Source organism: Nerophis ophidion, linkage group LG27 (assembly GCF_033978795.1).
Source record: "Nerophis ophidion isolate RoL-2023_Sa linkage group LG27, RoL_Noph_v1.0, whole genome shotgun sequence".
Taxonomy (NCBI): domain Eukaryota; kingdom Metazoa; phylum Chordata; class Actinopteri; order Syngnathiformes; family Syngnathidae; genus Nerophis; species Nerophis ophidion.
In genome coordinates, this window is record NC_084637.1 from 12,469,068 (window position 1) to 12,529,745 (window position 60,678).

A 60,678-nucleotide genomic window follows, 5' to 3' on the forward strand; every position below is an offset into this window, starting at 1 on the left:
AGCCATAAAGTTTAATTGGCTATTCATTAAAAATGCACACCAATGAAGTAGATAAATACAAATGTAAAATCATACCAAAGACTAATAAAAATGGGACCCATTGCCTCCCTGCTTGGCACTCAGCATCAAAGGTTGGAATTGGGGGTTGAATCCTTAAAAATGATTCCCGGGCGCGGCCATCCGCTGCTGCTCCTTGCTCCCCTCACCTCCCAGGGGATGATCAAGGGTGATGGGTCAAATGCAGGGAATAATTTCGCCACATCTTGCGTGTGTGTGACAATCATTGGTACTTTAACTTTTTAATTTAAAACAAAAAATGAAAGAACGAGCTAAAAATAAAGATCACATGCAGCTTTCACTTTCTGTTTGTCTTTATATCAATCCAGCCATCCATTCTGCCCCTTTCCTCTTGTTGGAGCCTATCAGCATCCGGGGGGTCTAGGCGTGGCTCGCTATTTTCTGCTGAAAACAAAACCGAAAGCATTACTTCGAACCAAATATGTGGCAGACGATGTTGTTGTTGTGCATGCTGCTGCTGAAACTCAAAGGTTAGTTTGTTTAATGTGTTGTTGTGCCTGTTTATTTGACTTTATTAACATGTGCACTGGGGGCTAATTTCGTTGCAAAACTACATTTTCCACTCTTGCTTTGTTTTCCAGCAGCAGCTAACCCGCAGATCACCAGCTTTGGTGCAGATACAGCTGACTACGGATCAGACGCGCATTACAAATGCGAGCTGCAGAACCAGAAAGGTGCGCGATTTAAAGTATTCCTAAATGATGTTCTACGTGTTAAAATGTAATTTTATAGTGATAGCAGACTCATAAAAAAAAAGAAAAAGTTTTTCCTTATAAGCAGCTGCATATGTCACATATTCATACAATTGTGATCAAAATGATTCAACCCCCACACAATTTTGGTATTTTAGCAAGTTGGACATTTATTCCGTATTTTGTTTACAGTCATATCAAATAAAGATGTGTCAAATAGACAAATGCAACTTAAATTGTAACACTGTATTTTACAAAATACCAAAAAAGGACATTTTTCTTAATATCTCATTGACAAAAGTATTCAACCCCCTAGTTCCATGCATCTTTAGTACTTAGTAGAACACCCTTTGGCAGTAATGACATCCTTCAAAGGTGATACATAAGCGGACACAAGCTTCTTGCAACCATCTACAGGTATTTTAGCCCATTCCTCTTGGGCAAAGGCCTCCAGTTCATTCATATTCTTGGGCTTGCGTGCTGCAACTGCCTTCTTCAAGTCCCACCACAGCTTTTCTATAGGATTTAGGTCTGGCGACTGTGAAGGCCACTCCAGAGTCTTCCAGCCCTTCTTCTGCAACCACTCTGATGTTGATTTGGAGGTATGCTTGGGATCGTTGTCCTGTTGGAAGGTCCAACGTCTCCCAAGCCTCAGCTTCGTCACTGACTTCATGACATTTGCAGCTAATATATCCTGCTAGGAAATAGAATTCATGATGCCTTGAACGCGCTGGAGATTCCCGGTACCTGAGGCAGAGAAACAGCCCCCAGAGCATGATTGACCCCACACCATGCTTAACAGTAGGAAAGGTGTTCTTCTCTTTGTAAGCTTCATTTTTTCTCCTCCAGACAAAACGTTGATTCATAGGCCCAAAGAGTTACAGTTTTGTCTCATCACTCCATAGAACAGTTTCCCAAAACCTTTGGGGTTTGTCCAGATGATTTTTGGCATACTGGAGTCTATTTTTCTTGTGCCTGGTAGTCAGAAGTGGGGTGCGCCTGGGAGTTCTGGCATGGAGGCGTTCATCTCGTAGTGCGCGCCTTATTGTCTGGGACGAAACCTGCGTTCCCCCCTCTGCAATGTCCTGTTGTAGTTCCTCAGCTGTTACCCGGGGGTTTTTCACCACTGTACGCTTCAAATATCGGACAGCATCCTCTTTCTACCACACCCAGGTAGTGTTTCCACTGTGCCTTTAGCTTTAAACTTGCGAATTATGTTCCCAACTGTGTCTCTTGGAATGTGTAATGTCTTTGCTATTTTCTTATAACCATATCCTTTCTTATGAAGAGAAATTACCTCCTCTCTTGACTTCTTTGACAACTCCCTGGACTTCACCACGTTGCAAATACACCATTGACCATCTACAAGAAGCTGAGCGTCACAGTCTTTTTCAATCAGTTTAATTGTTGCTCGTTATGGTTCCAATCACATCTACAGGTGTTTTCAACACCTGATTGAAAAGACCTTATTCAAGTTCTGTTCTTAAGAGTTATGATCTTCAAGGGGTAGAATACTTTTCTCAATGAGATATTAAGAGAAATGACACTGTTTGATATTTTACAAAATATAATATTGTAATTCAAGTTGCATTTGTCTATTTATCGCATATTTATTTGATATGACTATAAACAAAATACGGAATAAATGTGCAACTTGCTAAAACACCAAAATTGTGTGAGGGTTGAATAATTTTGATCACAACTGTATGTTGTCAATATTCAGTGTTTTATCGTTCATAGTGAATATTGTAAATCCCACAGTCTTTATCTTCATGCACATTCTGGGTGTCTCATTCAGTTAAAACTATTTTGATTCCATCCTGTTTTTTAAGGCTGTCTTTAGCATTCAATCAGACATTATCAGACAGGTTTTTGTATTAGTGTTCCTAAAAACAGATGTACCGGCCCCAGACAGATTTTTCCTTGAAATTTGGCTCCCCGAGTCAAAATAATTGCCCAGGCCTGACTTATAACATACAACCTCATTTATAGTCAGGGTTTGTTTATAGCTAAACTGCTTTTAAAGAAAAAATGGATGTGGCTGCTTGTTTACATGACAACCCAGTTTAAAGTAAAAACATCTTTCAAAATGAAAGCGTAAACACTCTGGGATTTTTTTCCCCCTAACAGGATGCAGGATGTGTGCATGTGCACGAGGACAATGGATCCTTTCATTATCGGTTTGTGGGAGACAAATGGATGTTTCATTTCATGCTTCTCATACTTCTTTACAGGGCACCATTAGCTGGTGTGTTTTTTTTTTTTTATCCCTGAGCTGATTCCTGAATGGCTTCTTGGCCCCACCTCAGGTGTGCTTCAGGTTACCTGGCAAAGGCGCCTGAAGGACGGTTCTGTGGAGAACTTGGCGTCCTACAGCAAGTGGCATGGGCAACAGGTCAATGAGCCTTACCAGGAGAAGGTGATGCTCACCGAGGCGTCCCTCAGCTCGGCGTCCATCACCCTAAAGAACCTCACGTGGGCTGACGAATGTTGCTATATCTGCCAGTTCAACGTGTATCCAGAAGGGTCCAAGAAAAAGCAGAGCTGCCTCGCCGTCCATGGTAAGACTCCGCCGTACTCTGCGAGGATGACTCAATAGTGATTGTCCTACTTGTACGTAGGAATATCTGAAATGCAAACAAAGGTGTACCCTTCCACCGGCGACCTGGCAGACACAACCAAGCAGGTTACGTTCAGTTGCTCCGCCACAGGGAAACCAGCGCCCTCCATTCGCTGGCTCTTCTCGCCCAACGTCACCAGTTCGCACGAACCGTTGGCCGCCATGGAAGCCAACGACGACCTTACCTTGACCAGCAGTAGTAATGTTACAGTGCTTGTGTCTAGAGGCTGGACGGGACATGCTGACTGCGTTGTGGATACCGGGGGTCGGGGACTGAGGATGGAGAGGATCGCTTTTTCCTGGAATCCCGATCTAGGAAAAAAGGAGGGGGAGACAGGTATGCATGTCATTATGAAACTGAAACTGAAGTCAAATTGAAAGTGAAAGGCTACCTACCATCCATGACGACACAAGAGCAATTTGACAAATGTTGTTTCTCTTTCACATTTCTGGCATGAAAACACTTCAATAGGTTTCCATGCACTTTGAAAGGAATTTGGTTGAAACCAGCTTTTAAAATTGCTTTGCATACAATGTCAGGGTCAAATACAATGAGACATTATATAGACACAGAAACAGAGAATAATGTTGTGTTTATCTAAGTGGAGGTGACGGAAAACGGACACCAGATGGCAGTAGTGTACAGAGATGTAATATGTATATTAAATATATATATAATACTAATAATAATAATAATAAACAATACTAATGTGTCAAAAACCCAAGAGTATGTACGGTGTAAGACTATGTGAAGTATTTAATTGGAGTGTGTGTTACCAACGTGTTGACGAGAGCGAAGGAACGTCCAGGGGAACAGGCAGGTGATCTGGGATACAAGCGGGGGTCCGTGGGGCTGAGAGGGGCGTCAAGAGGTCAGAGTCCAAAGTGGGGGTCGAGGATTGAGGGAGGCAATCAGAGTCCAAAGGGAGATGCGGGGAAAAGAGAGGCACACAGCTCTCTTTCCAGGCGATGGAGGGTACTGCGGGGGCGACACAAGAAAAACACACTGAGAACACGGAAAGGCAGAACACAGGGAGAGCAGGATCGCATGAAGCAGGATGATCGCTTATTGTACGTCAACAGAGAACTAAGTTCCCGCCAGGATCCTTGGTCCACTGGTTCCTTTATACAGTCACAGGTGTGTCAGGCGTGGACTGCCACAGGCTGCGGCTGAGATTGGGCATGGTCCGCTTGATGAGCGCGGGGGGCGTGTCTGGAGTGTCCTTTGAGATACGCAGGCTGCGCTTGTTCCACAACAAATAAAAGACAAACCAGTGATTGCTTTTTCTCGTACGAGTAGAGTGACCTGGAGAACGTGTCGTCAGTTACAGGCTCCAAACTCACTCAGACCTTTCTCCCACTCCCCTCGCCTTTTAATTCATTCGGGAGGCCCTGCATTACATACACACACACAGCTGTACTAAGGAAGGAGGGGTTTTACAGCTGTGTTGGGAACATAACACCTGTGTTGAGAACATAACACATGCAAATATAAAAAGATACAGTAACTTCCTGTGTTGCTCTGTCTCATCTGCAAACTCCTCTTTGTGGTTGGCAGGTCAACCTAAGTTCAATTAACGCCAAGTTTCGTTTCTCTTCGGTTTGTCTAACACATAAGCAAACAATCATATTTGAATAAAAATGAGATAACTTATTTACAATTAATCCAACATACACCTTAATCAGACCGTGTTCGACTTTTCACTGTACAATTTGGTCAGTGCTATTCAACTGGTAGCCAAGAGGCCCAAATTCGAATGACCACACATCGGACCCAGCGTTCAGTTCACAACTTTGGAGACAAACATTCTCGCTCAAATTCCTAAAAACACAATAGCGCTCCTGTGGTAAAGAGGAACTTATACCACCGGCCGATCCTTGCATTGATATTTTAGCCTTACTTGCAAACAACACTGGGGTGCAAACTTTTGATTCACCTAACTGAGGCGTTCGGCAAGGCACTCGGCAGTGACACGTTGATTTATGGAACCAAAGTGTTTACAGTCCTTAGTTCAACTTCTTTCGTCACTTATTGTTTGTCTTAGGTACACTAATGTGTATATTTTAGGCCATTGGTTCTTTGTTGTTTTTTTTTTTTTTTGCAAAAATATATACAGTGGGGCAAAAAAGAATTTAGTCAGCCACCGATTGTGCAAGTTCTCCCGCTTAAAATGATGACAGAGGTCTGTAATTTTCATCATAGGTACACTTCAACTGTGAGAGACAGAATGTGGAAAACAAATCCATGAATTCACATTGTAAGAAATTTTAAGAATTTATTTGTAAATTATTGTGGAAAAGAAATATTTGGTCAACCATTCAAAGCTCTCACTGATGGAAGGAGGTTTTGGCTCAAAATCTCACGATACATGGCCCCATTCATTCTTTCCTTAACACGGATCAATCGTCCTGTCCCCTTAGCAGAAAAACAGCCCCAAAGCATGATGTTTCCACCCCCATGCTTCACAGTAGGTGTGGTGTTCTTGGGATGCAACTCAGTATTCATCTTCTTCCAAACACGACGAGTTGAGTTTGTACCAAAATGGATACATGGATGATACAGCAGAGGATTGGGAGAATATCATGTGGTCAGATGAAACCAAAATAGAACTTTTTGGTACAAACTCAACTCGTCGTGTTTGGAGGAAGACTTCAACACAATATGTTAAATATGGAAAAATAACAGAATAATATGACATATGCAGACATTTGTTATTCAGCATGTGTTGTACTTTGTAAAGTATAGCAATGGATTTGGATATTTTTCCCTTTATATATCTAAATCTGCGGTTTCCAACATAATTTATGATCAATTATTATTCCCAAGAACTTAGTTTCATATACTCTATCAATTTCCACTTTTAATTGTGCTTCACAATTTGTCCTTGCACCACTTAACACCATAAATGTGTCAGGGCGTGGACTGTGGGGTGTTTGTTTTCCCGAGATGCAAGTAAAGTTGGATCGGACATGGCTTGGAGGTAAATACATGATTTTATTTTACCTCTAACAAAAGGTACAGAACTAAAGGCGCGCACAAAGGCGGAGAACAAACCTGACCAATGTAACAAAAACTAGCACTTGGGCAAAAAACTATGAACATAAAACAAATAAACACTTACTGAATACACAAAACTCACGTGGCAAGAAACAAGCAGCAAGAAAAACTATGGCAGCATGACAATGGCATCAGTAGTAAGGATTTCAATAGCATGGATGTCCAGGAGGTAATGTCGCCAGGCCGACTGCCTGGCAACTGCAAGCTTAAATAATACCGAGCTGATTAGAGACAGGTGCGCGAGTGCAAAACGTGAGACAGGTGAAACTAATGAGTAGTCTTGGAAACAAAAAAAGCAAGATTGCACAACCAGGAACTAAAGTCCAAAAAACAAACAGCACATGGCCTAACGAAAACATGATCAATAGACATGAGAAATGTAGTTTTCTTATCATTTAATCATAAGTAATTAATATCAAACCATTTTTTTTAACTGAATCAACTGACCCTCTATCATCCTCAACATTTCCTTCAAGTATATGTGCATGTAAATGTATTGCATGGGTTTTTAATCGTCAAACAGTTCTCAAAGTATGCTGTATTTTTGCAGGTGGATCACCGTCACGAGGAATGGTCCTTGGTATTGTTTTGGGTGTTCTTGCAGTGATTATGATCATTATCATCATTGCTAAGTGGAAACAAAAAAGGTGAGATTAAATTGTATCCCTGTATTACAATCCCCTTTAGAATTGGCATGTGACGTCTTAGCTGAAATGCATGTCGTCAATATCCTCGTGCCTAGAGAATTTACTTCGTGAAATCTGCGCTTTCTGTCTGTTTGCGCTCGTGCGGCTTCTATGACAGCCGTCAGGGGCAATATTCAGAAAGACCTCTCACACATACGACTGAAACGCTCTCACATAAACAGAAACATGATTCTTACACACACGACTAGGATGCTCTCAGTTTCAGCAGTGTGTATAAGAGCGTTTCAGTTTTGTCAGAGAACATTTCAGTAGTGTGTGTAAGAGAAAAAGTGAGGGCATCACAGTACCGTACGTAAGAAGTAATTCTGAATAATGTCCCTGCAAGTGCGCGAACCGACTGAGTCCGCACATGGGCGGGTTTTGGCACTGTTGACACCATAGGAATGTTTTATTTCCTTGTAAAATAACATGGCTATAAATAGTATAAACCATAGTATACTCTATTCACCTGGCAGCCTGTTGGCCAAATCCGGTCCTACAGGTTTAGCTTAAAAGTTGGGAGACGATAATTTTTGTGAAAAATTCCTAAAAACACCAAAGTGCTCCTGTTGTATAGAGCAGGGATCCCCAAACTTTTTGACTAGAGGGCCCGCATTGGGTTAAAAAAAAATTCTGGGGCCGGGCTGTATATAAAGCCAATAATGCAATTTTTTGTGGTCCCCTTTATTTAGAAAAGTACCGAAAAGTATCGAAAAATATTGGTATCGGGACAACAATTTTATATACTGTGTATATATATATATATAAAAAAAAATATGTATATATATATATATATATATATATATATATATATATATATATATATATATATATGTACTCAGCAGGGCAAAAAAGTATTTAGTCAGCCACCGATTGTGCAAGTTCTCCCACTTAAAATGATGACAGAGGTCTGTAATTTTCATCATAGGTACACTTCAACTGTGAGAGACAGAATGTGACAAAAAAATCCAGGAATTCACATTGTAGAAATTTTAAAGAATTTATTTGTAAATTATGGTGGAAAATAAGTAGTTGGTCATCCATTCAAAGCTCTCACTGATGGAAGGAGGTTTTGGCTAAAAATCTCACGATACATGGCCCCATTCATTCTTTCCTTAACACGGATTAATCGTCCTGTCCCCTTAGCAGAAAAACAGCCTCAAAGCTTGATGTTTCCACCCCCATGCTTCACAGTAGGTATGGTGTTCTTGGGACGCAACTCAGTATTCTTCTTCCTCCAAACACGACGCGTTGAGTTTATACCAAAATGGATACATGGATGATACAGCAGAAGATTGGGAGAATGTCATGTGGTCAGATGGTACCAAAATTATTTCGATACTTTTCTAAATAAAGCGGACCAGAAAAATTGCATTATTGGCTTTATTTTACAAAAAATCTTAGGGTACATTAAACATATGTTTATTTTTGCAAGTTTGTCCTTAAATATAAGAGTGAACGTACAAGAAAACTTGTCTTTTAGTAGGAAGTAAACAACTAATTTAGTCTGCTGACGTATGCAGTAACATATTGTGTCATTTATCATTCTATTATTTTTCAAAATTATTAAGGACAAGTGGTAGAAAATAAATTATTAATCTACTTGTTCATTTACTGTTAATATCGGCTTCCTTTCTCTCTTAACATGTTCTATCTACACTTCTGTTAAAATGTAATAATCATTTATTCTCCTGTTGTTTGGATGCTTTCCATTAGTTTGGGATGATACCACACATTTTGGTATCAATCCGATACAGGATCATACATTGGTCACATTCAAAGTCCTCATGTGTCTAGGGACATATTTCTTGAGTTTACAAACATAAAAAAACAAAAAACGAAAGATGTGATGCAAAAAAATATCATATAATATATATATAATATATAATATCATTACAGCGGATGCTAGGTGTTTGTTTACATTTTGACGCCGGTGAGCTACGGTGTGTAGTGAAGCATGTTTAGCTATTCTTCGTCCTGCAGGGATGATACTTGTAAGAAACGTACTTTATTTGTCGCCATGGAGGCGAGGATTAGTGATTTAGAAGTAGCTAGGCTGGACTTTAGCCGCTAGCAGTTACACATGTTTTTCGTTATGGGATTTGTATAACTAAGGTGTTGCTGTGGCGCGTTTACTTCAGATTCAGTCAATAGTCATTTGTTAAACTTCTTTAGTTATACTAGTGCTGTTCCTCAAGGTTCCATTTCGGCAGTGATGGGCAAGCTACTTGGGAAAAGTGGTAAGCTAAGCTGCAAGTTACTTCTGATTAAATGTAACTAAGCTTCAGGGTAAGTTATACCTCCAGAGAATTGTAGTAAACTACACGGCAAAAGTAGCTTTTACATTCATATATGACCCCCAGTATGACATGCATTAAGCTACAGACCTCCTTTTTACAGCTTTTATGTCTACAAACCTCGTTTCCATATGAGTTGGGAAATTGTGTTAGATGTAAATATAAACGGAATACAATGATTTGCTAATCCTTATCAACCCATATTCAATTGAATGCACTACAAAGACAATATATTTGATGTTCAAACTCATACGCTTAATATATTTTTTTGCAAATAATAATTAGAATTTAATGGCTTCAACAAGTGCCAAAGTAGTTGGGAAAGGGCATGTTCACCACTGTGTTACATCACATTTTCTTTCAACAACACTCAATAAACGTTTGAGAACTGAGGAAACTAAATGTTGAAGATTTGAAAGTGGAATTCTTTCCCATTCTTGTTTTATGTAGAGCTTCAGTCATTCAACAGACCGGGGTCTCCGCTGTCGTATTTTACACTTCATAATGCGCCACACATTTTCCATGAGAGACAGGTCTGGACTGGAGGCGGGCCAGGAAAGTACCCGCATTCTTTTTTTACGAAGCCACGCTGTTGTAACATGTGCTGAATGTGGCTTGGCATTGTCTTGCTGAAATAAGCAGGGGCGTCCATGAAAAAGACGGCGCTTAGATGGCAGCATATGTTGTTCCAAAACCTGTATGTACCTTTCAGCATTAATGGTGCCTTCACAGATGTGTAAGTTACCCATGCCTTGGGCACTAATGCACCTCCATACCATCACAGATGCTGGCTTTTGAACTTTGCGTCGATAACAGTCTGGGTGGTTCGCTTCCCCTTTGGTCCGGATGACACGATGTCGAATATTTCCAAAAACAATTTGAAATGTGGGCTCGTCAGACCACAGAACACTTATACACTCTGCATCAGTCCATCTTAGATGATCTCGGGCCCAGAGAAGCCGGCGGCGTTTCTGGATGTTGTTGATAAATGGCTTTCGCTTCACATAGTAAAGCTTTAACTTGCACTTACAGATGTAGCGACAAACTGTATTTAGTGACAGTGGTTTTCTGAAGTGCTCCTGAGCCCATGTGGTGATATCCTTAGAGATTGATGTCGGTTTTTGATACAGAGCCGTCTGAGGGATCGAAGGTCACGGTCATGTTGGTTTCCGGCCATGCCGCTTACGTGGAGTGATTTCCCCAGATTCTATTAACCTTTTGATGGTATTATGGACCGTAGATGTAGAAATCCCTAAATGTCTTGCAATTGCACTTTGAGAAACGTTGGTCTTAAACTGTTTGACTATCGTGTTTGGTTTACCTTCTCAAATAAAACCCAAGTGTCAAAGCAGTTTTGAACTGGCCTCGGTCTCTCTTGGACCTATAAACCAATTTTTTTCACCTTTTCATACAAACTTTGGACTTTATCTGGAATATGAACATAACTATTTAACACAATGGATTGAAGTGAACTGCAGTCGTCAATTCGTATGTGATTATTTATCATAAGTACAAAAACTTGTAAAATATTAATGATACATTATTTCCTAATATCAATTTTTAAACGTACTGGTTTCTCTCCTTCCTACCAGGTTGAAAGACTACAAAACACCTGAAGCTGTTGAAGCGGTTTAGCTCTCCAGACATTTTATGGAATCCACAACAGGAAGTATGTGATGATCTTCACCTGTAACTCAAACATACCTTCTTGTGTTTATGTAAATGTAGCAGATTATATTACAAGTATATTGTTGTTATATAAAGTAAAGGGTTTTGTGGAATGACTCTGTTTTGGACGATAAGGTATGTTTGGGGAAAGTAAGGTCAAGTGTGGGTTTTTGAGGCTGATGAAGAGGCATGAAGAGTTTCCACCTCCTGGAACTCCACCTGTAGCGCGACCTAGTGGACTTTTAAGTGAAGTAATGAAAAATGAGACATCTTAACTATGATCAGTTTAGCTCAGGGGTGTCAAACGAACAGTTTTTTTTGCGGGATGAGTTTGCTAAGTATAAAAATGAGCAGAACATTTTGGAATGAAAGAAACTGCAGTTCTAAATGTGTCCACTAGATGTCACAATAGCAATTCTTTGTATCTTTGTAGATGATGCTACATATGTAAAAAAATAAAATAAAATAAACCACATGATGTTACTGCATAAATAACATCCTGTATTTTGATTTTGATATTATTCTTTTATCTTGTAATGATAATAATAAAAATAATAATATCAATAATAATAAAGATAATGATAATAATAATAATAATAATAATAATAATAATGATAATGGTAATAATAATGATAGTAATAATAATAAAAATAATAACAATAATAATGATAATAATAATAATGATAATGATGATAACAATGATAATAATGATAATAATAATAATGATAATAATAACGGTAATAATTGACACCAATGAGTTGACTGTATTCAGAAAGTATAAATAATGACAAATAAAGATAGAATACTATTAACATATAAGGGTAAAAAAGAAAAAACTACATTATGATTTGTACATTTTCAGAATGTGCTTGTTCTATTTTTTTTTAAATAATCAGAAGTTGTCTTTATTTTTAAATTATCGCGCCGTGATTTTACCAGTCCGGCTCACTTTGGAGTAGATTTTTCTCCACGTGGCCCCCCCATCTAAAATGAGTTTGACACCCCTGGTTTAGCTTATATCTTGTTTCGTAAGTAAATTGCACTTTTTTTTTGCGTGTTTGCACTTTAAATGTCATTTTTTTGTTCATCTGTTCTATCTATTATTATCTATTAATATCTATTCATATTAGAGCTGGGCGATATGGCCTTTTTTTAATATCTCGATATTTTTAGGCCATATCACGATACACGATATATATCTCGATATTTTTCCTTAGCCTTGAATTAACACTTGATGCATATAATCACACCTGTATGATGATTTTATGTGTCGACATTAAAACATTCTTGTTCATACTGCATTAATGTATGCTTATTTTAAACTTTCATGCAGAGAGGGAATCACAAGTCAATTGACCAAAATTGTATTTATTAAACAGTTATTAAGCAGTGGCACAAACATTCATGTCATTTCCAAAACAGAAAGTGCAAGATTGTCAGAGACATTTTAAATCAAGCTATGAGTGCACTTTTTGTGCATGATGTCACTAAGATGATGTATCAAATCAACACAAATCAAAGTTCACTTTTTGTACAGAACGCTACTACGATAGTTTAAAACAAATAAAGTGCACTTTTGTGCATGATGTCACACAAGATATTTCAGTAACTGTCCAATAAAAATGAGCAACACTAAATGGAGATGTTGACATGCGTAGAAAGTACTCTTCATTCTCTAGCAGGTGACTTTTCAAATGATGCTACATATTAGCAGAAATGCTACATTTTGTAGCAACGCTTTTGCCCCACACTTGACAAATCACGATTGTCTGTTCACCATCTTCCCGCTTGAAGGACAAAGGACCCCCTGCTGTTTTTCTTGGCAATTATTCCTTCCTTCATTTGTCACCTTCTTTCTCTCGTACTACCACTCGCACGGCTCCGCTAGCATCACAGCTAACGCTACCCGTGCCGCTACCTCTCTGCTCCGCGAGGGCGTATACGTATGTAAGAAGGTGCGCTTGCTGTCTAAAAGCAACTGGGTGAGAACGTATACTTGAATATCACGATATAGTCATTTTCTGTATCGCACAGAGACAAACCCGCGATACATCGAGTGTATCGATATATCGCCCAGCCCTAATTCATATTAATGTAAAGTTAATGTTCCCTCGCCATAATTATTTAATTTAATTAATCTCAAAGAAAACAAGGAGAAGAAGAAGATGTAGCACTTGTCTTGATGTGCGGACAAATGTATTATCAAGTAGCCATATTGTGAGTTTTAAAAACTGAAATAAATATGTCATGTGTCCATTTGCTTCATAGCATAAAATAATACAAAAAATATTCTAATTATTCCTGCATTAGACTATATTGCCAAAAGTATTTGGCCACCTCCCTTGACTCACATATGAACCATCCCTATAGGGTTCAATATGACTGGAAAGGCTGTCCACAAGGTTGCGGAGTGTGTTTATAGGAATTTTCCAACATTCTTCCAAAAGCGCATTGGTGAGGTCACACACTGATGTTGGTCGAGAAGGTGTTCTATCGGGTTCAGGTCAGGACTCTGTGCAGGCCAGTCAAGTTGATCCACACCAGACTCTGTCAGCCATGTCTTTATGAACCTTGCTTTGTGCACTGGTGCACAGTCATGTTGGAAGAGGAAGGGACCCACTTCAAACTGTTCTAACAAGGTTGGGAGCATGAAATTGTCCAAAATGATTTGTTATAATGGAGCATTCTAAGTACCTTTCAATGGAACTAAGAGGCCAAGCCCAACTACTGAAAAACAACCCCATACCATAATTCCTCCTCCACCAAATTTCACACTTGGCACAATGCAGTCCGAAATGTAGCGTTCTCCTGGCAACCTCCAAACCCAGACTAGTCCATCAGATTGTCAGATAGAAAAGCGCGATTCATCATTCCAGAGAAGGCATCTCCACTGCTCTAGAGTCCAGTGGCGACGTGCTTTACACCACGACATCCAACGCTTTGCATTGGACTTGGTGATGTATGGCTTAGATACAGCTGCCCGGCCATGGAAACCCATTCCATGAAGCTCTCTGCGTACTGTACGTGGGCCGATTGGAAGATCACATGAAGTTTGGAGCTCTGTAGCAACTGAGTGTGCAGAAAGTCTTTGCACTATGCGCTTCAGCATCCGCTGACCCCTCTCTGTCAGTTTACGTGGCCTACCACTTGGTGGCTGAGTTGCTGTTGTTCCCAAACTCTTCTATTTTTTTATGATAAAGCCAACAGTTGAATTTGGAATATTTAGGAGCGAGGACATTTCATGACTGGATTTGTTGCACAGGTGGCATCCTACGACAGTTAGAAATCACTGAGCTCCTGAGAGCGACCCATTCTTTCACAAATGTTTGTAGAAACAGTCTCCATGCCTAAGTGCTTGATTTTATACACCTGTGGCCGGGCCAAGTGATTAGGACACCTGATCCTGATCATTTGGATGGGTGGTCAAATACTTTTGGCAATATAGTGTATTACTAGTGCTGGGGGTTAAGCCACCCCATCTTTAAAAACTAATGACTGCTGTTTCGAATTAAAATCGAAGGTCCCTGAACACACCACGGTTATCTGCTATGGGATGCAAAAAACAAACTTCGACATGACTTTGTCTGATATTTTAATATATTTTTCTTTCTTCCATCACCTCATTCTGGTTCCCAAATGGATGAAAGTAAGCCTTGATGATGTCACAATGTCTGTGTAGTGTGAACATAATGAACTGTGGTACACATTCCCACTTTGATTCAAACAACCTAACTATGGAACATTGACAGCAACAAGTATTGTATTTTTGTATTTTTTTTAAATAAATGACATACCTTCATCACATTGAAGGACCACAAACCCAACTTCGCAAATAACCCAACAAGCCTGACTAATAAACCCAACTAAGGAGCGTTTGAAGCCAGATGGAATAATCACAAGGCCTCCTTTAGAAACCAGACCTTGCGGAATTCTACAGAACTCAGCAAGCACATTTGGAACCTAAAAGACAATAATGTTGAATATATTTAATAACATGGCAAATTCTTGAATCCAGCACACCTTACAACAGTGGTAATAAAAGATGCAACCTATGCTTAAAAGAGAAACTGTTTATTATATATCATCCAGACCTGTCATCCCTCAACAAGGGCAGTGAAATCATATCAACATGCCATCACAGACGGAAACACCTCCCAGGTAACAAATGTCCCATCTTATAAAAAGTCACCCCCTTAGTGGTTGTAGCCCTAAACAACTGACTTACTTATTGGTCATTTTCTGGGTTATTTTGTTTTACTTTTGTAGCTGTATGTTGAATTGGTGCAGCTGAATTGGCAGCTGGTTGCATGTCACTTACAGATACCAAGTTTTCAAGGCAGAAATCATATTTGAAATTATCCAGTAACAAACGTGTCCGCATTAAGAACATTTATTTTATCCTAGTTTTTGCCTGTTTATCGTGTTTGGTTTACTTTCTCAAATAAAGCCCAAGTGTCAAAGCAGTTTTAAACTGGAGATACGGAACACTTTTATTTCCTCTCGGACATGTAAGCCTATTTTTGTCACCTTTTCATACAAACTTTGGACTTTATCTGGAATATAAACATAACTGTTGAACTGAATTGTATTCGTCAACTCGTATCTGATTATTTATCAGGACACATTCCCACTTTGATTCAAACAAAATAATTATGGGATGTTGACAACAAAATGTATTTGATTTTTAAAAAATCAAATGACAGTTTTGGATTAAAAAGAAGAAAAAAACAAATGTCATATATTATAAAAAAAAGTCAGGCCTAAGCAACGGACTTATTTACTGGTCATTTTGGGGGGTGTTCTTTTTACTTTTGTAGCTGTATGTTGAACAGGCGCTATCAGCTCTGTCACTTTTTTAATGTCTTTTATGTACTTTGATGTTTTCCTCTTGTTTTTTTTGTGTTATCAGCTCTGTCACTTTTTTAATGTCTTTTAGGTACTTTGATGTTTTCCTCTTGTTTTTTTTGTGTGTTTTTACTTTTTTTTGTGGACTTTTTGTATCTGCCGTGCAACCACATCATTGTACACATTTTGGGGACAAATAAAGTGGGATAGGCTCCAGCACCCCGGTAGGAAATGGATGGATGGATGGATAAAGTATGTTGTATCCGAGCGAATTACAGAAAATAGCCACTAGAGGGCCCACTTTAAAAAACAATGATGAGGATAGCATGACGTTGAAGGGGTATTTGGAAGTTTGGACTTTTTCTTTGACTTTCATGTCACATGCAGCACATTTGACATGCTGCTCACCGAAAAGTAATTCTTCTTGACACGTGGGTGAGTTTAATCTGATTTTCTATGCCGTAACACAATTGTTACCTCAATAATATTATTTTTGTACATATACCAGTGTATGTATTATCTTTTTTATCATTATTTACTATTTTTCTGTCAACATGTTAAACAGGTTGTGTGAAGGAATTATGAGTAATAGACATGAATCCGGCAAATATAGGACTAAATAAGATCTGATTCTTCCTACTCCTTTTGATGTTCCATCATGTAATTTTATTATTCAGCATGTCAGAAACAAATACTCCAAAAACATCTCCACTTGTTAAAATGTTCAAATAATGAATGTGGTTATTATTATTTTTTCTGCAGCTGTTACACATACTGTAATATTGTCCATGGTAATTGGGATTTGTTATAGTGTATATTATTTAAAAATATAATATAATATATCAGTATATGTTATATACTGTATAAATAAATATTACATATTTTTTGTTTTTTATGTTGCTACTATGGTACATTTTTAGTCTGCTTAATACCTACTTTTAATACTTACTTTTTACTTTTTAAATTTGATCTCAATTCTGTAGACTGCTCCTGGAATTTTTATTTTTCCTGAGGGAACTCTCCTGAAGGAATCAATAAAGTTCTATACATCTATTCGTCTATCTATCTATCTATCTATCTATCTATCTATCTATCTATCTATCTATCTATCTATCTATCTATCTATCTATCTATCTATCTATCTATCTATCTATCTATCTATCTATCTATCTATCTATCTATCTATCTATCTATCCATCTATCCATCCATCTATCCATCCATCCATCCATCCATCCATCCATCTGCATTATCCTTTCCTTTAAAACAACATTTCTCAACGAGCTATTGCAAGGAATTTAGGGATTTTACCATCCACGGCTCGTAAATTCATCAAAAAGTTCAGAGAATCTGGAGAAATCACTGCACGTAAGCGATGATATTACGGACTTTTGATCCCTCAGGTGGTACGGCATCAAAAACCAACATCAGTGTGTAAAGGATATCACCACATGGGCTTGGGAGCACTTCATAAAACCACTGTCAGTAACTACAGTTGGTCGCTACATCCGTAAGTGCAAGTTAAAACACTACTATGCAAAGCAAAACCCATTTATCAACAATATCCTGAAACGCCGCCAGCTTTGCTGGGCCCGAGATCATCTAAGCCGGACTGATGGAATAGTGTTCTGTGGTCTGACGAGTCCACATTTGAAATTATATTCGGAAACAGAGGATGTGGTGTCCTCCAGAACAAATAGGAAAATAGCCATCCGGATTGTTATAGGCGCAAAGTTCAAAAGCCAGCATCTGTGATGGTATGGGGGTGTATTAGTGCCCAAGGTATGGGTAACTTACACATCTGTGAAGGCACCATTAATGCTGAAAGGTCCATACAGGTTTTGGAACAACATATGTTGTCATCCAAGCAACGTTATCATGGACGCCCCTGCTTATTTCAGCAAGACAAGTGTTACAACAGTGTGGCTTCATAAAACAAGAATGCGGGTACTTTCCTGGCCCACCTGCAGTCCAGACCAGTCTCCCATCGAAAATGTGTGGCGCATTATGAAGCATAAAATACGACAGCGGAGACCCCGGACTGTTGAACGACTGAAGCTCTACATAAAACAAGAATGGGAAATAATTCCACTTTCAAAGCGTCAACAATTAGTTTCCTCAGTTACCAAACGTTTATTGAGTGTTGTTAAAAGAAAAGGTGATGTAACACAGTGGTAAACATGCCCTTTCCCAACTACTTTGGCACGTGTTGCAGCCATGAAATTCTAAGTTAATTATTATTTGCAAAAAAAAAATAAAGTTTATGAGTTTGAACATCAAATATCTTGTCTTTGTAGTGCATTCAACTGAATATGGGTTGAAGAGGATTTGCAAATCATTGTATTCCGTTTATATTTACATCTAACACAATTTCCCAACTCATATGGAAACGGGGTTTGTCGATATATTTTTTTAAATTATTATTTTGCTGCAGCTGTTGCATTTGCTGTAATATTATTTATGGTAATTGGGATTTGTTATAATATTGTATATACCATATACAAATATAATATAATATATCAGTATTTATAGTATATACTGTATATATCATATGTAAATATTTATTTTGCTACTATGGTACATTTTTTGTTTTGTTGGTATTTTTCTGTTGCAGTTTCATGTCTTCCTTGAGCGCTATTCTCTACACCTGCTTTGTTTTCGCAATCCAGACTTTTTAAATTGTGCTCCATGCGCTGTAAGTCTTTGCTGTCGTCCAGCATTGTGTGTTTTGTTTAAGTTGCAGCCAGTTCAGCTTTAGTTTTGTTTTGCATAGCCATGCCCAAGCTTCAAAGCCTTTTCCATAGCGGCACTCGCCATTTGTTTATTTTTGGTTTAAGCATGAGATACCTGTGGAGGACTTCCTCCTTCCGGGTTCCATGGACCACCAAGGACAGACATGACGGCGAGCAGTTTGTGAATTCTTTCATTTTTTCAAATTAACTTTCGTCTTGTTGGGTCGCTTCTCAGCTCCTCCTCCACTACTCGCCTTTTCAGCCGCCCATGTCGTCTTCTGAATCTCGCTCTCGGACGCTGTCGCTTTGCATCCACTGGCTCTCCAACTTCTTCTGCCCCACTTGCCTCTCCTGCTGCCCTTTTACACACTGAGAGGTGATTGCACAACTGCGCCCAAGTGGGCCATCTACACACCTGACACTTGTTTCGGAGCCTCGCTGCAGGACCGCCGGCCACGCCTCCTCACAATATCTTTTTACCTGCACGCTGCCTCCCGCCGTCGTCTGGATATTGTGATCACGACACAGCGTGTTCCCGACATCCATCCATCCATCCATTTTCTGCGACTTGTCCCTTTTGGGGTTGTGGGTCGTACTGGAGCCTATCTCAGCTGCATTCGGGTGCAAGGCGGCGTATACCCTGGACAAGTCGCCACCTCATAGTCGTCACCATCACAGAAAGACGGACAACATTCAGACTCACATTCTCACACTAGGGCCAATTTAGTGTTGCCAATCAACCTATCCCCAAGTGCAATCTACAAAGCAAGTATCTACCTGCTGCCACCTACTGACATGGACGATTATTACACGGTTACTCTGCCGAACTCTAGACAGCACAGACACTCAACAACGGCACATTATTTACGGATTATAATTACTTATGTGCAAATAATATTTTTAACCCAATTAGGTGAAATTACGTCATCTCCACCAGACAATATCTCACGGTACACTAGTGTGCCACGGCACAGTGGTTGAAAAACACTTGTCTAGACTTTGTTTTTGCTGCCGGGTGGAAAGTGGTGTGTCACTCCGTTTTAATTGACCTTAAAGCAAATGACGACTAAAGCCTATTTCTCCTCTCATGCAGCAGACAGTGCGCCATGCAGAACCACACCTGCTGAATATTGATTGACGAGGGTGAGTCTGCATCAAAAGTTCTCCAGAACTTCCTAAAGCTAAGGCCTAACATCAATTGTGTGTGTGTGTTATCAGTTTGACATGCTTGGACTGCGTCTGACCTTACTGCTCTGGATCGGAGGAACATCCAGCACGCAAGGTTAGTTGCGTATAAATAACCACAATTGTGTGTCCCCTCATCCATCCTGAGATACAGTGGGGCAAACAAGTATTTAGTCAGCCACCGATTGTGCAAGTTCTCCCACTTAAAATGTTGACAGAGGTCTGTAATTTTCGTCATAGGTACACTTCAACTGTGAGGGACAGAATGTGGAAAAAAAAATCCAGGAATTCATATTGTAGGAATTTTAAAGAATTTATGTGTAAATTATAGTGGAAAATAAGTATTTGGTCACTTCAAACAAGGAAGATCTCTGGCTCTCACAGACCTGTAACTTCTTCTTTAAGAAGCTCTTCTGTCCTCCACTGTATTAATGGCACTTGTTTGAACTCGTTATCTGTATAAAAGACACCAGTCCACAGCCTCAAACAGTCAGACTCCAAACTCCACAATGGCCAAGACCAAAGAGCTGTCGAAGGACAGCAGGAAAAGAATTGTAGACCTGCACCAGACTGGGAAAAGTGAATCTACAATAGGCAAGCAGCTTGGTGTGAAAAAATCAACTGTGGGAGCAATTATCAGAAAATGTAAGACATACAAGACCACTGATAATCTCCCTCGATCTGGGGCTCCACACAAGATCTTATCCCGTGGGGTCAAAATGATCATGAGAACGGTGGGCAAAAATCCCAGAACCACACGGGGGGACCTGGTGAATGACCTGCAGAGAGCTGGGACCAAAGTAACAAAGGTTACCATCAGTAACACACTACGCCTGCAGTGCCAGACGTGTGCCCCTGCTTAAGCCAGTGCATGTCCGGGCTCGCCTGAAGTATGCCAGAAAGCACATGGATGATACAGCAGAGGATAGGGAGAATATCATGTGGTCAGATGAAACCAAAATAGAACTTTTTGGTATAAACTCAACTCGTCGTGTTTGGAGGAAGAAGAATACTGAGTTGCATCCCAAGAACACCATACCTACTGTGAAGCATGGGGGTGGAAACATCATGCTTTGGGGCTGTTTTTCTGCTAAGGGGACAGGACGGTTGATCCGTGTTAAGGAAAGAATGAATGGGGCCATGTATCATGAGATTTTGAGCCAAAACCTCCTTCCATCAGTGAGAGCTTTGAAGATGAAACGTGGCTGGGTCTTCCAGCATGACAATGATCCAAACACAACGAAGGAGTGGCTCCATAAGAAGCATTTGAAAGTCTTGGAGTGGCCTAGCGAGTCTCCAGACCTCAACCCCATAGAAAATCTGTGGAGGGAGTTGAAAGTCCGTGTTGCTTGGCGATAGCCCCAAAACACCTCTGCTCTCGAGAAGATCTGCATAGAGGAATGGGCCAAAATACCAGCTACTGCATGTGCAAACCTGGTAAAGACCTATAGTAATCGTTTGACCTCTGTTATTGCCAACAAAAGTTATATTACAAAGTATCGAGTTGAATTTTTGTTATTGACCAAATACTTATTTTCCACCATAATTTACAAATAAATTCTTTAAAATTCCTACAGTGTGGATATGTTTTCTTTCACATTCTGTCTTTCACAGTTGAAGTAATAATAATAATAATAATAATAAGATTTTATTTGTAAAAAGCACTTTACGTTGAGCAAACAACCTCAAAGTGCCACAGTGTAAAAAAAAAAATAGTAATAATGAAAAGTGTACCTATGATGAAAATTACAGACCTCTGTCATCATTTTAAGTGGGAGAACTTGCACAATCGGTGGCTGACTAAATACTTTTTTGCCCCAATGTATGCAAGTTGCGCGTGCAATAATGGAGGAAACATTGCACACCCCATCAAAGCATATCATGTGCCCCACTTCCTTTTTCTTTCTTAGGATTCCGTCCAAAAAAAAAACAACTTAAAAGGGAACGGTGTATTGCCCATCATCCACATGTCCATCATCTACAATGGATGTGGATGATGGTAAAAATCCCGCCCAAAACGTGCAGTTTTTTGTAAAACCAAACTTAAATGATATAAAAGACACAGGTGCTAATTAGGGCATAGATGTGCACATTAGGAAAAAAGTTAACACTTGAGTTTGGGGAACACATATTCACCATTAATTAGTTGCTTGCAAATTAGTAACATATTGGCTCTTAATTAGTCATTATTAAGTAGTTATTATTGCCTTATTTTGCATGGCCTTATTATACAACCAGTAAGCCATTAACTAAGAATCTTCCTGTTGGATTAATTGTAAATAAGTCATCTCATTTTTATTCAAATATGATTGTTTGCTTGTGCATTGTGTTAGACAAACTGAAGAGAAACGAAACCCTTATATGTTCCCCTAGTGTCAAAATAACTCTAAATTAGGTCTATGTTACTTTAATAAGCAACTAATTAATGGTGAATGTGTTCCCCATACTAAAGTGTTACCTGAAAAAGACACAGAACAACCTGGGACACAAACAACAGATGATGACAGTACCCTCCCCCAAACGGACAGATTCGAGACACCCCAAAGTTAATAGGTTTTTTTTTTAGTTTTTTAGTTGGACAAAAAGTGCATGCCACCTGGTTAATGTGGTTTTTTATGAGTGTGTGAAGGGGGATTCCTAACAGATAAGAGGAAACGTGCATTTTTGAAAATGTCTGTGTTGTTGTAGACATAACAGAAAATCAGTGTTTTTTAAAAGCCGGATGAGAAAAACAAAAATCCCTTCAGAACCTTGGAGGATTTCCAAGACTTGAAGCTGCCTAATTGAGACCCACAAATATAGCCTTGCATTTTCGTTTGTGTAATGTGTAATAGCCAATACTACAAGCATCTACAATGGAAGTGGATGATGGGCAAAATCCCCCCGAAAACGTGCAGTTTTGTTTAAAACCAAACTTAGATGATATAAAACAGTGGTTCTCGAACTTTTTTCACTACTTCAGAAAAAAACTTGGCTCTACAAGTAGCACCATATTGTCCAACGTTAAAATAAGGTAGCTTAATTATTCATTAAAAACAAGGCATGGTTTTATTAAACAAGTATAAATAATATTTTGGACCGCTGTATCATTATACAGAGTTTGAACAGTAACATTGTGTTTGAATATAGAAAAATCAATCAATCAATTAAAGTTTGTTTATATTTCCCTTAAAAATGTTCTGAGGTGGTACTTGGTGAAAAAAGTTTTTAAGAACCAATGCAGTAACCTACACCAATAAACTGACCATACGTCCACTTTTCCCCGGACATGTCGTCTTTTGCGGGTGGAGTTTCTTAAATGCCTCAAATGTCCAGTGTTTTGAGTCAGGGTTGCATGTATTTTCAATGTACGTACTGGGTTAAGAGGGGGTTAAAAACAAAACAAATTGTGAAGGAGTGCCACGCAGCAGAATTTGTGAGGGAGGGGCAGAGAGAGCGAGATAGTGGATTGATTGTTAATCAAGGCATTCTTGATCAACAGCCATACAGGTCACATTGAGGGTGGCCGTATGAACAACTTTAACACTGTTACAAATATGCGGCACACTCTGAACCCACACCAAACAAGAATGACAAACACATTTCAAGGGAACATCTGCACCGTAACACAACATAAACACAAAAGAACAAATACGCAGAACCCCTAGCAGCACTAACTCTTCCGGGACGCTACAATATACACACTGCACTGCCCCCTTGCCCCCACTTCAACCCCGATTACTTCACATCAAATATTTCACTTTGAAAAAGAATTTTGGTGGAAGATTTTACATATTGTGTGTGTTTGCCATAAAAAACAGTTTTGTTTGACAAAAAAGGGTGGAAAACAAACAAATACAAAAAACAACGTAAAATAACTAAAACATTTTGAAATGAGGAATGGATGTGAAGTTCATGTAGACTCCAGAGATTTAAGCGTTAAATCTAAAATGTATGTATGCCCTGGCACACCATTATCATCATTTCATGACCCAACCAAAAATATTTTTACACTTTTAAACTGAAATAAATACACCTACCACTTATTGAATAAAAAACATAGAAAATTTTATGTTGGAAAGAAGAAAGTGAATGAATGTTTATAACTGAATACATTTACATATGTATACAAATGTGTCTCCTTTTATATTATTTATTTTACAGTAAGTAACGTCTAGGGCGGGGGTCGGCAACCCGCGGCTCTAGAGCCGCATATGGCTCTTTAGCGTCGCCCTAGTGGCTCTCTGGAGTTTTTTAAAAAATGTATGAAAAATGGAAAAAAATTAGGGGAAAAAAAATATTTTTTTGTTTTCATATGGATTCTGCAGGAGGACAAACATGACACAAACCTCCCTAATTGTTATAAAGCACACTGTTTATATTAAACATGCTTCACTGATTCGAGTATTTGGCGAGCGCCGTTTTGTCCTACTAATTTTGGCGGTCCTTGAACTCACCCCCGTTTGTTACATGTACAACTTTCTCCGACTTTCTAGGGCGTGTTTTATGCCACTTCTTTTTTCTGTCTCATTTTGTCCACCAAACTTTTAACGTTGTGCGTGAATGCACAAAGGTGAGTTTTGTTGGTGTTATTGACTTGTGTGGAGTGCTAATCAGACATATTTGGTCACTGCAAGCTAATCGATGCGAACATGCTATTTAGGTTAGCTATATGTACATATTGCATCATTATACCTCATTTGTAGGTATATTTGAGCTCATTTAGTTTCCTTTAACTCCTCTTAATTAAATTTATATCTCATGACACACTATCTGTATGTAATATGGCTTTTAATTTTTTGTGACTCCAGACAGATTTGCTTTTGTATTTTTGGTCCAATATGGCTCTTTCAACATTTTGGGTTGCCGACCCCTGGTCTATGGCAACGTTTTTCCAAAACACAGTATAGATTATGAGATATAACAGGACAATGCATACGTTTAGCATTTGTTTTATAAAATGCTTACAAAAAAATGGGACCCCAAAAATGTATTGTGGGACCCCATTTTTATGACTTGATGGGGTCCTTGGGACCCCATCTTGAAAATTCCTAGCGCCAACACTGCTGTCAACACAGGAGAAAAAATGCTTTATTTAAATAAATATATTATTTACAAAGCAAGTTTGAGTATCATTGGCAAATTTTCACCTGGTCCCGGCCGTGGTATGCATATACAGTGGGGCAAAAAAGTATTTAGTCAGCCACCGATTGTGCAAGTTCTCCCACTTAAAATGATGACAGAGGTCTGTAATTTACATCATAGGTACACTTCAACTGTGAAAGACGGAATGTGAAAACAAATCCAGGGATTCACATTGTAGGAATTTTAAAGAATTTATTTGTAAATTATGTTGGAAAATAAGTATTTTTGTCAACCATTCAAAGCTCTCACTGATGGAAGGAGGCTTTGGCTCAAAATCTCATGATACATGGCCCCATTCATTCTTTCCTTAACACGGATCAATCGTCCTGTCCCCTTAGCAGAAAAACAGCCCCAAAGCATGATGTTTCCACCCCCATCCTTCACAGTAGTTATGGTGTTCTTGGGATGCAACTCAGTATTTTTCTTCCTCCAAACACGACGAGTTGAGTTTATACCAAAATGGATACATGGATGATACAGCAGAGGATTGGGAGAATGTCATGTGGTCAGATGAAACCAAAATAGAACTTTTTGGTATAAACTCAACTCGTCGTGTTTGGAGGAAGAAGAATACTGAGTTGCATCCCAAGAACACCATACTTACTGTGAAGCATGGGGGTGGAAACATCAAGCTTTGAGGCTGTTTTTCTGCTAAGGGGACAGGACGATTGATCCGTGTTAAGGAAAGAATGAATGGGGCCACGTATCGTGAGATTTTGAGCCAAAACCTCCTTCCATCAGTGAGAGCTTTGAATGGATGACCAAATACTTATTTTCCACCATAATTTACAAATTCTTTAAAATTCTTACAATGTGAATTCCTGGATTTTTTTTCACATTCTGTCTCTCACAGTTGAAGTGTACCTATGATGAAAATTACAGACCTCTGTCATCATTTTAGTGGGAGAACTTGCACAATCGGTGGCTGACTAAATACTTTTTTGCCCCACTGTATATGTCCTCTTTTTGGGATTTCGCAATATTGGTCAGCCGATACACCAAAAAAGACCAAACTGACTGAGTGAACCTTGTGTCCTCTTAGGTGAGGTCATATCCCCCCCCACTATACATGCAGAGGCGGGCACACCTGTCCTGTTGGGCTGCAATGTGACAACGACCACGGGGGACAGCATCCAGCAGGTGCGCTGGCTTGACAAAGACAGGAAGCTCCTGCTGGCGTACGAAGAGAGGACGGCGGTCCGCATCAGCCACCAGCTGCCCAACGTGCGGCTGACGGCCTCACACGGGGACTCCAGCTACATCACCATCGCCAGGGTGTTGCCTGAGGACGAGGGCTGCTTCCGCTGCATCTTCGATGTCTTTCCCCGGGGCTCGCAGGAAGGCAGCGCGTGCATCAGGGTGACGGGTGAGTTCGCAGCCGGGCTTGGATTCTCCCAGACATTGATACAACGTTGATTATACATGCATATTATTCATAAATAGTCGTGGTCAAAAGTTTACCTACACTGGAAATATCAGGCTTGCCACTGACAGTTGGTTTGTGTTTTAGTTTTTCCTCTCTGTATGTTTAGTATTTCCTGTTTTTAGTTCCTGTCAGCGCTCTTATTTTGTCTGTTTCCTGTTTTTTTTCCCCCTGTGTTGTTTTCCCCTCAGCTGCGGCTGATTGGCACCTGGCCACACCTGGTGTCAATCAGCCCGCTTCTATTTGAGTCTGTTTTGTTCCTCCAGTCAGTTGCTGGATTATTGTCTTGTGGATGTCGCTCTTGTCGCTGCTACCTGGCGTGTCGTGTAGTCTCATATCGTGTCAAAGCAGCGTTGCGGTAAGCTATATTTGATAGTAGTTTGTAGCTTATTATCTTTTGTTCCCTGCTTCCAAGTTCATATTAGAAGTACAACTTCTGTTTCCTGCTCGATACCTGCTAGCTTCTACGCTAGGCCTTTTTGTTTGTTATCCGCCCACGTGCGCGCTTTTTATTTGTACCCTTTGTTTGTTTTTGTTCTAGTATTTTTATTAAATTATGTTTTCTCACTCCATGCCTGCCTCCATCTCTGCATCTTGGGGTTCGTCACAAACTAACTCTGACAGTAAAGAACATAATGTCATGGCGGTCTTGAGTTTCCAATAATTTCTACAACTCTTGTTTTTTTTGGTGATAGAGTCATTGGAGCACATACTTGTTTGTCACAAAAAAATATTCATGAAGTTTGGTTCTTTTATGAATTTATTATGGGTTTACTGAAAATGTGACCAAATCTGCTGGTCAAAAATATACATACAGCAATGTTAATATTTGGTTACATGTCCCTTGGCAAGTTTCACTGCAATAAGGGGCTTTTGGTAGCCATCAACAAGCTTCTGGCAAGCTTCTGGTTGAATTTTTGACCACTCCAATTGATAAAAAGTGGTGCTGTTCAGCTAAATTTGTTGTTTTTTCTGACATGGACTTGTTTCTTCAGCATTGTCCACACGTTTAAGTCAGGAGTTTTGGAAGGCCATTCTGAAATGTTGATTCTAGCCTGATGTAGCCATTCCTTGACCACTTTTGACCTGTGTTTTGGGTCATTGTCCTGTTGGAACACTCAACTGCGCCCAAGAACTAACCTCCGGGCTGATGATTTTAGGTTGTCCTGAATATTTTTGAGGTAATCCTCCTTTCTCATTGGCCCATTTTTGTCAGGGTGTGTTGGTGACGAACTCCAAGATGCAGAGAAGGCAGGCTTGGTGCAGGAAAACATAATTTAATGTCCAAAAATGTCACAATAAAGAAGAAACACAAACCAGGAACCAGGAACAAACAAAGTGGAAGCAGGGAACAGGAACCAGCAAACAGTAACTATGAACAAAAAGACAGCACACTCCAAACAGCTACATGTTCAACGACAAGTATTAATGACAATAATCCAGGACTGACTGGAGGAGAAAGCAGGTCTAAATAGTGGCTGGCTGATTGAGCCCAGGTGTGGCCAGGTGCCAATCAGCCACAGCTGAGGGGACACAGCACTCAGGGAGACAAACGGGAAACTGAACAAAAATCTCTGTAAAGCACCAGTTCTATTGGCAGCAAAACAGGCCCAGAGCATAATACTACCAACACCATGCTTGACGGTAGGAGCGGTGTTCCTGGGATTAAAGGCCTCACCTTTTCTCCTCCAAACATATTGCTGGGCATTGTGGCCAAACAGCTTAAGTTTTGTTTCATCTGACATCACATGGACAAAGATAAGACCTTCTGGAGGAAAGTTCCGTGGTCAGATGAAACAAAAATTGAGCCGCCGAACCGCCACTACACATGAATGGAACTGAAATTAGGGATGGGCGATTAGTTATTATTAATACCGGTATATTTTAGAAATACCACCATACAGTTGACAGTATAAATGTGCGTACAAGACACAATTTTTCCCCCATTTTTTTATGCAGAGATGAAGCATAAACATCACACTTGTAGCAAATATAGGATAGGATAGGATAGGATAGGATAAGTCTTTATTATCATTGCACAAGTGAAGTGAATTATATATTTATATAGCGCTTTTTCTCAAGTGACTCAAAGCACTTTACATAGTGAAACCCAATAGCTAAGTTACATTCAAACCAGTGTGGGTGGCACTGGAAGCAGGTGGGTAAAGTGTCTTGCCCAAGGACACAACGGCAGTGACTAGGTTGGCAGAAGCGGTAATCGAACCTGCAACCCTCAAGTTGCTGGCACGGCCACTCTACCGACCGAGCTAAACAGCGAAAGTTTGTCTTCAGCACAAACCCGTTCAAGATTAGACAAACAAACAGTGTACAGGGTTACAGAACAGGAACGCTGAACAGGCGCCCCGTAAAAGATGAGGAAAAAGGTAAAACGCTGGGGAAGGATGAGTAAAAAAACACAAACTAAACTGGGCTACTAAGGGGGCCCAGTCCGGAGTGGGAAAAAAAACTCCATAGCAAAGCATATATACATATTACAACGTACATCTCGGGATATCTAGCAGCAGAGGGGAGGGAGTGCGGGGTCATGATGGTTGGCCGCAGCTCTCAGGCACTGACCATCCTTTCATCACCCCTATGGGATTTGCGTTGAGGGCGTTGGATTGGGTGGGGTGGGGTATGTATGTGTGTTGCGTATATTTTTGTGGATGCATGTTCGTGTGTATGCCTGCAGTGTGTCAAGGTTCAAGGTTCAACTTTAATGTCCCCGCGGGGAAATTTGTCTTGGGCACAGTGCATCATCGCTTTCTCTCTTCCGCGGCCTTGATGACGTGCAGTCGCTAGTCCAAAGTCAACAACAACAGGTGTGTGTCCAGGAGAGACAAGAAAGTAGTTTGTTGTGTCTTCACCACACTGTCCTTCAGGAGAGTCTCGAAGCCAGGGAAACAATCCAAGTTAGAATGTTTTGTATGCGACTGAAAATAAAATTAGCTTTTCACTCTAAATTGTCTATAACTGGTCCTCAAACCTGGTCCTCAAAATCACAAGAGTGTCCACAGTTCTTCCCGCATCCTCCAATCAGTTGTGGCAGCTCAACCTGGCTATAACCCAGCTATACCGGGGCGATTTAGCTCGGTTGGTAAAGTGGCCGTGCCAGCAACTTGAGGGTTCCAGGTTCGATCCCAGCTTCCGCCATCCTAGTCACTGCCGTTGTGTCCTTGGGCAAGACACTTTACCCACCTGCTCCCAGTGCCACCCACACTGTTTTGAATGTAACTTAAATATTGGGTTTCACTATGTAAAGCGCTTTGATTCACTAGAGAAAAAGCGCTATAGACAAACCCTGTTTCCATATGAGTTGGGAAATTGTGTTAGATGTAAATATAAACGGAATACAATGATTTGCAAATCATTTTCAACCCATATTCAATTGAATGCACTACAAAGACAAGATATCTGATGTTGAAACTCATAAACTTTAGGTTTTTTTTGCAAATAATAATTGGAATTTCAAGGCTGCAACACGTGCCAAAGTAGTTGGGAAAGGGCATGTTCACCATTGTGTTACATCACATTTTCTTTTAACAACACTCAATAAACGTTTGGGAACGGAAGAAACTAATTGTTGAAGCTTTGAAAGTGGAATTGTTTCCCATTCTTGTTTTATGTAGAGCTTCAGTTGTTCAACAGTCCAGGGTCTCCGCTGTTGTACTTTACGCTGAGTAATGCGCCACACATTTTCGATGGGAGACAGGTCTGGACTGCAGGCGGGCCAGGAAAGTACACGCACTCTTTTACTACGTAGCCACGCTGTTGTAACACGTGGCTTGGGATTATTTTGCTGAAATAAACAGGGGCGTCCATGATAACGTTGCTTGGATGACAACATATGTTGCTCCAAAACCTGTATGGACCATTCAGCATTAATGGTGCCTTCACAGATGTATATGTTACCTATGCCTTGGGCACTAATACACCCCCATACCATCACAGCAGCTGGCTTTTGAACTTTGCGCCTATAATAATCCGAATGTTTTTTTTCCTCTTTGTTCCGGAGGACACCACCTCCACAGTTTCCACATATAATTTGAAATGTGGACTCGTCACACCACAGAACATTTTTCCACCAGTCCAGCTTAGATGATCTCGGGCCAAGCGAAGCCGGCGGTGTTTCTGGGTATTATTGATGAATGGGTTTTGCTTTGCATAGTAGAGTTTTAACTAGCACTTACAGATGTAGCGACCAACTGTAGTTACTGACATTGGTTTTATGAAGTGTTCCTGAGCCCACGTGGTGATATCCTTTACACACTGATGTCGGTTTTTGATGCCGTACCGCCTGAGGGATCAAAGGTCCGTAATATCATCGCTTACATGAAATGATTTCTCCAGATTCTCTGAACTTTTTGAAGATTTTATGGACCGTAGATGGTAAAATCCCTAAATTCCTTGCAATAGCTCGTTGAGAAATGTTGTTCTAAAACTGTTCGATAATTTGCTTACAAAATGGTGGCCCTCGCCCCATCCTTGTTTGGGAATTAATTAGCATTTCATGGAAGCTGCTTTTATACCCAATCATGGCACCCACCTGTTCCCAATTAGCTTGCACACCTGTGGCATGTTCCAAATAAGTGTTTGATGAGCATTTCTCAACTTTATCAGTATTTATTGCCACCTTTCCTCACTTCTTCGTCGCGTGTTGCTGGCATCAAATTCTAAAGTTAATGATTATTTGCGAACAAAAAAATGTTTATCAGTTTGAACATCAAATATGTTGTCTTTGTAGCATATTCAACTGAATATGGGTTAAAAATAATTTGCAAATCATTATATTCCGTTTCTAACACAATTTCCCAACTCATATGGAAACGGGGTTTGTAAATATAATCACTTCACTTCACAACCTCAACACAATGTTATAGCTCAACTTCAAACATACCTTTTAATATCAATAATTAGAATTTTCAATCTGTCATTGCCTCCTTTCAGAATGACTACATCTGTGGTTTTGACACCTCCTGTTAGAGAAAGGGACTTGAGTTCAAGCACCTATTTTTACTGATTTAACTGTTAGAGATGAAAATGAAAACCCCTTATGTTTGACATTTTTCTGTGAAATTTTCCAAGTACTGAAATGCAAATGTTGACAAAATGCCCTCTTTCTCTTCGTTGAACATGACAACACTCAGTAAACAACTTGATAAAGCTTTGAGTTGTTTCTCTATGTTTTTTGTTTAGGAGATCTTGGACCAGTAGCGTTTTGCACTAAATAACGTCTGGGGATTTCACATTGTTGTTACCCGTGTGTCTGATGCTGCGAGTCACAGGACACATACTGTCGGCTCAGTGCTAAATGAGAAGGAGGTGCAGGGGTCGAGGCCTGTCAAAGAGGTCGAGCATTTTATGGAGGAATTATCACAAGAACTTAAAGGCCTACTGAAATCCACTACTACCCACCACGCAGTCTGATAGTTTATATATCAATGATGAAATATTAACATTGCAACACATGCCAATACGGCCTTTTTAGTTTACTAAATTACAATTTTAAATTTCCTACAGAGTTTCTTGTTGAAAACGTCGCGGAATGATGACGCGTGTTTGTGACGTCTCGGGTTGTAGCGGACATATTAGCCCAGCACCACACACGGCTAAAAGTCGTCTCTTTTCATCGCATAATTACACAGTGATTTGGACATCCGTGTTGCTGAATCTTTTGCAATTCGTTCAATTATTAATGGAGACTATAAAGAAGAATGATGTTGGTGGAAAGCGGTGGATTGCAGCTGCCTTTAGCAACCAAAACAAAGCCGGTGTTTCTTTGTTTGTTGTGAAGCTTTAACACAGAGCGGTCAAGCGAACATGTTTCTCTACGTCAACCAGCAATGTTTTTGGATGGGAAAATTGTGATATTAAGTTGGCTCTTACTGGAGACTTCAGTGGATTATGGGACCTCCTCCTGTCAAAAAGGCAGCTGTGATCTTGGCTCCTCGGCTTCTCTCAGAGACACTGGCGCTCACCGCAGCCATCCGAATTTCAGGTATGACTTTATAATCTCACTAAAATACTATTAACACAATAAGCAGATAAGGGATCTTTCAGAATTATGCTAGTAAATGTGTCTAATTACATCTGAAACGCTTCCACTGCCGCCGCCCGGAGCCGTCGCTTTTTTTTTTTTTTTTTTTGGTGCTTCACTCTAACTTTACTCATCCACAAATCTTTCATCCTCGCTCAAATTAAGGGGGAAATTGTCGCTTTCTCGGTCCCAATAGCTCTTGCTGCTGGAGGCTATGATTATAAACAATGCGAGGATGTGAGGAGCCCTACAACTCGTGACGTCACGCGCACATCGTCTGCTACTTCCGGTAAAGGCAGGGCTTTTTTATTAGCGACCAAAAGTTGCGAACTTTATCGTCGATGTTCTCTACTGAATCCTATCAGCAAAAATATGGCAATATCGCAAAATGATCAAGTATGACACATAGAATGGACCTGCTATCCCCGTTTAAATAAGAAAATCTCATTTCAGTAGGCCTCTAAATATATAAAATATGGCAGATACAAAAACAAAAAAAGGGCTCCAGGCAAGGCAAAAGGGCAGGGGGCCTCATGTACAAAACCCAAAACCAGTGAAGTTGGCACATTGTCCATCCATCCATCCATCCATTTCCTACCGCTTATTCCCTTTTGGGGTCACGGGGGGCGCTGGCGCCTATCTCAGCTACATTCGTATTGTGTAAATCGTAAATAAAAACATAATAAAATTATTTGCAAATCCTTTTCAACCTATATTCAATTGAATAGACCGAAAAGACAAGATATGTAATGTTCGAACTGTTATTTTTTGTGAATATCAGCTCATTTGGAATTTGATGCCTGCAACATGTTTCAAAAAAGCTGGCGCAAGTGGCAAAAAAGACTGAGTAAGTTGAGGAATGCTCATCAAACACTTATTTGGAACAGGTGAACTGGCTAATTGGGAACAGGTGGGTGCCATGATTGGGTATAAAAGTAGTGTCAGGCTTTCCCTTGACAGTTTGTCTATGTTTTAGTTTTTTCCTCTGCATTTGTCTTTGTTTCCTCTGTGTTTAGTATCTCCTGTATTTAGTTCCTGTCAAGTGCTCTTATTTTGGTTCAGCTTCCTGTTTGTCTCCCTGTATGCTGTTTTCACCTCATCTGCGGCTGATTGGCACCTGACCACACCTGTATTGAATCAGCCCGCTCCTATTTGTACCCACTTTGTCTTCCAGTCAGTGCTGGATCATTGTCGTTGCCACATGTCTCTCCTGTCGTTGCTATCGTGTCGTTTTATTGCAGCATAGCGGTAAGCTACATTCGTTTGTTTGTAACTTACTGTTTTTGTTCCCTGCTTCTGTTTTGTTTTCACTCTACAAGTAACAACTTCTGTTTTCCTGTTTGCAACCCGCTAGCTTCCACGCTAGGCCCTTTGTCGTTTCTTGCTAGCTTCTATGCTAAAGACCCTTAGTTTGTTATCCGACTCGTGCGCGCTTTGTGTTAGTACCCTTTTGTCTGATTTTGTCGTAGTATCTTTATTAAATCATGTTTTCTCACTCCATGCCTGCCTCCATCTCTGCATCTTGGGGTTCGTCACCAAATAACGCTGACAAGCAGCTTCCATGAAATGCTCAGTCATCCACAAACAAGGATGGGGCGATATTCACCACTTTGTCATTAAATCTGTGATCAAATTGTCGAACAGTTTAAAAACAACATTTCTCAACGAGCTATTGCAAGGAATTTAGGGATTTCACCATCTACGTAATATCATCAAAAGGTTCAGCCCATGTGCAGCAAAAATAGGCTCCAGCACCCCCCGAGACCCCAAAAGTGGCAAGCGGTAGAAAATGGATGGATGGATGGTTCAGAGGATTTGGAGAAATCACTGCAATTAAGCGATGATATTACGTACCTTCGAACCCCTCAGGCGGTATTGCATCAAAAAACCTTTAGAGTAGGTGGGACCACATTTGGGTGACTTTGATTACCCCCAAGTAGGGTTGTACGGTATACCGGTATTGGTATAGTACCGGGATACTAATGAATCATATTCGGTACTATACCACCTCTAAAAAGTACCGGTCCACTACATATGCTTCACTACACACCTACAACAGCTACTGTGTTCCTGAATGTAAACAAATGCCATGGGTGGCTCTACACCTAACATCCACTGTAATGATACCAAGTACAGGAACGTATCTAGTCGATACTACTATGATTATATCGATATTTTTTAGCATCACAAAATGTATTTTGTTTTTTTCAAATGTATATTATGTTTATGAACTCATTATTATGTGTCACAATGGGGTTGCATCTTTATGCGGGGTCGTTCTCCCAGGAATGCAGAACGGACAACTCCGGATGACAGTAGGAGATAATTTATTCATCAAAAATCATCCAACTCCAAAATAACAGGCAAACAACAAAAGGAAAGCGTGCCGCTCGCACGAGAAGCTAAAAAAAACAAAACTTAGCGCAGGAAATTTTGAAGCTAACACTTAGCATGGACTACGGACATGGGAAACTCACAAGCTGTGGCATGAACAAACAAAACTTATGTGGACACGGCATGAAGCGAACAATGACTCCAGGCCGACTGACTGGCAAAGGCAGGCTTAAATAATGCATCTGATTAGAGACAGGTGAGTGTTGGAACACCAGAGGCAGGTGAAAACAATAATTAGCCATGGCAACCAAACCAAACTCAAGTGTCACAAACAAGAACTTAAGGAGTCCAAAACTAAGAGAAAAAAACAAAACATGATTCCGACCACGGATCATGACAATATGTCCCTGAGAACATGAAGACTTTGAATGTATGATCCTGTAACTACTTGGTATCGGATTGATACCTAAATTTGTGGTATCATCCAAAACTAATGCAAAGTATCAGACAACAGAAGAATAAGTGATTATTCCATTTTAACAGAAGGGTATATAGAACATGTTAAAAGAGAAATTAAGCAGATATTAACAGCAAATGAACAAGTAGATTAATAATTAAATTTCTACCGCTTGTCCTTTATAATTTTGACAAAATAATAGAATGGAAAATGACACAATATGTTACTGCATATGTAAGCAGCTAAATTATGAGCCTTTGTTTACTTCCTAATAAAAGACAAATTGTCTTCTATGTTCACTATTTTATTTAAGGACAAACTTGCAATAAGAAACACATGTTTAAAGGGGAACATTATCACCAAACCTATCCAAGCGTCAATATATACCTTGATGTTGCAGAAAAAAGACCATGTATTTTTTTTTAACCGATTTCCGAACTCTAAATGGGTGAATTTTGGCAAATTAAACGCCTTTCTGTTTATCGGTCTTTTAGCGATGACATCAGAACGTGACGTCACCGAGGTAACACACCCGCCATATTCATTCTCACATTACAAACACCAGGTCTCATCTCTGTTATTTTCCGTTTTTTTCGACTACTTTTTGGAACCTTGGAGACATCTTGCCTCGTCGGTGTGTTGTCGGAGGGTGTAACAACACTAACAGGGAGGGATTCAAGTTGCACCACTGGCAAGAAATCTGCCGCCAGACCCCCATTGAATGTGCCGGAGTGTCTGCACATTTTACCAGCGATGGTAAGGCAGACATGGCACAGAGAGTTTTGTTGATGTTGTTGACTTATGTGCTAATCAGACATATTTGGTCGCAGCATGACTGCCAGCTAATCGATGCTAACATGCTACACTAATCGATGCTAACATGCTATTTACGCTAGCTGTATGTACATTTGAAACTAGATACCCAAATTTAATGCAAAACAAACACTTACCAATCGACGGATTTAAGTTGCTCCAGTGTCACAAGATGCGAAAGTCCTGATCGTTTGGTCCGCACATTTTACCGGCGATGCTAATAAGGCAGCCATGCTATGGGCCACTTCATTAGGTACACCCACGCTATGGCCGAATAGCATCAGTAGCTATTCGCTCAATAGCTGCAATTTCTTCTTCAATTTCGTTTTCGCTATCTGCCTCCATACTCCGACCATCTGTTTCAATACATGCGTAATCTGTTGAATCGCTTAAGGCGCTGAAATCCGAGTCTGAATCCGAGCTAATGTCGCTATATCTTGCTGTGGTAACCGCCATGTTGTTTGTATTGGCAGCACTGTATGACGTCACAGGGAAATGGATAGTGGTTTCGAAGATAGCAAAAATAAGGCACTTTAAAGCTTTATTTAGGGATATTCCGGGACCGGTGAAATTTTGAAAAAAACTTCAAAAAATACGACAAGCCACTGGGAACTGATTTTTATTGTTTTTAATCCTTTTGAAATTGTGATAATGTTCCCCTTTAATATACTGTAAGATATTTTGTTCAAATAAAGCCAAGAATGTCATTTTTTGTGGTCCCCTTTATTTATAAGTACCGAAAAGTATCTAAATACATTTTGGTACCGGTACCAAAATATTGGTATCAGGACAACACTATCCCCAAGATGAATGTAAATGGTGTTATTTACAACAAAATGTGTCCATACAGTAGCCTGCTCACTAGCATGTGAAAAGTATGTAATATTTGGTTTTAAAGCATTTAAATCCCATTTTAAATATACATTAAGTGGCGACTTGTCCAGGGTGTACCCCGCCTTCCGCCCTATTTTTGCTGAGATAGGCTGCAGCGCCCCCCGCGACCTCGAAGGGAATAAGCGGTAGAAAATGGATGGATGACATTTAAATTTGAATATCGATTTAAATTTAAATATAAATCAAAAAAGATATGGAAGACTTTGACTCTTGTTTGATCACTCAATTTATTATTACAACCCAGAAGAGCTACATGAAATGCAAAAAGGTGAATTTTGTGCCCTTGCCTCAACATGTTTTTACATTGTTGAAACCAAATGTAGGCAGAGGACGAATTTTTTGTCTTGAAAAAGGATCGCACGCCAGGTTTTTGCGTGTACGCACTCCCAATACATGAGTTCCATGTTTGAGCACCCCTAGCGTCTATCTGCATGCTATTTGGAGTAAATAAATAATTACCAAATAGTTAACGGAAACACTTGGGATAAGAACATTCAGTCTAACGTCTGATGCATTCCAACCCCCACCTGTTGAGCAAGGAGGTAAAGTCCACCCACTCAGCAGCCATCCGGTTGTAAATTTTGAGCATGCACAATTTGAGCCCCAGACTCTTCCTTGTTACAAGGGCTCAGGAACATTTCAGAAAACCACTGTCACTAAATACAGTTTGTCGCTACAACTGTAAGTGCATGTTAAAGCTCTTCTATGCAAAGCGAAAGCCATTTATCAACAACATCCAGAAACGCTGCCAGCTTCTCTGGGCCCGAGATCATCTAAGATGGACTGATGCAAAGTGGAAAAGTGTTCTGTGGTCTGACGAGTCCACATTTCAAATTGTTTTTGGAAATATTCGACATTGTGTCATCCGGACCAAAGGGGAAGCGAACCATCCAGACTGTTATCGACGCTAAATTGAAAAGCCAGCATATGTGATGGTATGGGAGTTAATTAGTGCTCAAGGCATGGATAACTTACACATCTGCGAAGGCACCATTAATGCTGAAAGGTACATACAGGTTTTGGAACAACGTATTTTGCCATCTAAGCGTCGTCTTTTTCATGGACGCCCCTGCTTATTTCAGCAAGACAATGCCGAGCCACATTCAGCACGGGTTACAACAGCGTGGCTTTGTAAAAAAAGAGTGCGGGTACTTTCCTGGCCCGTCTGCAGTCCAGACCTGACTCCCATCGAAAATGTGTGGCGCATTATGAAGTGTAAAATACAACAGCGGAGACCCTGGACTGTTGAACGACTGAAGCTCTACATAAAACAAGAATGGGAAAGAATTCCACTTTTAAAGCTTCAACAGTTAATTTCCTCAGTTCCCAAACGTTTTTTGAGTGTTGTTAAAAGAAAAGGTGATGTAACACAGTGGTGAACATGCCCTTTCCCAACTACTTTGGCACGTGTTGCAGCCATGAAATTCTAAGTGAATTATTATTTGCAAAAAAATAAAATATAGTTTATGAGTTTGAACATCAAATTTATTGTCTTTGTAGTGCATTCAATCGAATATGGGTTGAAAAGGATTTGCAAATCATCGTATTCCGTTTATATTTACATCTAACACACTTTCCCAACTCATATGGAAACGGGGTTTGTAATTACCAAACAGTTAATGGAAACACTTGCGATAAGAACATTCAAACTCACGTCTGACCCATTTTAACCCCCACCTGATGAGCAGGAGGTAAAGCCCACCCACTCAGCAGCCATCCTGTTCTAAATTTTGAGCAAACACAGTTTGAGCCCCAGACTCTTCCTTGTTAAATCGGCTCCTGCAAAAATGTCCCTGTGAACTTTTTACCGTACCTTTGTTGGTGTAAGCAGAAAGTCTGCTGTATCATTCCGATGTGTGCTTTATCCCAGCCAGGGTGCATCTCGACGGCAATAAAACGGCCGTGAGTGGCAAGCCGGCCGTCCTCTCCTGCTGGTACGACCTCCCTGAACGTGTGCAGCAGGTTCTGTGGAAGAAGACATCCCAGCAGGGCCACGCCGTCACCCTGGCCTCCTACGCCAAACAAGGTCACTCCAGCATCGAGGAGGCACTGCGAACTCGCCTCAGCCTGAGTGGAAGTCTGGGAGCCCCCCAGCTGAATTTCCAACCGGTCTCGATTGAAGACGAAGCCTGCTACACCTGCGAGTTCAACACGTACCCTGACGGGACCAGGAGTAACACAGCTTGCCTCTATGTTTATGGTGAGTGTGAGGGTCAGATGTTGACTGGAAAATACAGGATTTTGCCTTGATACGGACTGTCTGATTGTGGCGGTCCGCTCCCTGTACGATCAGTGTCAGAGCTCGGTCCGCTTTGCCGGCAGTAAGTCGGACCCAATTCCAGTGAGAGTTGGACTACGCCAAGGCTGCCCTTTGTCACCGATTCTGTTCATAACTTTTATGGACAGAATTTCTAGGGCGTTGAAGGAATCCGGTGTGGTGACTGCAGGATTAGGTCTCTGCTTTTTGTGGATAATGTGGTCCTAATGGCTTCATCTGGCCAGGATCTTTAGCTCTCACTGGATCGGTTCGCAGCCGAATGTGAAGCGACTGGGATGGGAATCAGCACCTCCAAGTCCGAGTTCATGGTTCTTTCCCGGAAAAGGGTGGAGTGCCATCTCCGAGTTGGGGAAGAGATCTTGCCCTATGTGGAGGAGTTCATGTACCTCAGAGTCTTGTTCACGAGTGAGGGAAGATTGGATGGTGAGATCCACAGGCGGGACGGCGTGGCGCAGTGGGAGAGTGGCCGTGCGCAACCTGAAGGTCCCTGGTTCAATCCCCATCTAGTACCGACCTCGTCACGTCCGTTGTGTCCTGAGCAAGACACTTCACCCTTGCTCCTGATGGGTGCTGGTTAGTGCCTTGCATGGCAGCTCCCTCCATCAGTGTGTGAATGGGTAAATATGGAAGTAGTGTCTACGCGCTTTGAGTACCTTGAAGGTAGAAAAGCGCTATGCAAGTACAACCCATTTATCATTTATCGGTGCGGCGTCTTCAGTAATGTGGACGCTGTATCGATTCGTTGTAGAAGGAGCTGAGCCGGAAGGCAAAGCTCTCAATTTACCAGTTGATCTACGTTCCTGGGCAGCACTGGGGAAGAGGAGTTAGTGCGTCTGCCTCACAATACGAAGGTCCTGAGTAGTCCTAGGTTCAATCCCAGGCTCAGGATATTTCTGTGTGGAGTTTGCATGTTCTCCCCGTGAATGCGTGGGTTCCCTCCGGGTACTCCGGTTTCCTCCCACCTCTAAAGACATACACCTGGGGATAGTTTGATTGGCAACACTAAATTGGCCCTAGTGTGTGAATGTGAGTGTGAATGTTGTCTGTCTATCTGTGTTGGCCCTGTGATGAGGTGGCGACTTGTCCAGGGTGTACACCGCCTTCCGCCCGATTGTAGCTTAGTCTCCAAATGGATGGGTGATATGTAATAGCCAATACAATAGGCATTAACAGCATGGGATGCTCGTGACCCATGCACAGAATTTGCAGAGGGGAAGTTTACACTTACGTTTTCCTTTTTATCGCTCAGGAAGGGGAAGCAAAGTGTAAACATACCACAGTCTGACCTGAGTTGAAAGCCACTGCTGTGGGTCAGGCCTGACTACATGTACTGTACAGGACAATATGTATGAAGTTTTAAAGTAGACAGAGCAGTAAAAAAAAAAGTGGCATGTACTGGTGAGCCATCCTTTTGCAATTTTCTGTTCTCCGGGTACCTTTGTGGTTTCTCAATGTGCTTCCTCACACGGTCTAAAAACATGTTTTGTATTTATGCTACTGTAGGTACCCACATGTGTGAAAGTAGGATAGGCTAGGATAGAATTTATTCATCCCACAACTGGCAAAGTATGTTGTCGCAGTGCAGATACAAAAAGTCCACTAAAATAAGGTGAAAACCATATGAAAACAAGAAGGAAACATCAAGACTTAGAGACTTCCTTTATATTGTCATTCAAATTTGAACTTTTCAGCACAGATAAAAACAAAATTTTGTTACATAAGCTCATGGTAGTGCAGGATTTTAAAAAAAAGCAGTAAGGTGCATATATAATTAAATATATATATAAAATAAATTAATATATATAAATTAATAAATAGATTAGATTGCTGTACAGATAAATACATTGCTCTTTTTCACATGCGTCCACGTTTATGGATGTATGTTATATTGTCTTTTTTATTCCAGCGAGTTAATCCATTTTGGGGGGAGTTGAGGGGATGATTTAATTATGATGCGTTCAAGAGTCTTACGGCCTGAGGCAGGGGTTTCAAACTCAAATACAGAGTGGGCCAAAATTTAAAACTGAACAAAGCCGCGGGCCGAGGTTGAACAAATTAACCTTTTAATAGGGACCCAAACAAGTTTTACATTGAATATTGAACAAGCAAGGCTTATATAACTTTATAGTGACATGCAAAATTGAGTTTCAAATAATAATAACAATAATAATTAAAAATTATCAAACGGCATATCAAATCAAATGTAAATAAAAATTGAATGCCTCTTTTGTATTTGCAGCCTTCTGAGGTAAATATCATTAACTTTTTCCAGAGGCTAATACATTTGAAAATAAAATAACAATGAATAAATCAACCATTTAGGCCTTTTTAATGTCAGGGCTCAGGTGGTAGGTGGGTTAGGGGGGTTAGGGGGGGTTTGTTGGTAGCGGGGAGGGGGGTGTGTATTGTAGTGGTCCTGAAGAGTTAGTGCTGCAAGGGGTTCTGGGTATTTGTTCTGTTGTGTTTTTGTTGTGTTTATGTTGTGTTAAGGTGCGGATGTTTTCCCGAAATGTGTTGGTCATTCTTGTTTGGTGTGGGTTCATAGTGTGGCGCATACACTATTTGTAACAGTGTTAAAGTTGTTTATATGGCCACCCTCAGTGTGACCTGTATGCTGTTGATCAAGTATGCCTTGCATTTACTTACATGTGTGTAGAAGCCACATATATTACGTGACTGGGCCGGCACGCTGTTTGTGAGGAGGAAAAACAGACTTGACGACAGGTTGTAGTGGACGCTAAAGGCAGTGCCTTTAAGGCACACCCCCAATATTGTTGTCCGGGTGGAATTCGGGAGAATGGTTGCACCGGGAGATTTTTGGGAGGGGCACTGAAATTCGAGAGTCTCCCCGGAAATCGGTGAATGCGGTGTTACAGCGGCGCCGCTGTATAGCACCGGCGGGCCAGCTCTAATGTTAATTTGATATTGCCTCAAGGGCCAAATGAAATTACACGGTGGGCCAAATTTGGCCCCCGGGCCAAAGTTTGACACCTATGGCGTGAGGGAATAAGCTGTTACAGAACCTGGAGGTTCTGCTTCGGAGGCTGCGGAACCTCTTTCCTGAGTCCAGCAGTGAAAACAGTCCTTGGTGGGGGTGGGAGGAGTCTTTGCAGATTTTCCGAGCCCTGGTCAGGCAGCGGCTTTTTGCGATCTCCTGGATAGGAGGAAGAGGAGTCCTGATAATGTTTTCCGCTGTCCTCACCACTCTCTAGAGAGACTTCCAGTCTGAGGCATGGCAGGCTCCAGTCCAGACAGAGATGCTGTTGGTCAGCAGGCTCTCTATAGTTCCTCTGTGGAATGTGGTGGGAATGGGGGGAGGGAGCTGTGCTCTTTTCATCCGACGCAAAAAGCGCATGTGCTGCTGAGCTCTTTTTACAAGAGCTCCGGTGTGTAGGGACCAGGTTATATTGTCAGTGATCTGCACCCCCAGGAACTTGGTGTTGCTTACCATCTCCACCGCTGTGCCATTGATGTAGAAGAACACGAGCGACGTATAAGACATTAAAAGTACACAGAGGTGATGCAACCATCTGACACTTCTGCGGCGTCATTTCTACATACAGCTACAATAGTAAAATATAAAGTAAAACCAAAAAATTAGCAAGTCGTTTGTCTCGTTTCATAGACAAACAACGAAACTAAACTAAACCACAATTTCAATGCCCACATACTCTATATTGCGGTGGCCTCTGCAGTGCATCGTCTACTGGGGGGTGGGGGCCCAGAGACAGAAAGAGATCCAACAAAGCCACCAAAAGAGCTGACTCCGTCCTAGGCTGCCCACTAACTTCTGGCCAATGTCCGGTCTTCGCCTTGGCAGACCGAAGCGTCTGAAACAAGCTTATTCATAGTAAAGAATGGCGACTTGATGATTTCCAGGTTCGATTCCAGCTTCCGCCATCCGAGTCACGGCCGCTGAGAACGGTAGGTTGTGAGTTCAAACCCCGGCCGAGTCATACCAAAGACTAAAAAAATGGGACCCATTACCTCCCTGCTTGGCACTCAGCATCAAGGGTTGGAATTGAGGGTTAAATCACCAAAAATGATTCCCGGGCGTGGCCAACGCTGTTGCCCACTGCTCCCCTCGCCTCCCAGGGGGTGATCAAAGGTGATGGGTCAAATGCAGAGAATACTTTTGCCACACCTAGTGTGTGTGTGACAATCATGGGTACTTTAACTTTAACTTAACCCACCTTGCTCCCAGGGACCCCTACAGGGGATTCTTAATCTCAATAGGACTTTCCTAGGTAAAATTCAGCTTTTTGAAGCCCGACCATCTCGACGCTCAACTCTAGCTCCGCAGCCCCGTCTGTTTATCCGCATCTTTCCACGCGGAAAGACTGGTATGGCAGAAAGCCAGCAGCTGGTCTGCTGTGCAAACATTGCCATGCCCAAAAGGTGGATTCAAAATTTCACAAAAAAAGCAGTGCAGAAGTCATAAAAGGGCCATCCCTTGTTGAGGGGGCCCAAACCAAAAGGCAAAAAACTAATAAAAAAAAAAAAGAGTAAATGGTAAATACTTGTCTAGCACTTTTCTACCTTCAAGGTACTCAAAACGCTTTGATGCTATTTCCACATTCACCCATACTTTCACACAAGGATGGGGGGAGCTGCCAAGCAAGGCCCGAACCACGACCCATCAGGAGCAAGGGTGAATGAAGTGTCTTGTGACGTGACGAGATTGGTCGAAGGTGGGGATCGAACCGGGAACCCTCAGGTTTCTGGCACGGCCACTCTCCCAACCACACCACTCCGTCCCTAGAAACATCAGAGAAACATCAAGAACACAGAACTCCTGCAACCAGCAGCCCGTGACACTTAGACCAATGTTTTTCAACCACTGTACCGTGAGATATTGTTTGGTGTGCCGTGGGACATAATGTAATTTCACCTAATTGGGTTCAAATATTTTATGCAAACGGGTAATTATAATCCGCAAATAATGTTCCGTTGTTGAGGGTCTGTGCTGTCTAGAGCTCGGCATATCAGTAAGTAGCAGCAGGTAACTTATTGCTTTGTAGATGTCGGTAACATGGTTTGTCGTGATCACAATATGCGGGAGGAAGTGTGCAGGTAAAGAGGTATCTAATGCTTAAACTAAAAATAAACAAAAATTAAACGGAACTGGCTGCAAAGTAAACAAAAACAGAATGCTGGACGACAGCAAAGACTTACAGCGTGTGGAGCAGCAGACGGCGTCCACAAAGTACATCCGTACATGACATGACAATCAACAACAGAATTGGAGCGCGAGACATAAAACACTACACACAGGAAAACACCCAAAAACTCCAAATAACCATGAATTGATTAACGTGGACCCCGACTTAAACAAGTTGAAAAACTTATTCGGGTGTTACCATTTAGTGGTCAATTGTACGGAATATGTACTGTACTGTGCAATCTACTAATAAAAGTATCAATCAATCAATCAGTCATGGCGTGATGTGACATGTCGTGACAGTATACCTACTTTGAAACGAGCTATAGTGATGCATGCTTGGTTATGGTTTGAATTCATATTCAACAATTGCGAGAACGACAATATCGGCTGCGGCGTTTGATTACGGACCGAATATCCCTTTGGGACAGAGGACCCTATTGTATTTCTAAAGTTTTATTATTATTATACCGCCGCCTCTTTGAGCTGTAATTTGACCCCCTTATCATGCTTCAAAACTCAGCAAATCATTGACTGGCGAAAATTGCAATCTGATCGAAAAAACAAAACAAAAAACTCAAAATTGCGCTCTGGCGCCCCCTTGGAAAAAACACAGACAAAACTGCTTGTAACTTCCGTTAGGAATGTCGTAGAGACATGAAACAAAAACCTCTATGTAGGTCTTACTTCAGAAAAAATCAACAGGAAGTTGGCAAAAACCCCTTTAAAACAAAAGTTTCCTAAAAACGTCATTTTTGCCTCCTTGAGCTGTAATTTGCCCCCCTTAAAATGCTTCAAAACTCACCAAACTGGACACACACATCAGGACTGGCGAAAATTGCGATCTAATAGAAAAACCAAACCCCAAAACTCAAAATTGCGCTCTAGTGCCCCCTAGGAATAAAACACAGACAAAACTGCTCCTAGGAAGAAAACACAGACAAAACTGCTTGTAATTTCCGGTAGGAATATCGTACAGACATGAAACAAAAACCTCTATGTAGGTCTCACTTAGACCTACATTTCATTCATTTACATTCTAAGCAAAAATCAACAGGAAGTTGGCAATCACCCCTTCAAAACAAAAGTTTTGGAAAAACCTGTCACCTTTTTTCAAACATTATCTCCTCTGAGGGCGTTTGTTGTGTTGGTTTCAAACTCGCACAGGAAAGAGATTGAACCTTTCTGATTAAAAGTTGCGCAAAGAGTTTTTCTAACTGCTCCGGTTTTGATTTTACGAGCCTTCAAAGGACCACTACACTGATGCTGCTGCGCTGCTGCCTTTTCAAGATGGTTGCTTAAAAGCAGGAAGCACCAGCGTGACCACACAATGCAGAGAAGGTAGGAAATGTGCGGGTAAAGATATGTTGACTGGAGGCACCAGTTTGACTCCAGGATACAGAGAAGGTAGGTAATGTGCAGGTTAAGATATGTTGTCTGGGTGATGGCAGGAAGCACCAGCGTGTATGGGTGAAAGAAAGAAGCACCAGTGTGACCCCAGGATGCAGGGAAGGTGGGTAATGTGCAGGTAAAGATATGTTGAATGGGTAAAGGCAGGAAACACCAGCAAAAGTCGGTCCCGTCCATTGCTGCTTGCAGCTTTAATTTTTTAAATGTTTTCTGAAAGGTTGAAAAACACTGCCATAGACACAATGTTGTTTTCAGTTCGCCATTTTTTTCTTACAGTCTTACCGGAGGCGATGGTGACCCACGCAACCTCGTCTTCAGGGGACACCGAGGCCAATTGCACGGTGCGGTCACGCCCCGCATCAAACATCACGTGGAGGATCGGCGAGGACAACCAAACCCTCGAATCGCCGCTCGTTTCCCTCTCCCACGAGACGGACGGCACCACGACGCTGACGAGCACACTGCACCTCCAGTCGGGGGTCTTCACCAAGCGCTCGGTCCAGTGCATAGTGCACCACCAAGGACTGGATTTGCCTCTCGCAGTGTCCCTCAACAATCTTGGTAAGATGTCCCCAGCATACTTGCAGTACTTTCAGTGCCTCTCCCGAAAACCATTCTCCCGATTTCCAGCCGGACCTGAGTGAGGACAGTCTGTCGTCACGTCCACTTTTCCTCCTTATAAGCAGCGTGCCGGCCCAGTCACGTTAAAACATCTACGGCAGACCTGGGCAGTCCATTCAGCTTTTCAATCTGACCCGCCGGAATTTCCCAAATATTTTTTGTAGATCTTTAAGATGGAAAGTGTTGCTGCCATTATGATGTGCAGTGATGTTTTCTAATGACCGTAAGTCTTCAACTATACAAAGCATTTCAATGGTTGGAATCTGCCCTTATGGACGATATACCAGTTACTATGGTAATCTAATTAGTTACTATGGTAATCAACGTCACAGCATCTCAGACGAGGCACCAAGCAGCCTGGGCGGGAAGCGTTTCCACAGACACAGAGCTTTTCACAACAAAGTTCTAAAGCTTAGTGATATATCAGATGTATCAGATTGTAGGTCAGGGGTGTCAAACTCAAATACAGAGTGGGCCAAAATTTGAAACTGAACAAAGCCACGGGCCAAGGTTGAACAAATTAACCTTTTGATAGAGACCCAAACCATTTTTGCATTGAATATTGAACAAGCAAGGCTTATATAACTTTATAGTGACAAGCAATATCGAGTTTCAAGTTATAATAATAATAATTAAACAATTTCATTGGCATATCAAATAAAATTTTAATAAAAAATGGGGGTGGTCGGGGTTTGGTGGTAGTGGGGGTGTATATTGTAGCATCCCGGAAGAGTTAGTGCTGCAAGGGGGTCTGGGTATTTCTTCTGTTGTGTTTATGTTCTGTTACGGTGCGGATGTTCTCCCAAAATGTGTTTGTCATTCTTGTTTGGTGTGGGTTCACAGTGTGGCGCATATTTGTAATGGTGTTAAAGTTGTTTATACGGCCACCCTCACTGTGACCTGTATGGCTGATGACCAAGTATGCCTTGCATTCACTTGTGTGTGTTAAAGCCGCAGGTAGTATGTGGCTGTGCTGGCATGTTGTTTGTATGGCAGAAAAGCGGACGTGACGGCAGGCTGTAGAGGACGCTGAAGGCAGTGCCTTCAAGACACACCCCCAATATTGTTGTCCGGGTGAACTTTAACTCCTCCCACTGGATCTTTCCTAGTTACAGATCAACCTGACTAGGATTTAAACCCAGTCCTGTTTGATTGGGAGATACCTGTTTTGACCACTCAGCCATCCTTGGTCTTCTTAAAGGGAGATTTCGGGCCCCAATGAAATTTTTAATTGATAACCTGTCTCAGTAAAGTATGCTATAAAAGCTTTTCTAGTTACCGATTGATCTGACTAGGATTTGAACCCAGTACCTTTTGATTGGGAGCGAGCTGTTTAACCATTTTCGGGAGCGGCACTGAACTTCGGGAGTCTCCGGGGAAAATCGTGAGGGTGGGCAAGTATAAAGTATCAGCGGTGAATGCGGTGTTACAGAGGCAGGGACAGCTTTAATCTTAATTTGATATTACCTCAAGGGCCGAATGAAATTAAACGGCGGGCCAGAGTTTGACACCCGTGTTGTAGGTGGTTTTATTTTGTACCCTGTGTTCATATTTCACTGTTTGGTGAATTTTTGTGGCGTTTCACTTCATTCATATTTTGTCAATATACAGTGTTTTATCGTTCATAGAAAAATGTAAAATTCCATTATGTTTTTTAAGTCGGTCCGTCATAACGTTTTTAGCATTCAATTAGACATTATTGTGAAGTTTTGTATTAGTGTCCCTAAAAATAGATATATCGGCCCCCAGTCACATTTTTTTCTCTAAATGTGGCCCCCTGTCATGTCCTGGTGATCATGTTTAGTTTGGCTATGTTATGTTTGGTTTTTGCACTCTGTCAGTTCTTGTTTTTTCACTCTCTGCTTAGTTTCCGTGACAACCCGTTAATTTTCACCTGACCTCATGTCATGCGCCTGTTTTATTTGGACTCGCGCACCTCTATTTAAGCCTGTAGTTGCCAGGCAGTCGGCTTGGCGACATCACCCTTTACACACCCTTGTTATCCATGCTGATGATCCTTGCTCTTTTCTTGTTCCAAGTAAGTTTTCGCTGCAAGTTTTGTTTTATGTCCATAGTTTACGTTATAGTAATAGCTTTTGTTTTCATAGCCAAGTTTTGTACCACCTTTTGTTCATACCCTTTGTTTGTTCCTTTTTTCGAGTTAAGATTAAAATATGTCATTACCTTCACGTCGTGTCCGGTCCAGTCGCTTTGCACCACGGGAAAACAAATCACACCAAAGTCCACGTCATGACACCCCCCGAGTCAAAATAATTGCCCAGGCCTGATCCACGGCTGTTGGAGAGTGCGCAACTGCACACGAAACAAGAAGGAGACTATTATATATGTCTCCGTTATCCATAGGTTTATCTATAACCCATAAAAAAGGTATTCACGGAGCTATTTCTCAGCGTGTGCTTATTCCAGCCGGCACGTTAACACACTGACCCACAACATCCGGAATCCCGTCATGCATTGCTTCAAAACTACGGCAAGTAGTAATGTCCAAAAAAAAGATAGTGTCAAAGAATGAAACAAGGATGGATTATTCAACCCTGAACTCACTCCTTCCATTTGACAATTGCTGCCCATACCTATGCTCCTTCAAAGGCTGTGCTACTAGCTGCTAAGCATTGCACTTTCAAATACAACAATGAGTATTATGTGTGTGTATATTTGTAAATAAATGAACACTTAAATATATACCCCCCCCCCCCCCCCCCCCTTAACTCACACCCTCCCCCCAGGTCTCAAGGTTGGCAAGTATGGTCCCCAGCCATCTGTCAATGGCTTACTATGCAGGACTGGGTTGTACGCAGCTTTCGTTCGCCCAAGCTGGCATCAACCTTGCTGGATTTAGTCTCAGCTATTCCAGTTATGCTGGTTGTTTTGATGTGGTCAGTCAGAGCTTGCAGGAAGTGGTTCATTCCTGTTCCACCACATCCGCACCAAGGGAGTAAAAACAAGTGTGTTTTCTGTGCCGCAGTTAACCCCGTCAAAGTCACCCTCATCTGGCTGGGCGGTGTGGTGGCAGTCCTGATCCTCCTCTTCTTGTGCGTGTATCTCCGCGTTTCCTCTCACAGTAAGTGCTTCCCTTACAGAATGGCTGCGGCTTCTGGCAGGAGAGTAACGCAGGAGTGGAAATATTTTTTTAACAGCGAGCTTTGACAAGGTCATCCGTTAGGTGATAGTTGTTTCCCACGCAGAGGTGTGGAACCTTCCTGCTCTGGAAAGTGTGACGTTGGCAGCCTGTGAAGCCAAGTTACCCTTTACTTTAAATCAGGGTTATCAAAGGTACAATCAGGCCCGCGGGATAAGTTTTGCCAAGTATAAAAATGAGCCAAAATTTTTTTATGAAAGAAACTGCTGTTCTAAATGTGTCCACTAGATGTCGGAATAGCAATTCTTTGTATCTTTGTAGATGATGCTACATTTGTAATAAAAATGAATGAACCACATAATGCTAGTGCACCAGTCAAGGAAAATGAGCAAACTACATAAATCATAAATAACACGTGTATATATATATATATATATATATATATATATATACATATATATATATATATATATATATATATATATATATATATATATATATATATATATATTGGTATGTTCGTCTCTCCTGTCAATTGCTCTGTTTTTTGCATTTCTGAGTGTTGCTGGGTCAGGTTTGTTTTGGAAATGGATTGCATTGTTATGGTATTGCTGTGTATTGGTTTGTTGGATTGATAAAAAAAATAAAAAATTACAAAAAAAATTAAAAATTACAACAAAAAAAATGTTTAAATAAAAAAAAACAAAAAGATTTTTTTAAAACTGAGAATGGATTCTGAATCGCTCAACCTGAGAATCGCGATTCGTATTCGAATCGATTTTTTCCTACACCCATAACATGTATGTATGTATATACATATATATAAGGGACGGCGTGGCGCAGTGGGAGAATGGCCGCGCGCAACCTGAAGGTCCCTGGTTCAATCCCCACCTAGTACCAACCTCGTCACGTCCGTTGTGTCCTGAGCAAAACACTTCACCCTTGCTCCTGATGGGTACTGGTTAGCGCCTTGCATGGCAGCTCCCTCCATCAGTGTGTGAATGTGTGTGTGAATGGGTAAATGTGGAAGTAGTGTCAAATCGCTTTGAGTACCTTGAAGGTAGAAAAGCGCTATACAAGTACAACCCATTTATCATTTATATATATATATATAAGGGGTGAGAAATAAATCTCATTTTGAAATTTTTTATTTTTTTTTGTCAATCCAACAAACCACTACACAGCAATACCATAACAATGCAATCCAAATCCAAAACCAAACCTGACCCAGCAACACTCAGAACTGCAATAAACAGAGCAATTAAGAGGAGACACAAACACGACACAGAACAAAGCAAAAGTAGTGAAACAAAAATGAATATTATCAACAACAGTATCAATATTAGTTATAATTTCAGCGTAGCAGTGATTAAAAATCCCCCATTGACATTATCTTTAGACATTTATAAAAAAAAACAAAAAAAAAACAATAGTGTCACAGTGGCTTACACTTGCATCGCATCTCATAAGCTTGACAACACACTGTGTCCAATGTTTTCACAAAGATAAAATAAGTCGTATTTTTGGTTCGTTTAATAGTTAAAACAAATTTACATTATTGCAATCAGTTGATAAAAGATTGTCATTTACAATTATAAAAGCTTTTTTACAAATATCTACTACTCTGCTCGCATGTCAGCAGATTAAATGTGTTTTGGTAACCCTAACCTCAAAAAGCACATTATTTCAACAAATCTAGCAAGTATGCCTTATTGCCATTGACAACTCCCCCCGTAGGATCTCATGGGCCTTTTTGGAAGTATCAGAACACACGGAATTTTGTCCTAAAAAAATTGCAGAGTGTTGTAAATTACTGTGGAGCAACAAAAAAACTCTTTTGTGCATTTTTTTTCTCACCAAAAGAAATCTATCAACCTCGTTTTGCCCCAAACGTCCTCCTTTCTGTTGATCCTGAGAAAAATGAGTGCTGATTGTTGGACAAAAAGGCCATGTTTCCTCTGAAGGGAAGAAGTTAGCTGGAAGTTGGCCCATGACAACAATGCCTTCCTCACATAGGACAGGGCACACACACACACACACACACACACACACACACACACACACACACACACACACACACACACACACACACACTTTTGTATTTCTTCAGACCTCCGAATAATGCCTACCTCTTTAGGACCACCCTATCTAGTTATATAAAGAAGTGTGTTTGCAACATTAATAATATGCACATACTATGCAAATATAAAAAAACTTGTTGTGAAAAATTAGTTTTGAGAATTTTGGCAGTAATATAATAAAAGTCGTAATTTTACTTAACGCAAGTTAAATTTTTTCAAGAAAAACTGAACATCTGTGCAATATTATGATTAAAGTTGGAATTTTACTCAATAGCAGTTGCAATTTTACACAAAAAAAATGTACATTTTGGCAATTTTATGAAAAGAGTCATAATTTTACTCGACAAAAGTCACAATTTTATAAGAAAACTTGAAAATGTTGGCAATATTATAATAATAATCAGAATTTTACCTGGCAAAATTGTGACAAAAGTCATAATTCTACTCCAAAAATGTCATTATTTTACAAGAACAACAAAAAAATCAGCACTATTGTGATAAAACTCAGAATTTTATATGAAAAATGTCACCATCTGCACGAAAAATGAATAATTTTACATAAAAAAAGCAAAAATGTTGCGAGAAAATATTGCAATATTACAGAAACAGGTGAGAAATCGTTCCCAATTTATAGGAAAAAATTTGGCACGTCGTGAAAAAAAGACTCCTTTTAGTACATTTTTTGTTTGTAATTGGTTTTTAATCTTCATTATGTACTTAAAATTCTGACCGTATGTCTCTATAGTGAAGTGAATTGAATTATATTTATATAGCGCTTTTCTCAAGTGACTCAAAGCGCTTTACATAGTGAAACCCAATATCCAAGTTACATTTAAACCAGTGTGGGTGGCACTGGGAGCAGGTGGGTAAAGTGTCTTGCCCAAGGACACAACGGCAGTGACTTGGATGGTGGAAGTGGGAATCGAACCTGCAACCCTCAAGTTGCTGGCCCGGCCACTCTACCAACCGAGCTATGCCGCCCCTATATACATTTTTTTATTATTATTAATTTGGGCCAAAGGTGGCGTATTTCAATTTCTTACATACACTTGTTATTACATATGTTGAGCAGAGGGGGATTACTTTTAAAAAGAGACACACAGTCAATTTGGAAAATCCCTCCTTTTGATAGATTTTACCACCAGGGGTGCAAATAAGATCTTTATTTTTTTGTTATTTTTAATGTGCTTAAAGGGGAATATTATCACCAGACCTATGTAAGCGTCAATATATACCTTGATGGTGCAGAAAAAAGACCATATATTTTTTTAACCGATTTCCGAACTCTAAATGGGTGAGTTTTGGTGAATTAAACGCCTTTCTGTTTATTGCTCATGTGGCGATGACGTCAGAACGTGACGTCGCCGAGGTAACACTGCCGCCATATTCATTTTCTACACATTACACACACGGGTCTCAGCTCAGTTATTTTCCGTTTTTTCGACTATTTTTTGGAACCTTGGAGACATCATGCCTCGTAGGTGTGTTGTCGGAGTGTGTATCAACACTAACATGGAGGGATTCAAGTTGCACCGAAGATGCGAAAGTGTCTGCCGCCAGACCCCCATTGAATGTGCTGTAGTGTCTTCACATTTGACCGGCGATGACAGACATGGCACAGAGATGTATGGATAACCTGCAGATGCATTTGCAACGATAAAGTCAACGAAATCACAAAGGAGAGTTTTGTTGTTGACTTATGTGCTAACCAGACATATTTGGTTGCGGCGTGACTGCCAGCTAATCGATGCTAACATGCTACGCTAATCGATGCTAACATACTATTTACCGGCGATGACAGACATGGCACAGAGATGTATGGATAACCTGCAGATGCATTAGCAATGATAAAGTCAACGAAATCACAAAGGTGAGTTTTGTTGATGTTGACTTATGTGCTAATCAGACATATTTGGTCACGGCGTGACTGCCAGCTAATCGATGCTAACATGCTATTTACCGGCGGTGCTAAAGCAGACATGGCACAGAGATGTATGGATAACCTGCAGATGCATTTGCACTATATTACGTTTCCTTCCACCCACATTTAATGCAAAAAAAATACTTACCAATGGACAGATTTAAGTTGCTCCATTGATCGTTTGGTCCGCACATTTTACCGATGATGCTAACGCAGCTATTCGCCCATGCTATGGCTATGAATAGCGTCAATAGCTATTCGCTCAATAGCTTCAGTTTCTTCTTCAATACTTTCATGCTCCAACCATTTGTTTCAATACATGCGTAATCTGTTGAATCGCTTAAACCGCTGAAATCTGAGTCTGAATCCGAGCTAATGTCGCTATATCTTGTCGCCATTGTTTGTTTACATTGGCAGCACTGTATGACGTCACAGGAAAATGGATAGTGGTTTCGAAGATAGCGAAAATAAGGCACTTCAAAGCTTTATTTAGGGATATTCCGGGACCGGTAAAATTTTGAAAAAAACTTCAAAAAATACAACAAGCGACTGGGAAATGATTTTTATTGTTTTTAACCCTTTTCAAATTGTGATAATATTCCCCTTTAAGGCCGACGACAAACGAGTCTGTAGTGTATTTGTTCATCCTGCGGTCACATATGGGACGCGGGTTGTCTTACGTCAGCCCCGAAAGTCGTAAAATCAACTGTTCACCTGTCGTATTTTTCCGGGGATGAATAGGGAAGTCCTTCTTTAGCTTGTTTTATCATATATTGCTGCCTTTGCACCTGTCAATGTTTACTTACTTGACTGCACATTAAATCAACAAAAGAAATCCTGACTTTGGAGCAATGTTCACAGACTCTTGTTTTTGAGTCTTTATTACATGCAATGGTTTTCCGTATTGGGACCATGGTTGACCGGTCCTTATATGGAGGGTACTTTTTCTTGTTGATGTCTCAAGAAGGGTAGAAATACAAGAACACACACACCCATACACACAGTAGCAACATAATGTTACAGTATTGTTCCGGTGGTTCTTCATTTAAGCTGTAATGTGCGTGAGGCTGTTTTAGTGAATTGTTCCAGGTCTGTTTGGGATTTAATTCAAGGCCGGAAGTTTGAATGTTTTTATCCGCAGCTTTCTCCACAAGCCATACAGGACATGAGAGGAACCACATCCTGCTCGTTTTAAAAACATGTAGGCAGAACCAAGGAATGCCACTGGTAGTCCATTGTATGATGACTATACTTTGTCTCCCCCTAGAATGAGCTGGTGCCATCACATCTTTGGCAATGAAGCCTGGCAGATTCGGACCTGGAAAAAAATATCGACTGTGAAGAACTAAAAATATGTTTTTTTTTTACATTGTCCAGCTATTTTGACAACACAAGTGAGCTTTCCCTGTAAGCCTTAATATATACCAGTATCATCCTGCTATCAATCAGCAATGAAGTCTTTAAACCTCCAGCCTTTGGGTTTCTCAAAGTGCATCGAATGTATTTGCTGACGTCATGCGAAAAGGGGGAGGACAAAAAAAACATTTCAACTGTCTGTTATTTGCTATTTATAGCGGCCAAGGCCGGGAAGGGGAGCTGACCTATGACTGAAGATATTGTTTGTGAAGTTAATGGTTTTGTGTACATGTGACAAGGGAAAACTGACAGTTTTAAAGTCATACTTGTAGACTGTGTAGAATTAAAACTCTCATTCACCTTTTTCTGGTTTTGTAAACATCATATTTGCTCTGTAAAACCTAATAAAAAATATTTAATTGTGTAATTATACCAGGTTTGGGTCGTACGTACCAGTGGGTGGCGACATTTAACCTTAAAGTGACAATTTAGTTGGGGTTTTATTCAACTGATGGCCTAAGACAGGGGTCGGCAACCCAAAAATGTTGAAAAAGCTATATTGGATGAAAAATAAAAATAAAAATCTGTCTGGAGCCGCGAACAATTTAAAGCCTTATATAACTTACATGATCAACCAATCAAACAATGTTTATTTATATAGCCCTACATCACAAGTTCCTCAAAGGGCTGCACAAGCCACAACGTCATCCTCGGTTCAGAGGATATGTGGGCAAGGAAAAACTCACAACCCAGTGGGATGTCAATGTGGATGACTATAAGAAACCTTGGAGAGGACCGCAGATGTGGGTGACCCCCCGTAGGGGAGACTGGATGCAAAGGACGTCGAGTGGGTCTAACATAACATTGTGAAAGTCCAGTCCATAGTGGATCTAACATAATAGTGAGAGTCCAGTCCATGGTGGGGCCAGCAGGAGACCATCCCGAGCGGAGAAGGGTCAGCAGCGCAGAGATGTTCCCAACCGATGCACAGGCAAGCGGTCCATGATGATGTAAGTTTCTATATCAGCTCTATTAGCCTACTATCAAAGGCTGACATAAATCTTTGTTGACAGACATATTGTATTTAAATCTTTATTCTACACTGTGGAGAGGCGTAGCTGGCACACACATCAGGACTGGCAAAAATTGCGATCTAATAGAAAAACCAAAACCCCAAAACTCAAAATTGCGCTCTAGCGCCCCCTAGGAATAAAACACAGACAAAACTGCTCCTAGGAAGAAAACACAGACAAAACTGATTGTAATTTCCGGTAGGAATGTCGTACAGACATGAAACAAAAACCTCTATGTAGGTCTCACTTAGACCTACATTTCATTCATTTACATCCTAAGCAAAAATCAACAGGAAGTTGGCAATAACCCTTCAAAACAAAAGTTTTTTAAAAATCCGTCACCTTTTTTCAAACATTATCTCCTCTGAGCTCGTTTGTTGTGTTGGCTTCAAACTCGCACAGGAAAGAGATTGAACCTTTCTGATTAAAAGTTGCGCAAAGAGTTTTTCTAACTGCTCCGGTTTTGATTTTATGAGCCTTCAAAGAACCGCTACGCTGATGCTGCTGCCGTCTCAAGATGGCCGCTTAAAAGCAGGAAGCACCAGCGTGACCACACAATGCAGAGAAGGTAGGTACTGTGCGGGTAAAGATATGTTGACTGGGTGAAAGAAGGAGGCACCGGTTTGACTCCAGGATACAGAGAAGGTAGGTAATGTGAAGGTAAATATATGTTGTCTGGGTGGTGGCAGGAAGCACCAGCGTGCATGGGTGAAAGAAGCACCTGTGTGACCCCAGGATGCAGGGAAGGTGGGTAATGTGCAGTTAAAGATATGTTGAATGGGTAAAGGCAGGAAACACCAGCAAAATGTTTTCTAAAAGGTTGAAAAACACTGCTATAGACACAATGTTGTTTTCAGTTCGAACTGGCAGTCCGACAGCGAGGCAGGGCACATCGTAGCCCGGCCCGAGATGGTGGCGAGGCAGGGCGCGCCGGGAGCGACGCCGCAATCAAGATCAGGTGCGTGGATCGTGCACCTGGGGACAATTGACAAATCCTCTCACACTGTACAAAGGACGACAGCCGTGAACGTCAGGGAGGGAGGCGGAGAGACAAGAAGGAGCCAGAGAAAAGCTGATGCTGAGAGAGAGAGACTGACAGCGCGAGAGAGGCGACGACGCCCGAAGCAGAAAAGCAAGCGGAAGAGTGAGCGGCAGACGGAACAGCTGAAAAGCAGTCTTTATTGAAAAACAAAGAAGTCTAAACGTGCCGCCGCTATGTCCTTCCTTGACGGTCCTTGGAACCCACACGACGGCTTGAGAAGTCTGTCACATACACATTTTTGCAACATTGGAGATCATTAGTAAAATGGAGGCTTTTCACAAGATGAGATAACTTCTGGAAATTGCTGGCTCAGAATGGCCAAAGGTATAAATGTGTGAGTCCAAGTTTAAGGAAACGGCAGGCTGTCTTCTTCTACTGGATTTATTACAATCTTTGCAAGCTGGGTAATGTTTGCTGTGGTCTGGAACAACATGGCATACAAACAACTATGAGAAATGCAGCTAATATTACATACAGATTGTCAGGAAGTGGAGTTCTGTCAAGTATTGGTGGTGACAAAACCCAAGATGCAGAGATGGCAGGCTTGATACAGGAAGACATGATTTTTAATGTATGAAAAACACAAACCAGGAACCAGGAGACAGGAAGCATGATACCAGGAAAACAGGTGAACTGCAAACAGCGAACAGGAAACGGGAAAACTGGAGACAGTAACCAGCAAACAGTCCACGGCATTCAGGAAACAGCTTACAATTACTCCAGCACTGGAGTATTCTACTATTTTCACTATGTAAAAGTGCTTTGAGTCACTAGAGAAAAGCACTATATAAATATAATTCACTTCACTTCACTGACTGGAGGGCAAGGCATGTATAAATACCAGGCTGATTGACACCAGGTGTGGCCAGGTGCCAATCAGCCGCAGCTGAGGGGAAACAGCGCTCAGGGAGATAAGCAGGAAACTGAAGAAAAATAAGAGCGCTGACAGGAAATAAAACACAGAGGAAGAAACCAATACATAACCAAACTGTCAGTGACAAACCTGACACATGCAAATATAAATTAAATACACAGAGGACATAAGTAAAGGAGGTAAAATGATCTCAAATATAGCTACAAACGAGGCATAATGATGCAATATGTACATACAGCTAGCCTAAATAGCATGTTAGCATTGATTAGCTTGCAGTCATGCACTGACCAAATATGTCTGATTAGCACTCTAACAAGTCAATAACGTCAACAAAGCTCACCTTTGTGCATTCAGGCACAGCATAAAACGTTTGGTGGACAAAATGAGACAAAGGAGTAGCGTAAATCATGTCTTTCTGTGGCAGCGTCGGAGAAAGTTGTACAAGAAACTACGGTGAGTTTAAGGACCGCTGAAATTAGTAGGACAATGCGGTGCTTGCCCAATATTGTCATCAGTGAAGCATGTTTAATACAAACAGTGGGCTTTATAACAAATAGGAAGGTTTGTGTCATGTTTGTTCTCCTACAGAAAATATATTAAAACAAAAAAATACATATTTTTCTTCATCTGTTTCCATTTTCACACATCTCTGAAAAAGGTCCAGGGAGCCATGAAGGTGGCTCTATAGCGGGCCTGGGCAATTATTTTGACTCGGGGGCCACATTTAGAGAAATAAATGTGTCTGGGGGCCGGTATATCTATTTTTAGGAACACTAATACAAAACCTCACAATAATGTCTGATTGAATGCTGAAAAGGTTTTGACAGACCGCCTTAAAAAAACAAAATTTAATTTTTACATTTTTCTATGAACGATAAAACACAGAATATTGACAAAATATGATTGTCACACCCCCTTTCGATCGACATATTTTACAATCAAGTGAAACACAACAAAAATGCAACAAACAGTGAAATATGAACGAGAAGGGTACACAATAAACCCACCTACATTCTGATATATCTGATATTTGCAAAATTTCCCCCAGGGATCAATAAAGTACTTTTTATTCTATTCTATACATCACTAAGCTTTAGAACTTTGTTGTGAAAATCTCCGTCCGCGGAGATTGGTGCCTCGTCTGAGCTGCTGTGACGTAGATGACCTTAGTAACTAATTAGATTACCATACTAACTAGTATATCATGCAAAAGTGCAGATTCAAACCATTGAAATACTTTGTATAGTTCAAGACTTACGGTCATGACAAATACATCACTGCACATCAGAATGGCAGCTACAGTTTCCATCTTAAAGATCTAAAAAAATTATTTGGGAATGTCCGGCGGGCCAGACTGAAAAGCTCAATGGGCCACATGTGGCCCCTGGGCCTTAATTTGCCCATACCTTCTTTATAGCCATGGGTTGCTGACCCCCAGCCTAAGTAGTCAACACACATAGCCATCTTTGTCTGAAAAGCTGGTAACACAATTGAGTAGCACGGTAATTGTAGTTTGCCAACAATCAATTATGGAGATATCGTCGTGTTCTGGGGCTGCATGAGGGAACTGGGGAACTTGATGGAAAAAATGTCTCCAACTGTGAAGAATGAATATGTTTTTAAGTGTTCTTTCTTAATCCATAGTCATGTTTAAAGCAGCTAATATTTTCCCATGTGAACACTTTGGGCTTTTTAACTTATGTCCGCGAGTAAACTCTTTGTTTCACCTTGAAGGCGCTATACTGTACACATAGGGGTATAATATACTCCCTTTTGGTGGAGAAGGCCTTATTTTTTTTGGAACAACAGCTTTATTTCTTTCTGGGTGGAAGGTGCTGTTTTTGCAATACATAAACTGACTCTTTTTGTTTGGATTTAGACCTCTTCTTGCTGATGCTATTGCTGTGTTGTAAGGGCTGGTCTCCTTAAGCTTTAGGAAAACTTGGCGTTGTAAGGGCTGGTCTCCTTAAGCTTTAGTAAAACTTGGCGTTGTAAGGGCTGGTCTCCTTAAGCTTTAGTAAAACTTGGCGTTGTAAGGGCTGGTCTCCTTGAGCTTTAATAAAACTTGGCCAAGTACTATTTTGTCTAAGTGGTCATTCTTATTCAACATATATGTCATACAAAATAACTTGGGATTTACCAGTGTGTTTTATTCCCTGAGAGGAAGACTGGTCGCACGCAACACAACCTAACTGACATTTTGATGCAGATGATAATCCCTTCCCCTGGGAAACCGTTTTTCATGAAACACACATTCGAAATCAAAAGCTGAGAGTTTGGGAGTGGCCAAGAATGTCTCCTCAGACACAAACCCACTTGCATTCTTAAGTGGAAGAAAGAAAGCTGGAGGAGCATGAGGTGTCTAACATCCATTATGGAGGAGTTAAAGTGCAGCTCTTGTAAGTTTCTGAATGTACAAGATGGTTGAAGCTGTGTTTTTCAACCACTGTGTCGCGGCACACTAGTTTTCCCTTAGATACAGTCTGGTGTGCCGTGGGAGATGATCTAGCTGAGAAAATGTTTCCCCTGTACAAAAACTGACTGCATTGACGATTGAGATACAGGACATTAGGACATCCCGATACCAATATTTTGGTACTGTTACGGCTCAAGCACCTGCCGCCTCTCATTCTTCAGTGCGCTCTTCTGAGTGCGCCTCTGAACACGCCCACGGGCTTTTCTCTGCACGGCTGCACGCAATCTAGAATCAACACACCTGACGCTGATGAGGCTCCACTCTTCTTAAGCCAGCGCCACCTGCTTTCCAGTGCCAGAACGTAGCTACCTGTTTTGTACAGTAAGCCCACACGTCTCTAGCTC

The 60,678-nt window shown here is 40.9% G+C and overlaps 2 protein-coding genes across 9 annotated transcripts; both read left to right on the forward strand.

The window, feature by feature from the left end:
- Positions 1-394: 394 nt before the first annotated feature.
- Positions 395-12,400, forward strand: LOC133544395 (OX-2 membrane glycoprotein-like). Of its 4 annotated transcripts, none has more exons than XM_061889672.1 (7): positions 395-548; positions 660-752; positions 2,901-2,950; positions 3,080-3,331; positions 3,392-3,727; positions 6,999-7,095; positions 11,024-12,400. In XM_061889672.1, the coding sequence occupies exons 2-7, from the start codon at positions 730-732 to the stop codon at positions 11,064-11,066; spliced, it is 801 nt and encodes a 266-aa protein (XP_061745656.1). In that variant the 5' UTR covers positions 395-548; positions 660-729; the 3' UTR covers positions 11,067-12,400. The 4 variants fall into 4 exon arrangements, with proteins under 4 accessions (XP_061745656.1, XP_061745657.1, XP_061745652.1 ...); XM_061889673.1 differs by having other exon boundaries at positions 397-548; positions 663-752; XM_061889668.1 differs by lacking the exon at positions 2,901-2,950 and having other exon boundaries at positions 418-548.
- A 151-nt stretch (positions 12,401-12,551) lies between these two features.
- On the forward strand, positions 12,552-55,296 carry LOC133544393 (OX-2 membrane glycoprotein-like). 5 transcript variants are annotated; one of them, XM_061889666.1, is made up of 9 exons: positions 12,552-16,379; positions 18,557-18,637; positions 19,768-19,817; positions 19,893-19,956; positions 26,026-26,349; positions 38,812-39,141; positions 46,067-46,351; positions 49,398-49,493; positions 54,781-55,296. In XM_061889666.1, exons 4-9 carry the CDS (start codon positions 19,899-19,901, stop codon positions 54,783-54,785), a joined length of 1,098 nt encoding a protein of 365 aa, XP_061745650.1. In that variant the 5' UTR covers positions 12,552-16,379; positions 18,557-18,637; positions 19,768-19,817; positions 19,893-19,898; the 3' UTR covers positions 54,786-55,296. The 5 variants fall into 5 exon arrangements, with proteins under 5 accessions (XP_061745650.1, XP_061745647.1, XP_061745649.1 ...); XM_061889663.1 differs by lacking the exon at positions 18,557-18,637; XM_061889665.1 differs by lacking the exon at positions 18,557-18,637 and having other exon boundaries at positions 19,771-19,817.
- Positions 55,297-60,678: the final 5,382 nt, after the last annotated feature.

What these genes read in the sequence shown, in the direction of transcription:
- LOC133544395 (XM_061889668.1), top strand. Translation starts at nt 500, where the DNA reads ATGTGGCAGACGATGTTGTTGTTGTGCATGCTGCTGCTGAAACTCAAA. An exon ending in GCTGCTGCTGAAACTCAAAG is followed by an intron (nt 549 to 659) that starts GTTAGTTTGTTT and finishes TTTGTTTTCCAG; the next exon opens with CAGCAGCTAACCCGCAGATC. An exon ending in AAAAAAGGAGGGGGAGACAG is followed by an intron (nt 3,728 to 6,998) that starts GTATGCATGTCA and finishes GTATTTTTGCAG; the next exon opens with GTGGATCACCGTCACGAGGA.
- LOC133544393 (XM_061889666.1), top strand. Translation starts at nt 19,899, where the DNA reads ATGCTTGGACTGCGTCTGACCTTACTGCTCTGGATCGGAGGAACATCC. An exon ending in AGGAACATCCAGCACGCAAG is followed by an intron (nt 19,957 to 26,025) that starts GTTAGTTGCGTA and finishes GTGTCCTCTTAG; the next exon opens with GTGAGGTCATATCCCCCCCC. An exon ending in AGCTTGCCTCTATGTTTATG is followed by an intron (nt 39,142 to 46,066) that starts GTGAGTGTGAGG and finishes TTTTTCTTACAG; the next exon opens with TCTTACCGGAGGCGATGGTG.